The following is a 72089-nucleotide window of genomic DNA, read 5'->3' on the forward strand; positions in this document are numbered from 1 at the left end:
AATATATATTTATATTAACCATTAATAAAGCACAACTATACAACTTTTATACTGGGAAAGTATATATTTATGAGAAACTGGTACCAAAGACAACTACTTGCTCTTTAAAAGAAAATGTCAAAGAAAACAATCCAGTACTTTGTTACATTACTGAAACCTTTATTGATGATCTTACATGTACGGAACAAGGCCTTTATAGTCAACAAGGCGAGGCATTATTACAGAAGTCCTGGAAAGAAAGAAAGCAGGAAAAGAAATGTACATTTTTATTGATCCCTGGGCTGAAATTATTCTCTGCATTTGACCCATCCTTAGTTATTAAGGAGCAGTGGGCTGCAGGGAAGCGCCCGGGGAGCAACTGGGGGTTCAGTGCCTTGCTCAAGGACACTTTGACGTTCAACTATGGGGAGAGGGAGGATCGACCCCCCCCCCCCCCACGAGCTACAGCAAACCCCTTGGTGAGTAGTCAGATGCTAATTTAAAAAATGTCAAACCAGATATTCAGCTCTAATTTGGTTGAACAATGATTTATTTTTTTCTACTGAGAATTTGAGCAAACTTTTATACGAGTGACTTTAATATCCTGAATGTATATGTGGCCTAAAATATCCACGTCTCGATATCTTTGCACTATGTCGCATAGTAAGTTCAACAGTTGAGGCTGTAACAACCGTAACTTCAGTCTCTATCCAGACCTGCAGGAGAAGAAAAACACGACAGATTTACAGATTTATTACGTCAATGGCTCAAAAACAAGATGCATGACAACAGCTGAAAACAAACCATCTCCAGCAGATATTTGATTTAATAGGTTACCCTGTGTACGATACATTTCTAGCATCTGCAGTGTGAATGATGAAACACTTCAGGAACCTGGGGTGTGCGCCTCGTATGAATGTACAATATAGTTTATGTTGGACAAGACAAATACAGATGTGGGAAGACGCAGATGAATTTGATGATCAGCGGATATAATTGAATCAAGTTGACGTCATTCCCTTCATTCACATTGTTCTGAATAATCTGAGTGGAAACCAGCTCCCACTGACACAATATAATAAACTCTACAGTATTTCTCATTCACCTGAACAGATTGCTTTAGCTCTGAGGTCCGTATCATAAAGTTAAACTCCGCCTGTACCTGGTTTAACTGAGCAGAACATGGATGATCCAGGATAACTGGTGTTTACTAATACAGCGAGGGGTGAGTTTGCCATTACGTGTTGCAGGAGTGAGTCCCGAGACCCAGAAACAAGTTTGTGTTTTTTGCACTTCCGGTTCCCTCCTCTCCAAACCAACCGGGAACCCCCCCGACGTTCGCTTTGGCTTCACAGCAGAATCAAACGGGCCACAGCATTCGGGACACACACGAGTTTTCATTTAGTATTTAGCAGTGCTGCTAACAAGTAAACAAACATGATATATAACAATCCTTTGGATCATTGTTACACATAATAATCATAATCAATCATCATTGTCATAACGATATATATAAGACGAACCAGAACATATTTGGCATTATTTTCACTATTTTTGTATAAAAACAATTAATCAATTATCCAAATAGTTTTCAGATAATTGTTCGTATAAACTAATTGATTCATCGATTAATCATAACATTATTGATTTGAGGCCTTTTCTAAATATGGTTGATATTTTATAGACCAAACGAATAATCAATCAAGAAAATAATTAGCAGATTAATCAACAATGAAAAAGGTCTACGCTGCTTGATAGTGAGTCACGCCCAAAGTTAGATGGAAAAACCACTTCTCTGGCTTTGTGAAGCAGCCCAGCTGCTGCTGTCGAACGCTGTGCGACCAAACATCATCGTCAACTTCAAAAACAACTTCCAGCAGATATTTCTACATCACAAACAGCAACACGGAGAGGAAGTCATCGTCCGACTCCTAAAGCACAACATCAAAACGCTCTTCTTTTAAACTCACTGCAAAAAGATCACATTGTTGTAATGTAAAGATTCAACATTGGGAGGAAGGAGGGGGGGGGGGGGGGTAGAAAAGATGGTAATCAATCCTGTGTATTGAGGTCAAACATGCAGAGTGAGTCAAACCAGAATACCACTTTACAGTCGGATGCAATCCAAAACAACAGAACATTCACCTCTGTGTGAGTTTGAAGTGACATTTTACTCCCCGATACATCTGGTTACTTCTCATGATCGTTGTGCTGCTGCATCGGACTGCATGACACTGGAAGGGGGGTTTATTCATGATGTGCACCCGAAATGTCTCCACAGCTCCAAAGTGCATCAAACACATTCCCTGAACTTTTAATGTCGAAGATAACGATAAACGTGTATTTTTTTTAGATCTCCTGGAAGAAAATGTACCGGACATATTTATCGGACATATTTATCGTTATAAACTCCAACAGAAAACGATAAAAAAACACTCAGATATGTATTCACTGCTCACGCTCAGTAACAGCATCTCATGTGAGGTCGTGATTGCGACACCTGCGACACCTGCACTAATCCTCACACAATTATCACAAAAAATTAGCATGGATGCATTTCTGAAATATTGCAACAGATCCACAGTTCACTTCCAGCCAGCGTGGCGAGGCAAGAGCGGGATCGCTCACAGGAGGGCAGCCTCACCCAGAGAGAGGACAGCAAGAGGGACTTTGAGAAAGAGAGAGAGAGAGAGAGAGAGAGAGAGAGAGAGAGAGAGAGAGAGGATCTATTCCCTGAAACATAAACCGCCAACGAGCTCCGACTGTTGGCCTCGCTCTGCTTTGCTTGGGGCCGTGACAAATGAAATAGACAAAGAGTGCCAGACCTCTTGAGAGGGATTCAACAGCTCAGTGTCTCAGACACACGCTGCACGCAGAGAGGTCGGCTGTGAGGATGATAGCGGGACAGATTGCATAGAATTAACAGTTTAGTTTCTTCTTTTTTTCTTTCGCTCCGCGGTGCAGCTCTCTACTCGTGTACGACCTCTCTGCTACTTCACAACCAGGAGGACAATCCAGTTGTGAAAACGTACACGTGTTACAAATCAAAGCAGAGGCGGCGGCGGGGATGACGACAGCGGGGTGCGCATGTGAGCGTTCCAGCTGTTTGCAGGGCGTCGCCCTCATCCACTGAGGGGATGCAGATCCACCTTGACCTTCTCTCCGCTGCTCAGCATCCCCACAGTGGGGTAGAGGCCCCCGGGAGGGACCCTCATCTCCCTCCGGCCCATCAGCTTCCCGTTCCTCGTGAAGAACACCTGAAGGACCACAAGGCGGCGACAGCGAGTTAACACACACACACACACACACACACACGCGCATACCTTTCAATGATGGTAATCCACTGACGGGGCATTGAAACAATTACTCAGAAAATGAATGTCTTTCATAATGACTGATGGTAGTACAAACTTCATTTGAGAGCTCACGGTGTGCCAGTTGTAAACAGGAATTATGTGCAGTTAGGAAATATCGTTAAACAAATAGGTGACAGTGTAATGTCTGTGTTCTTAGAGGGGAAAAAAAGTCAATGTTTATAGTACATGTCTCGACTAAATCAGCAGTGATCAAACATTAGCCAGCTGTTCCCAAAAGAACATCAACACGCTTTTCAATGCTAATACCAAGGGCCTCTTTCCAAGTCTGAGAGCAAATACCGAAACACTAAAACAACAAGTAAAGTACTGTGCAGTGTGCGTGTGCGCGTGTGTGTATGTGTGTGTGTGTTCAATTAATCCGGCTGAGTCACTGATCAAACATTTACTGTGCCACTCACTGGAAGAAGTGGTTTGGATCTTTTGAAGTGCGGTTGTCTGTGGTCAGTGCCATCCCCTGTGGGCAAGGCACTGACCACAGACGTCAGCACAGCAGCAGCTCCTCTCCCACTGCATCCATCGTTAGTTAGTGTAACTGGTTTTAAAGGGCAACTTCTGATTCTTCAAAGTCACACAATAACACAAACTAAAGCAGCGGCACGCCAGCAGCTCTACGAGATGAAAGTACTGTTTTTGACAACGGAGTATTTTCGAAAGGTTTCCCCGTTGCTGATGAAAATATTCTTAAGAGTCACTTGAATCGATATTAATTGTTATCAAGCGTCTCAAATATATTTTGCTGCAGGACCTCGCTTTGAGTGCCTTTTCTCCAAGCTGGAGGTAATAGCCTGAGTGCGTATGAGTAAAATCAGAACATCCCCTTCAACTGATAATCAATTACAGATGAAGGGTGCGAGTGGAAATGCAACATGCACGCTTCATTAGGTCGAAACCAAACACCCAACACCCATCGAGGGAGAAGTGTTCTGCTGAATAAATATTGAAAAATCCCTGGATAATAATCCCCGCTTGGGGTTTCAGTCCAACGTGATGTGAGCTCACACCCGCTCAGCGACCTTGACCTCCACAACGTGAGGGCCAGTTAGTCCTTTGGCTCAATGTCAAGACAACATGGTATTCAGTTTAACATGACAACTGATGTCATTAAAACAACGAACAGGTGAACATGAAGCAGTCAGATGAGTGTAAGGTGTGTGTAAGTGTGTGTTAATGTGTGTGTGTGTGTGTACACACATATATATATATACAGTATCTATACTTGGTATCGGCAAGCAGGCCTACCCAAATGTTATTATTGGGAGCTATAATCTGCATTTCTACCCTGCTATGTAATCCATGAATGTAGAGTGATATAGGCTGGGAAATATGAATGTTTTCTTGCCATAAAATCCCATGAACAGACAAAAACCAACAGTTAATGTGTCCACTCACAAGTAATCTGTGTATCTAAAGTCTGATATGTCTTATTCCTCTGCACCACAGATCCCTTTGTAGTCCAGTCACCATAGAAACACATCAATGAGCCACATTAGTGAGATAAACTATCACCTGCTAGTTAGATAATCTGTTAGCAAGTTTACTGTCAACTCACAATTTGATTTTACTGAGTTAGTGGTTTTGAGTTTTTATAAGACATCACAACGTTAGAGTAGGAATGGATTATTGATATATTTTTGCAACAAATTCAAGTAGTTTTGGGTTTTCTCCAGTGGGAGTTTTGGAACATTTGAGTTTTAGGTGTGTTTAGTGTGGATATTCATAATGGATAGAAAGTCATGATTTGGAAGGAAGTCGGCTTGCACCAGTCTTCATTTCAAGCATCTACATTCAATATGTTTTATAACTATAATGCAACAAATGACAACGTAATGGTTGCTCGTAATGATGAACCTACAGAGAATCACCTCCTTAATCTGCAGCTCTCATTGGCTTGTGGGTAATCTGACCGGCCACATGGTTTGTTTGATCTCATGATATCGAGAGCGTCCAGCTGACATGTGAGCTAAGCTTCACGGAGCTGTTTCGTTTTGCTCTCACTGTTCTCGGCCTTAAATCCATCTGTTCACTACCTACCTCAGCACCGAACTTCTGACGCACACAGTTAGAGAATAGCCTGTGAACAGAATGGAGCAGCCGAAGAGCTCAGTTAGCAGAGCTAACGTGAGAGTAAATACTGTCACACTCATCAGGTAAACATAAACACGACTGCGAAAGAAAGCTAATGTTGTTCTGTCTCTGCTGGATGAGTGAATACGTTTGTGTTCACTAGAATACATCTAAAAGGTGACGACGTCTCAGCAATGAAAGCTTGTTATTGTTATGCTGCCCTCTAGTGGCTTCGAGGAACAATTCATGCCAGTTTGATATTATTACCTGTTCACATCATAAAATGCTAATGAATCTCTAACATGCTCACGTGTATGTGTGTGTGTGTGTGTGTGTGTGTGTGTGTGTGTGTGTGGAAGTGGTAACCCAGCTGTGTTGTGTTTTCCTCACCGTGACGTTCCTGCCCTCCTGTCCCTGCTCTATCTCTTCACCATCTTCCTCTTCGTCGTCGTTGAGGTACAGGACGTTCTGGACGCCAGGATGTCCGGGCCGGACCTCGAGGGAATCCCAGTCGTCCATGTCACCTGAGGACGAAACAGAGAACCGCGTGAATAAAGGCTTTTATGTGCAGAACATCTGCAGAACAAGTTGAGAATGGTCACCATGTTCGAGGGTTTAGATCATATTAGCTGTTGTCTTGAACATACATTACGGTACTTGTGAACTGTATCACAGGTTTGGTTATTTGATCGGACCCACCGAACCCACCTGAAGCAGCAACGCTTCAGTGTCTGTTGGGTTTTGGGTGCGGGGGATCCTCGTTTGCATCCAGTTTCTTTCCAAATGTGCAACACGATGAACTCTGTTAGGACTGAATGTTGCCTTACGCTAAACCAGGATGAGCTGGTTTTAGAGAGAAACCTCCCACGGACAGCAGCCTCTTGAATGAGTGACAGTGAAATGCAGAAGCCTTCGCCTTCGCCTTCGCCCTCACCTTCTCCTTCCAGGATGTAGTCTCGTGGGAACATGATGCCGCAGCCCATGATGTCCCCTTTGAAGCAGCGGGGACCAAATGCGTCTCCGACGCCGCTGCCATGAAAGATCTTGCCATCATCTGTCATTGTCAGAGAAGGAAACTTTGAATTCTGCGAACATTAGATCATTTATTACTTAACATACCTACTAATAAGTACACTTACTCAGTTGGAGAAATAATGTACTTTCTGTGACGGCACAAATTAGGATTGTTGCACACAAAACATTTAAAAATCTAAAATAACTCGTGGAAACATGGCTCCAGCTTCACAAATGAGGGTTTAGTACTTTTCCTTTTAATTATTTTAATAACTATTTATTAATTTGGTAATGTTTCAACGGTTGGTTTGATAAAACAAACATTATGAAGGTGTCACGTTTAATGCTTTAAGTACATATGCCTGATGATACAGTATTTATGTATTTTTACTTCAGTAAAAGATTTAAATTTGTATTTGTTAACCTGTGAGCAGGTATTCTGAAAATATCACAGAGCTAGAAGGACGACTAATAAGACCTTTGATTTAATACTTTTTACACTAGTAGTATGTATGACAAAGTATCATGGAAAACTAGAACGGACAATATGGCCAACAAATGTTTATGATTATATACATTATTTAAAGAAACCCAGCTGCCTGTAACAATAGTTTATATTTATTCAAGTGATTTAATTAGTATGACCTGGACCAGACAAGTGGCAGATGGGTGGATTGTGAAACAAAAAATTATTAATTATTTCAAGTTATGCTAAAATCTACACGGGATAAAGAAAAAAATACTTGAGACTATAGAGGAAAAAATGTCAGAATGTTGATACCTTTAAGGACACATGAGGACATCTTTGTCTCTCTGTTGTGCATCTCATTACTGAACTGGACTGCACTTTGTGGACGTCACTGTGTCTTTTAATGTGTTTATTACCACAGCGTGCAACATGTGTGTCCTAAATACAATGTGTTGCTAATATACAGGACATACTGACATTCCTGTCGGATGAGAATGCGAAAAAAAGAAGAAGGTGAAAGCAGCAATCGTAAAAACACTTCTCTTACAACCAAAAATTCATCAACGACATCCAAAGGAAATAATCAAAACAACACATACACCAGTTGCGCTAGACAACAAAGGGAAAAAAGGGAAAAAGAAAAACATTGTCGAGGTAGCCTGCAGACAAGCTTTCCTCAAGCGGAGCGACGTGGCTGCTGCTGGTAAATATTTATGGAGTTGTCATGGGACCCGTCCAAGGCTCAGGATACTGTTTAAACAATCTCGATCTGAGCACCAGGAGGGAGACGGAGACACTGTACCATTACGGCTCCATGCGGGCCCTTGTCACAACACCACACACTCGGCAAACAGTGGAGCCACGCCGGCACAGGCGCAGCGCCGCTAAATATAGCAGAGGAGGGTTGGAGAGCGACATGGGTTGGCCCTGGAGGTGAGCCGGCGAGTGGACGTCCAGGTTTGGGTCAAAGGACGGAGACGGTTCACTGGCAGAGCATCGAGAGATGTGGCTGGAGGGATGTTCAAGATTGATCTTCAAAACTATCACACAACTAGTTTGCAGTTTTTTAAAGAATATATTTATGGAACAATGTGAACAATTTAAAACACTTTAGGACTAAATCAATGGTATAGGACAGTTATTAATCCTTGAACACACTATTAGTGAAGGCTGTAATATCTGGCCACAGGGACTACAGTTGGAATTTAGCCGTAGCTAACATTGACACATTTACCCCTGGGTTGATTAATGTGTACGGTCTCTGTTCAAATGAATAAATGAAATGAAATAATGAAGAGTTACCGACAATGAATAGAAAAATGCAACATTCTCCATTTCCAACTTCAAAAAAGTGATGATTTGCTGTATTAATCTTTTCATATTTCACTTTACAGTCTTCATACAGTAAATGTTGATTATTTTGAGTTTAGACTGTTGGTTAGACAATCAACAGCAACTTGTACACATCACTAACAGCTCTGGGAACCAATAAAGGGCATATCTCACTCCAGCAATCTAATATTGCCCTTCCACGTTGGTAGACTCACAAGACAAAGACTTAAGCAGTAAAGACTTGGTCACTTGTATGGGTCGACTCCGTAGTGTTGTCCATTAAACACTCCTATTCTCAAGATGGGTAAACTGAACTTTTAAGGTTGAATGAATTATTTGGAATAAATCATTGATATAAACGTCATACAATAACCTGTAAGATATAGTCAAATGAGTTGTGGCTGGCACATTTGTAAGACTAGCGTTGTTACTGGCATCCACTTATATGGTCTGTTGCTTTTCTCAAATGGGCTTTGGTACTTAAAAGGTTGGAAATCGGTAAAGCTTGCTCAACTTGGAGCTCAACTTGGAGCTCAACTTGGAGCTCAGTTGTCGCGGAAAATGTGAAGATTTGTGTTGGAGACCAGAGAGTTTAAAAATTAGCATTAAGGTGTTGACCACAGTTTGGCTCTGAGGCTGGTGAGAGTGCAAAGAGCAGAATACTGGGGCGGTGTTAATGCAAACGTCAAGATTATAAACTGAAGAAATAGTTTGCAAAGCTAGCAATGTTAGCTACTGTGACCATCACCAGGTGCTGGATGTGACGGGGATCCAAGCAGCGACCAGGAGGTAAACACTGGAGTTTCAGAGTTTGGAAAGGGCAGGAGGCTCTGACTGAGGACTGAGACCAGCTGGGGAAAAGAAAAAAGGCTTTCTCGTAACACGAGAGTTTGTCTAGAAAAGACTGAGCTTCCCTGCCCAGGAAACAACGACTTCACAGACTCCTAAAACGTGACAATATAAAACTAAATATGTATATTCTTCATGTGAGTTGTGTATAAGGATTGACAGTACATTTTATTTGCAGCTGTCCTGTGAGTTTATAAAAAAAGTGTTGAGCTGATCATATAAAATGTACATTCGACTTCCTGGGGCCATTTTCGAATGAGACCCAATCATACATAGCACGAGTATTTATGAACTATGAATTAAAATCTCTGGTTAGACTTTCACCCAGAATTAGCTGGGCGGTGAGGCTGGTGAGGTTACCGTCTTCAGTTCCCGCTCCGGGCTTTAAGGCGGTGCCACAGACTGGAGCTTGAGGATTTATAGGTTTGAAACAGTCTGACGGAAAATACAAGTTATTTGACATCAACTGGTGGGCTTTTGGAAAATTGCAAGGGACATGTTTTACTATTTCTTTCCCCTTTATAACTGTCATTACTCTGGCATTTTATAGACACAATTAGTAATTGAGAACATAATTGACAGTTGTAGCCGCATAGTTCGACCAGGTTTAGCACCAAACATGGGGATATAGATATACCACATGTTCAAACATATTGGCAGGGAGAGTGAAGGATTGCCTTTAAAGATGAAAATATTAGTCGACTGCTTGTCTTTTTTCAAACAATGCCAAAAAAGTCTCTAGTTCTATAGCTTCTTAATTGTCAATAGTTGCTGCTCTTCTTTGTTTTATATGATAGTTGATGGAATAACTTTGTAACGTACTGTAATGTAATTATGCTCGTAATTGACACACTGTTAAGGTTTAAGTACCTGCTCTTTTGAGATGTGTGTTTTTACCAGATACTGTTAGTGCCTGTAAGTGTCATAGAGTCTTTGTCATCCAAATCCATTTTTGTCCCATTAGGTAAGGAGGTAATATAATCCCCCTATTCAACATGTTGGAATTGAATAATTGTTTTTGCAGAATTTGAGCTGGAATCAGATTAGACCCCGTCAAGGAAGTTAGACTGAACCCTATTATGTTAGGTTGGCTTGGTGGTGAGGGATGGAGGGTGGCGGTGGTGGGAAGGCACAACCTTCAGCTGCGGGTGTTGAGTCATAGCACGTGTGACTCACTGATGGGATTTGGAGGCTGTGACAAGGTTAATGAGGCTTGCTGAGGAGCACTCGCTGGTTGGATGGCTGGTTGCTCCCGATAGGGCCCACAGGGGCCTCCAGCGCCCCACGGACCATTAACTTGTGGAGACAAGCCGAGCCAACACACGGGATGGAGGTCTACACTGGGCCGGCTCCCAACACAAACACTCGTGGTAACACCAGCGCCGGCCAAAGAACTCTCAAACTATACAAGCTATACAAAGGAGCAGCGATATGGTTGGCAGCCATTTGTGTCTATAACTGGAAAATATCTGGAGTAAAATCACAACCTTTAAAGTCGATAACACACATCACATGTGATCCAGGTCAACACTGGTCGCGTGCCCATTACAAACGGACCATATATCAAGATTACAGAAATAGAAGTCAGTAGTCAAGCTGTATATGCAAAGCATACATTAGAAAGGGAGGAATGTTTCAGTGAATCATTTTGTCATTTATGTATTTGCCTCCAGCCTGCATTATATAAGACTATCTACAGCCATTGTTTTCTTCAAAGCTTGCAGTAAAAACATTTCAAACACTCAAAGTGCACTGAGGACCAGTGTGAGGTCTTTAAAAATAACAATAAGACTATACAAAGTTATGGCCTGCCAAGAATTTACTGGCAGAAATGTGCCCCTTTAGATACAGAGGTCAAATACTAAGACGAGCCACAAAAGTTAATAAACATAGGAACCATGCTTACAGAAGCACCTCTTCACACCATGCTTGGTCCGCACTGAGCAGTAAAAACCAAGGTAACAAAGTCATTCCTTCTTTAAGCAATTTCTGCTGCGGTCATACAACCTAGTGCATACAATACTGTGAATACATTAAGTTTCTGTCACTGCCAAAGAGCGTCTGTATGCAATTCTTGAGGTTCCAGAGCTGTTTGGTGAAAATCTTGAGAAGCCAGGGAGACATGAAGAAGAGGCCCCGGCTGTTGATTTTAAGTAGCAGGACCAGAGCCTGCACCTTAACCCAAGCATGGGCAAGGCAAACCTCATACACACAGCGTGGAAAACCACATACATCATTTTAGTCTCTAACAAATAAGATTAATGGGAGCTGTGCTGGGGCGTGCACATTTCTGTGGTGTCCAACGCACAGCAGCCAAACCAGGCCGACCGCAGCGCTCGCCCTCTGGGACTGGCACGGTGAGCCTCTGTGAGTGACCGGCCTCGTCCGTCACTCAGCAATGAGGTCTCATCCACAGACCAGGCAGGACCCGCAGCATCAACTGTTATTACTATTAATGTATCCTAGGTATGAATGGAATCTGCTAAGGGATATGTGGATTTAGTGTTATAGTATTTAGACTATGAACAGCAACTCGAACTATGAATGGAATGTGCAGAGTGAAGAAGAAATGTGCTTTGATAACTGATTTGAAGGTCAGCAAGAAGGAAGTATAAAAATCATACTTATTGCCTGATGGAAGAACATACAACAGAGAGTGAGATTTTTGGTGTGTAAGAGCTTAATAAATCCCCAGTGAGAAAAAGTAACAAGGGGTCTGCTTCAGACCAAAACAATGCAGATAGAAAGCCAGTTAACTGGTCTGACAAGGACGAACACAATCTCGACTGACAGTGCATTGTCAGATAAAGAGCCGGCTACCGACTGAAGCCTGTACGGTGTCATGACAACGCCCTACCCAGCTTGCCGCTATTCTCATATCATGGCAGCAGCATTTGATAGTTAATGTCTTGGCACTGATAAAGACGGGCGCTGATGCTTGGAATGGGAGCTGTGGGTGTTTTGTGCAGATGCCTCGACAGATATTGTTCACAGGCCTGTCATCACAAACAACCAAGACTTTACGTATGTGTGGAAGCATTGAAAGATAAAGATAACTACACTTTTTGTCACCATTTTTTTGGAGGGGGGTTTGTTGCTTGGAGATATATCTACATGACGAAACTTCCACAGTAAGAGACCGAGATAAGATCCTTCTTCTTCTGCTGATGCTGTCACCGTCTGTTTTATCAGCTTTCGGAGCTTTTTATCTGCCTGCAATCCTCCTTGATCTCTCTTTGTGCTAGGCACCATAACATCCAGGTGAGGCGGTGCCCTGTGATGTTTGCATCTAAAAGCAACAGATAGGTGGTTTAAAAGAAGTGGATCAGATTTATTGATGTCATCCGAACAAAACAACAGGGAGAATTCCACACTCATGAAAATGAATAACAAATAACCTTCTTTCTGAGAAATGTCAGAGAGAAGAAGAGAAGGAGAGAAGATGGACTTGAAACCTCACCAGCATGGTAAGCCACCGACCCTCGGCTCCATCCCGGGTGTCGATTCCTGGGGTAGTCCTGCAGTGACACAAAAAGGTACATGGGTCAGAAATACATGTTTTCACAGTTATGAATATGATTCAACTGTGCAGTGTGTTATATATTCTGACCAAACACAACCAGATAACTTCACAGACCACCAAGTTGATCTATATTAATATAGCTCTATGTCACAAGTTTGCCTCACAGGTCTTTACAATCTGTTCAAAAGTCACCCCTCTATCAGACCCTCATTATGCGGTTGCAGTTGACATCCATATATGTTTAAAATGTCAATAGTTTTTGTATTAAACATTGGCGCTGATTTTTCATAATTAGGACACTAATTTTTGAGTTACGGACAAAAAAGTGTGAGGTCACAGTGACCTTTGACAACCAATATATAATCGGTTCATCCCTGGGTGGACGCTTGAGTTAAAGTTGAAGAAATACCTTCGAGGAGTTCCTGAGAATATTACGTTTACGAGAACTAGATGCATGTTCGGACAGACGGAGGGACACGCAACCGGAACAACAACGCCTCTGGTCGAGGCCAGCGAGGAGGCGTAACACAACTGTAACAGGGAGAGTAGGAACTTATCAAGACAACACACAGCTCTTTAAATGATTCTATTTATAAGAAGGGTTCCATATGAAGACCAGTAGTTTACATTTACTCTAGTACTGTACCTAAGTACAATTTCAAAAGGTACTTGTACGGGCGGATCTGATCACTAATCACTCAGCAGCACGTCAAATGTAGATAACCTCCTTTAAAATAAAAAATGTGCTGAGGATCGAGACTCACACTCCCGATTTTGGATGTCAGGCTACTCTCAATGAACTCTAAATTGAAAAGTAGCAGGTTTAAAATGTGTTAGTAATATTAATACATTGTATTTGAATAGGGCTTTAAAAGGTACTCAAGGCACTTTACATTGTCAAGATATGCAATACAAGCAACAACAATCATAATGAACTAGAATAAGTGAATTTTAAGTGATATTTTGAAAGGGGTGAGTGATGGAGAATGTGTGAGGTGATGGGGAAGAGAGAGTTCCAGGGGGAGGTGGCAGAAATGGAGAAGGCCCGGTCCCCCCAGGTGTTGTGACGAGTGCCATTATAATTCATGTTAACATGTTCATAAAAGAGAGGATTCCTTTCACACTATACTTTAGATGTTGGTCAGTAGCCAGCTTACCAATCAAATGTATCGCAAATTTGAACAAATTATTGAGAATATCTGCGAAGCAAAAAGCTATTTCTATTTATTACCGTTATGCTGTTATTAGGAATTGGTAATCAAGATTAACCGTAGGCGGCACCAACTCTGGACAAACATTTTACCATTGCAGAAGAAGACGGTGCAACAAGATGACATAGTTCGAAGAGCATGAACACACTGTGAAAAACAATGTAGAAAACTGGATGACAATTCTGTTTGTTTGATGTATTAATGTTAGGAAGGTTACATCAGATCTGTGTGCAGCGATGTGGGGACTGTTTTGATCTGCTGCTATTTTTTCATTTCAAGCTTCGATGGATGTTGAAATCACATGTACGTCATCATTAACTCGCTACATCTGTTTCCATTGCAACATTTCCATTACAAATACATTGCATTTTGCTTTTATCAATAGACAAACCGTTCACCTCAGCCAGGCATAGAAACTTGACCATATTTGAATCTTTTTGGATGTTTCCTTATACGCAAATTGCAGAAAAACAGGTTGTTGAAGACACAGCTAGTGTTTAACAATGTTTTTGTCAATCTCTCTCCATCTGTCTGTCTGTCTGCATGTACAATATGTATGCATTTCTCTAGGATTCACCGTGCCAAAAAAAATAACGAGTGGGCCAATCTTCGGATAAGATCATAGGATGACTCAGAGGTAAATTACCTGAGACTTCTATCTGTTGTCTTGGCTGCACCTACATAACTGTAGAAACACATTACTAAGAAAGAAAGTAAGGAGGAGGATTAGAAGGGCAATGACCGTACACTTTTCTTTCACCTCTCAGTGGGCTACATCTTGTTCACATCTTCTTGTTCACATTCTTTCTGAGGTGAACTACCCCGACTGCATTTATTTTTAGGTAGTAATAACAGACAAAAAAGGCAACGTTTCATATTCATCTTGTCTCAAGAATCCAAAATATGACTAGGATGATGTCCAAAAAAAAGGTCAGTCTGGGAAAAATTCTATAATCCAAATAAAAGAACATCCACTGATGACTGGAGAGGCAATACATTACAGAAAAAACGAAATAGGCCCGCTGAAATTGTTACGATTCGCATCTGTGCGCAGCAATTAGAAATAGGAACACTGCGGACAGACAGCTTGTTCGAGCCAGGCAGACAAGAGAGCAGCATTTGAGGACAGGACATCAGGGAAACATCAACGATCCTGTCTGACAACCCCATTGGGTCTTGAGGAACAGGAAATGGGGGGGAGAGAAAGAGAGAGAGAGCGAGAGTGGACAGAGTGAGACATCAGCAGAGAAAGACAGAGAGACATGGAGGAATGCAGCTACTCCTCCAAGCCTGAAACCTCTTGATCCGCCAAGTCTGCTCCTCTTCCCTCTCGTTTTAACCACAAGCTTGAGGATTCCTCTGGCTGACTGACATGTAAGCTGAATCTCCATGAGAAAGAGGAACGTCTGGCTCTTTGGCTCTCTGATTGATGAGCCACAGACTGATCAGGGCCCTGTTTCAGTGAAAACTCTGAGTTAGTTAAGCCTGAGATGAGGGAAACTCTGGGTTTTCAGTTCCAGAAAGAGAGCTAACTTAAACTCTGGGTCAGTTCTGTGAACCTTTTCTTCAACAAATCCAGAGGTTCTCTCTGTGTTCTACCTTTACAGAATTATTTATAGATTATTTTGAACTCCTCTGGAGACTTGTCAGCCTATCATTTAACTTTGAAAGCGGAGGCATGCACCGTGTTTGACTGACTGTGTCGAGCACATCAGCGTTCAGGCTGGGAGCGATGGGGAGACCGGTCCCCCTGAAAACGTGGAGACAGATGATGACAAGAGCAGCCTCAACTTAGATTAGTACTATAACGTTGATTGCAAGTCTTGCATTTATAAAAGTAGGTCAACAAATAATAAATTAGGCATCATAACCATGTTCAAGCGAGTCTGATATCCGTTTTTTGTCAGTGCGGCCATGAGAACGGCTTTTAAAGGGAATATGGCCGAAGAGGTTTTTAATGTTGTCATTGTCAATCGTCGTTTTGTGCTTTAAAAAAAAAAGAATTAAGTATCAGTTCAGGCACCGTTTAGGCATCGGTAGCGTTTTAAAAGTACTGGTTTAGCACCGGTATCGAAAAAACCCTAACGATACCCATCCCTACACTATTGTATCACCGTGTTCATTCAGTCCGTATGAAAGCATTCATTAGTGGAGGTTTACTGTATATCAGACTAAATCCTGGTTGGATATTAGTTTTTATACACAAGAAAATGTGTTATCGTATCGGACCTCTATTGATGATGGCTTTTTTCCTTCTCCAGGCAGAACCTGAAGTTTTTATTAAACTGCTTTCGGAAGCAGGGCCCAAATGAGTAATTCTGAGGATCATTGAAAAACTGAAGCATCCTTTAAATCTTCATTATTCCTTAGAATTTTACAGCATTTCTTATTTATGAAGAGCGATTTGACAACAACTTTGGCTCCGACTGAAATCCCTCAACAACTGTTGGATGGATGGTAATTAAATTAGTCTAGACATTCATGGCCAGCAGAAGATGAAACAACTGATGTTTGGTGATCCTCCAACTTATCCTCTTAAACATATGACAGTGAATTGTCAAATAAGCACCAATTTCACATGCAAATCTTAATTTAGTTATTTAGTCCTCATTGAATGAACAAGTTATTTTATAATGTTAAATGTCAAAACAAACAATAACAAAAATACAAATTAGCATCTTAGATACTGAAAGTAATTATGTAATAATGTCTTCTAAACGTAGAGTTTTAAACAAACCCGTGAACGTCCGAGTGCATTGTTGGCTAAATTACTTAATAAATCACCAATATGCTCGTTGGAATCTTACCTCTAAAATCAATTGTTTGTTCCCATTAATTACCACAATGTTTAAGTCATAGATCTGGCATCATTGTAAACTGCAACATGTGCAATGCTGGACAGCTTGACAGATGGAGCAACAATCAACTGGCAACAAACTAAACATTTTTGTCTTACAATTATTTCGGAATGTTACATTGTAATTCGACAGTAAAAGAGAAACACCATCCAAAACATCACAATGGTATCTTTTATTCTTTTCTGTTTTTTTAACCAAATAGTTAGCATTCATTGTGGTATACAGGGGCCAAATATTGTTATACAGAATGTCTAAATACCTGAAAAACAAGTTGATGGTGTAAAAATAAGATTTCTATCTTCAGACTTTTCTCAGAAGGAATAATATTTTTTTTTCAGCCATACATGCTGTGAAGCACAGATCATATTGTTTCGTGGGATTTGGAAGGGCTTTCACTCTGATAAAAGAAACATTCCAACCTATTGTGGTTTGGAAATTACAACAGTTAATGCTGTGATTTCTGTTTTTCAATCAGTGGTGGCGCCACTAAATTACACCTACACTCCTTCTCTATCAACATATGATGGAATGTGTTTTAGAGACGGAGCACCATGCGCACCATCTGGTCCACTATCGTGTCCTGTAAAAACTCTTGAAACATGGTCGCTACCCCCCGTTGGCCTGCAGAAGCCTTCATTGACATGCAAGCTGCTTCGAACAACAAACACTGGCATCAAGTCGTTATGGCGGAGCAAAGCCCTGCAGTATCAGATCCACAGCTGCTACACCGGTGTCAACAGAGGAGCCTGTATTTCCACACGGTGGCAGAGTAAACAAGTCTGGAAGAGTGAGAGCGGAAAGGTGCGGGCCGAGTGGGGAACCATGTGGAAGCAGATACCTATTATCTACAGCAGCTATCACACTGGCCTATCACAGAGCAACCTACAAATATGAAGTGCCACAGTGTGTGTGTTGAAGGTAGAGTTGGTAAGGAGGGAAAGTAGTGTGTTTTTCTTTGTACGTGCCCACACAACCTCAGCTATAGGGGTAACTGTGTAGGGAACTAATGCAGGTCTGTTTGTATAACTTCATGTCATCAGGCGAAATCCTTCAGCTCCTCACAGGATTACAGAAAGAGTCTGAGTGAAGACAACAACAGACTATGTGTATGTGTTTCGGCATGTTCAGCACTTTTTATGGATGCAAGTGTATAAGGAAGTGTTTTCTTGAAACAAACACATCAAACTGATAAAGTGTGCTGTGGTATTGAATGTCTGCAAGAAAAGATACAACGCAGAAATCGTTCATCAGATGACACAAAACCTGCAACATATATGGAGAAAGATTTGAAACAACTGCAGGAAGTGAACCAAAACACGCTGCAACTACAAATAATTTCCCTCATCAATTAATATACCAATCACTCTCTCTAAGAATAGATTCAACGATTTGTATATGAAATGTCAGAAAATAATAAAGGTTGCATGTTTTTCTCTATTGTCTTGAAAGATCTTGCTTTATCCGTTGACTAATTCTTGCCATTCTAAATAAAAGTTACACCGTGAACATTATTATTGTGCTGGTTGTTGCTGTGTGTTTTGCAGCTTCAAGGTCAGACATTGACACAGTGACCAGTCTTTGGTTTTATCCTAAATTTACCCTTGAAGAATATACAAGTTCACAGGAGCAGTAGTGACACACTCTTAATAGGACTGCTGTATCACAGAAGGAAGAGAAGAGCTGTTCCCAAGACCGGGTCATACCAGCGATTTCAGTCTCCTGATCAGTTATATGTCTTGTTTGTGTGTAAGTGTGTGTGCTCGGCTTTATGAATGTATTTTTTGTTCAGAGTGAATGCATAAAGTCATCAGAGACAGAGGGTCAATGGTGATCTGAGAAAATCATCAGTTCCTTTCAGACACCGATTGCTGCTGAACTACATGTTCGTCTCTTCATCACGACTTCCCGTACTCAACCCTCCTCCCATACCTGCTTCTTTGCCCCCCCCCCACAGGACATAAGGGTTTCCAGCTTTTTTCCTGTGTTCTACATGTTCTGAATCGCTTCCCTTGTTTTGTTGTGTTTACGACTCTCTACCTTACTCGGCCCCACACTCCTAGGTACCCTCTACACTCATTCCAGCCATAACTAAGCCTAGATCTCTCTTTGTCCCACAGCCTAGCAACCGTTTGTGTACCGGATGAAAAACAACTGTGCTACCAAGCATATGCATGCTATACATTCACGGATAACCTTATCTTCAGAGGAATGAAGATGTCAGGTCTAGGACTTGCAGTGGGGTAAAAAACAGATCTTAGATTACTAACACACTAAACAACACATTTACCTCACATACAAAACATTCAAAGTTATCACATAGCACATATTCCTCTGTTGGACAAGAAATTGTCAACACTGGCTTGGGAATTAGATTTTTAACGTCTCAAATCTCAAAATTCTCTTTATTTTCTCTATTGAATCTTTGTAGGGCAGAGAAATGGGACGGTGCAAGTTAAACCAACACTAAGTTCCAAATCACACATTCTTTCTTTTTACTTTTATTACCTATTGCAGCTGCCCAGACAAAGTACGTACCGTTGAATGCAATATTCATTTAATTGGGACTTACTACTTTGTTAAAACATTGCATCTTGACTTAGTTAGTTAGGCCTTTGTATTCCTCTCGGAACATAGGCCATTGATGAATTGTTTCCACCCTCGTCTGTCCTGAGCCATCCTCTCCAGCTGTTTCCACGTCAGCCCCTTCTTCTTGAATTCCGGCTCTGTGCTCCTTCTCCAGGTGTTTTTGGGTCGTCCTCTACCCCGTTTGCCTTGTGGGTTCCATGTCAGTGCCTGTTTTGTTATTGCTGTTGTGTTTCTTCGTAGTGTGTGTCCGATCCAGCTCCATTTTCTCCTTAACAGCTGTATATCTACTGTTTCTTGTTTTGTGCATTCCCTTAGGTTGATGTTGCTAATTGTGTTTGGCCAGAAGACTCCCAGGATGCGTCTTAGACAGTGGTTTATGAAGGTTTGTAGTTTGTTTGTGATGTTAGTGGTAGTTCTCCAGGTTTCGGAGCCATAGAGTAGCACGGTTTTGACGTTGGAGTTGAAGATTTGAAGCTTCGTCTTGAGGGAGATGTTTTTACTTTTCCAAATATTAAATGCTGTTCTTGCATCTTGACTTGTTCATATATATCTGCTGCAGAGAGGATTGTGGGTGATAATACTGAAAAATGCCAACAAATGCAGTCGGACATCCAGGTATTTTTGGCATGTCTCTGAGATACTTTGGTTTAGGACAAGCCACATTTTTTGTCTGAAGGTCCGCAGGCATGCTAGTAGCTTTGTGAGGCTGTAGTTAGGCACAGTGTTCATTTGAGACTTGATTTGCCAATCCACAAAGTAGATGTTGAGAAATTTCCCGGGATAATTGAAAACTTAGTACTGTTTCTTTTGCTGTATGTAAAATATGGTACGACCAAAGCAAGCTTCGTCATCTGGGGACCATGAACATGCCTCATTTCACATCCATCCATCCGTCCAATATGTGTTATGACAGTGAAGTGGTGAACCAAATTAGCAACATTGTCCTTGCAGGAGCCATGTTGCAAATGAGGGTAAAACCTGTTACCTTTCTTTTAAGGTGAGCAGCTACTGTGGATGTTAAGGCAGGAACATAGATTGCGTTTGCAAAGTGGGAGAAAGAGATGTAACGCAAGGAAAACTGACAAGTTGAGCCTCAAGTCAACAACCAAAACAAACAGAAAGAGTGATACAGACAGGCAGATTCTAGCACACTCTGAAGCAATAATGAGTGGATTTGTGTTTGTATTGTGTCCGTCTTATCATGTGATTCTACGTGAAAAGACCAGCATGCAAACCTGCGTAACCCTTGAGTAAACAGTCATTAGCCAAGCCCTTCACTTTGCTGCTTTATCACCTCTCTTGGACTTAAACTTAATGTCTTTATAATAAAACCCAGATGCCGAGAGAAAAGAAGCTGAGCGAAAGGAGAGAGGAACTCTGAGGAGGTAATGGAGCTGGAGTTATCACCACTCAACTTCTTTCTTACCCATGGGAGCATTGTGTGTGTGCATGTGTGTTTAACTGAGAGCATGTGTATAAATGTACTCTTTTTCTTTTAGGTCCATCAGATGATGTTCTGGAATTTGGTCCTCTTAATTCACAGAAAATAATAAGCGAGTACAACAGATACAGATTAAGAGTACAATGTGATTAAATAGCTAGAAAGTCAAACTGAATTATACATTAATTTACAAAACATGCTATTACCAAGAGCGAGACATTCAAGGTTTCCGGAAGAAACAGCCCTTGCTTCCCAATACCAATGTCGGTGCTGATATTACCTGTTGCTGATAGTTTTTGTTCATTTTCAGTTACCACAACCAGACTTCCTGTGCTATTTGCATTTTTATTTGTATTGATTAATAATTCTGGTGGTCACACAAATGTTAATAATGGAAATATTTTTTTAATGTATGCACACAAAGTGGATTAAGGTTATAGCGCATTACTTATTTTATGTAAGTTTGTTGTTACTTTATTAACAGTATAATTAATAGGCTAATACCAGAAGAAAACAAAACAATTTAATTTTAAATCATACATTCAGCACCCACATGTAGACCGAATGGAGTGACTCCTTTGTTCCATAATCACATTTTTCTGCTACTGCAATGCATCTACTATGATATTGGCAGTCGAATCGGGCTCTCTGGATCAAATTGTTGAATAGTTGACTATTTGGGATAACCCCTACATGGCATATTAAATCCAAAATATGGTTTCTCTTTGTCAGTTTAAATTGCTTGCCAGAAGGACCTGAAGCTCTCAGTCTCTGCCATTGTTCTGCCTACTGTGTTCTTGGCGGAAAAACAACATTCATTCTTTGCCACATGGATAACTGCAATTAGATGCAAAAAAAAGGGCAAATTGCACTCAGCTGCAAAACGTTATGGTTGTGTTTGCGCTGTAATATCATTAGCGCAAGTTTGAGAAAAGGGCAGTTAGCAGGTGCAGGTGATGTGTAATTCATGGTGCTATCGACGGCTGCAATCTATTCTTTGTGAATTTGCCCGAGAGTGTGAAGGAACATGAATAAATAACATGAACTAAATGTAACGTATGGTGGGAATCAGTGCTAATAAGCTAGGCTAACTAGCATCAACTGTGTTATCCCTACTTGCAAGCTTCTTTTCGTGCAAATGCAACCACAACATGACGGTTCTCCCAGATGTTTAATGTTATAATCGCTAAAGGTCCATAATAAATGTTACGTAAGTTCGTTGAAAATGTTTACTTTTTGTATCAACATTCACAGGACGTACAAAAGGATATGATGCTGTCAGTAGTGCACCACAGGTATTGATTGTGTGGCTTCCAGCAACAAGGAAATGCCCACCCAGAAGCCTGAAGCTACAAAGCTTTTTTCCACAAATATGTCCAAAACAGTTTGATCCTCTCTTTTTTTTCTTATGTAAACATATGCCCAGTAGCTCAATCATTTGGGTCTATTTTTCATCAGGCAAAAAGTTTGACTTTAAGGGTGAATGGTGGGAAATATTTGCCAGGTGGTTTGGCAAACAATTCTATGAAGATGGTAATGCTACTGGCATTACTGATTTATTGTTGTGTGTTTATTAATTGTTTCAATGTTGAGTGGTAGACATCAATGACTTTGAAGAGCCAACAACACTAATAAGACCAAACACAAAAAGGATGCTCAGATTTAACCATTTTCCAAAATGACATGGCTTGGATGGAAACCTGTAGGTAGAGTGCACACATGTGTGTAGGTGTAAGTATATTTCTCGGCCTCCCTTTTTTGTATGCATTTATCACTTGCTTCGTCTTAAAGCCATTCAGAGTGCATCCCTCTCTTCTAGTTTTATATAAATTGCCTCTGAGACCTTGAGAGATGTGATACAAATTTCATCTGTTATTTTTGTTATTGAAAGGAGCAGAGCTTTGACCCTGGGAGAGACATTGCTGGCAGCTCTCCACAGGCCTTGGCTTTGGCAGTCACTAATATTTCACATTCATAACACTTTCGAGGCTAAACTTTTAGGGAGTAAAAAACTCACAAATCATGACCCCATACTTTCAAAGAAATGGTTACCGAGTAGGAAGAACTGTATTAGGTAAAAATGTTATGTTTTTTGAGAGAATCTACAAGTTTAATCCTACCCTTTATGACCTTAATAAAGAGGATTCAAAGCAGCCCTGCAAGCAAACAAGCTATTACTGCTTGTAGTTTACATCCTTGCAGCTGTGTATTGAACTGCCTTGATACATCTATCCTTGTTATATTCACTCTGCATCTTTGAAAGGAAAACCTCACCTCTAAATTGACCACTTAAACAACTCACCCTCAGATTACTTTGTTTCTTGTAATCTTAAAGAAAACATTTTAGATTTTTGCATGCCTCCAGAGCAAAAGAAGAATAAAAAAAAAAAAAAAAAAAAAAAGTCATGATGATGAATTTAAGTAAATTGGGCTGCTTTTAAAAACTGCATAACTATATCAAAATAACCGTTGAAAAAACTCTCACAAACCTTGTGCAGCATAATCAAAGTATCATTTATCCATGTGTGTGCTCACTGCTATTTTAAACACTTGCATAAACAGTACTCGCATGGACAGGAGCGCACCTGCGCAAGTGTAAGACTGCTTATTTGGAAGTGTGTTACATAGTACGGTTTGAGCAAAGATACATTGAGACTTTGATTATACTATATGCGTTTTAAGAGTTTGTAAACACAGCCCCCTATTTACTTTAGTCCATCAAGACATTAATGTGCAGCAGTCTCATTCAGTTCCCAAACATCTACAGGTTTGTCTGTTCAAGTCTTCAAAGCAGTTCTACATGGTAATCGTCACTTGCAGAGTTGCAGTGCTAATGCTGAAATGGGAACCGCATGTGCATTCTTTGGAAAAAGAAATAAGGGCTCCAATTGAGAGGTGTCTCTAATTGTATTTTCCTCTTGGAGGTGTTTAATCTACCCAACAGTAAGCCATTATATCGAAAGAGAATGCTGGATAATGGGAAAGAAAATAAAGATTTTGACACTACAACTATGTTTACTACTAGAAGACTCTAAAAATGGTTTTACTGGCTAAGCCAGTCATCAAATTCACTCCATACACTGAGATTTACATGTATGTGTGTGTGTGTGTGTGTGTGGGGGGGGGGGGGGGGGGGGGGGTTAAAAGACAAGAGCACTGCTTCCCCTCCATTGGGACAAGTTTAAAACATTCTCAAGATGGTGCCTGAAGAACATTTTGCACATGCTCATTACCGGCCCTATTCCCAATTCAGGTTTTTGTCAAAGTTTTCCATCATTAGCATGCTGTGAGCTCAACGACTTGTTGAAGTATGGGGACCAGAGGGAAAGAATAGAAGAGTCAGCAAATGGGCAGCCTTGAGTTCACTGCCTAGTGTATAATAGTGTGGTAAAAGGCCAAAAGCAAAAAAACTTGCTTCTCTGTTGAGGGTTTGTGTGTGTGTGTGTGTGTGTGTGGGGGTGTGTGTGTGTAGTTGTTAAAAAATAAAAAAAATCTTAGAAAGCTAACCCTTCTTGCCAGGCCTAGGGCAATATAGCACTTCTCCCCAGCATCAACAATCTCCACTTCATAGTAGTGGCATCGGGTGGTGAGTGGCTGGCGGGCCTGAGCCAAACCCACGTCCATGATGCTCTTTCCTTTGCCAACATACTCCAGGAGCTAGAGAGGAGGGGTACAAACAGAGGGGGAGAGAAAAAAGGACCGGGGTTAATATGTTAAGAAATAAAACATACAAAAAAGAGTCTAATTAAATGCAAATACACAATACACAAAGATACAGACTCCCGCTCCCACCGGATTTATTGACCAATGAACTCCAACGTTAAGGCTCATTCACCCCTTGACAGATAATGGTCAAGCTTTCATAGTTTGCACGCCTTTAACAAATTTATTGTCACCTAAAACCACCTCGTCACACTTACTTTATTACAACATCGGGATTAAAAATGCTGCGTATGACAATTTTAATAACTTTTCAAAACAAATCCAAGAAGCACACCCAGCTCAAGCTCTCCCTCCATTAGCCACCTATTGGCATGGCTGTGGGGAAGCGATGTGTATCAGTGTACCAGTGGTCCATACTGAAATATCTCCAAACTATGGGATGTATTGTTATTAAATTATGTACAGACATTCATGGTCCGTTGATCATGACGCTTACTGGATCCTCCTACCTAATGTTACCATGGTGTTCGTCCAATCAATCACTATTTTATCATATCTTTGGCAAATTGGCACTATTGAAAGACGGTGAATTAACTACTAACAATTTGCAATTTGCAGTGTTCGCATAGATGTACAGTTTATCAACTATCACAGGATTACTGGAGAAACCTTTAAAAAGTGATCATTCCAAGACTCCAAGTTTTGGAGTAATAAAGAATAATTTTTTTCTATGACTACAAGCGGAATTTCCAGGGGTGCACATAACTGGTACGCAGGTACGCATGCGCGAAAATAATCAACAATGCGTAATGCCACTTGTGTTACTTCGCGCCTTTGCGTACTTGATCGATCTGATATTGATCGTCTCTAACCAGCAGCATGTCACTCTGTCTCTTCGTGTCGCGTTAACACTTCTCGGCTCTCCGTGGTGGATGAAGGAAATGAAAACTGTTTTTACGGAGCAAAGCGACGGATAAAAGCCACGCCCCCTTTCAGGCACGGATGAAGTAAAGCGTTCTCAGTTCTGTTTTTAAATAAAGTGTTGGAAAATATATATTTTTTAATCCGATTCATCAATTAATAGAACAAAATAATCGACAGATTAATGGATTATTCAAATAATCCTTAGTTGCAGTTCTCTTTCCTGACCTTTATTGACTTTATTTGGCTAGTCAGGCGACCAGGCCCAAAGGGCAGTAGTTATGTAAGTGGGAAAGTTGAGAACAAAAGATTGACGACATAGCAAATCAAGCTCGGGCAGGATCCTCAGCCCAATGTTCTGCCAGATGCAAGAGACTTAACCACGCAACTTTGAAACTGTGTCCTCAGTGAGTGGGCAGCATGACAGATTGACACTTCCAAACCCAGTCAAACCTTTTTTCCTGAACCGCCCACAGTAACTCCTCTACAAGTATCAACAGCCACTTGAGATTGCATGTACAGTATACGACGATAATGCAATTAATTTCAGGTCCATTTTAATCTTAAGCATCTAAACCGGTGAAGATGTGTGGGGAGCTAGGCAACCACAAAGCCTTTAGGCTGAGCAGTGTTTTCGTGCCATGCGAGTGCATGAATGTGACTGTATGAGCATGTGCGTAACGAAGAATATGTGCCCAGTGTAAAAGGCTAGCATGACAGACAAGCTGGGGTTGTGTATTAATCCTTTGTGTTTAAGTGTATTTGTGTGTGTGTGTGTGTCTGTGTGTGTGTGTGTGGGGGGGGGGGGGCTTTACATACCAGCTACTTGAAGGACACACCTGGTGGAAATAGCTATTCAGCGTCAATAAATCAAGTGTCTCAATTAAGTTATTAACATTTCCATTGTTATTTTCGCTGTTGCTTAGCGATACATCAAACTGATAATAACTCAGAAATTAAGCTGAGGATGTCAAAAGGTTTAATTTCAGTCTCTGAGCTCAATAAAAGTTCAAACTGGTTGCTGAGAACCGACAACAGTACTTGTATAGCCATGTTCATATATGTGACTATATAAATATATATGTATATATATATATATACACACACATACATATATACATATATAAGCAGTGTGGATAATGGATGGATGGATGGATATATACATACAGTATATATATACACATACATATTTGTATATATATACACATACATATATACAGATTATATTTCTTATTAATGTACACTCAGCATTCCACCGTGATAGAAAAAAACAGAAATGTAGAAATGTTTACAAATTTAACAGGCTACAGTGTAAACAGGCTACAGTGTAATCACTCCGGTGAATTCATCATCGTCAATGTGCATTGTAAAATGTTTAGTTTTTTTGCCCTGATTGTTATTATAAGTCTCTGAAAAGATTATAGAATAGAATCTAGAAATTATTTCAATTTGTTTTTCTTTACCTTTTGCTTGATCATGTTCGTTTGGTATAATTGTTACCAGATTGATGCAACTTTAAAAACAATGGCTAAAGAATATATGGGTGAACATTCCTGTTTTTAATTTTTATTGCCATATATATAGCAGGAAAAAAATAGCATTTGCCTTTTGTTTTTAAGACGGATGTATACGTTTCGAAAACATGCCAATTATGTGGGGCTAACATGAGCAGAGTACGTTTGCACATCATTAACTAGCAATAGTACTTCTATACTACACTAACTACTCCAGGTGAACTGAAGGTACGCTGAATGTATACACATGCTGCTTTTGATTTAAATAATTGAACAGGTGGTTCCCTTTTAACTATTAGTTCTTTAACCTGTTTTTGCTGCTGGATCAGTTGGACATCTGGATGTATCCATCAGACGCTTAATGTGATGATTACCGTTTGTCTTTTTCTCTCTAAAAATTCGTATTTTCTTATTTCCAAAATTAGATCATATTTATTCAGGAAGTGCAGTTAATGACAGTGTCTCCATGGTAGCTCTGACAGCTTGACGCAGTGGCAGTGTTAGCCTCCACCTTATTTATTACAGACTGCCCTTTCATGTGTCCCTTTGAGTCTGCTGCACTACCAGGCCTGGACATCAATAGTTCTTTTGGGAGACAAAGAACAGAGTTTCAGTCCGATGAGCATTCAATCACACCTTTTTTTGTTGCTTTTTTTGCTGCCAAGTAATGGAAGGAGAGACGAGAGGGCAGAAACAATAGAGGCATAGCCTTGAGCAAAGTATGTCTCATTGAGATAGCTGACAATCTTCCTCTATCTCTCTCTCACTCCTATCAGTGTTTTGAATGGTAACGGTGGTGTGCAAAGCCGTGTTTTGTTGAGCTGCTGCCTGGGAAACAGATGTAACACCCAGAAAGTAGTCCTGCCAATTTCCTGTCACATCTAATGGGGGAACTTAAAGAAAGGTGTAACTGAAATTAGGAGACCTCCTCTTTATTATGCAGAAAAACACTTCAACCAAACTGTGAACTGATTAGACATCACGCAACGGCTGTCGAGTCCATACAACTTAGCTACTAACTTTTGGGTTTTTTAGACTTTCTCTCTATTTATTCTTTTCACAACATTTAGTTTTTTCTTGGATTTGCTTATTTGTGTAATTAAACTTATTTTCACTTGTTGTCTTTGTATATAAGGGCATATTTTTTATCTCCTGGTCCTGCACATTTTTTCTTCCCTTTTTTCCAAACACATCCTTAAATCTATGTGCTTAAAAAACTGTTTGTTCATTTAAAGTTCTGATATTTTGAAACTGTATAATTGTTCACGTGTTCAAACTCAACTCAAATGCCTCGAATGCATTTCATTGTATTATGTGAACCAATTTGGGTGTCATTTGAAAATTGTACATCCAAAGCAAATCACTCACTATTAACAAAGCAAGGACTGACCTAGTTGAACTGAGCTTCAAAGAGGCATTTAGCACCAAAACATATGCAGTCCCAACACAACCTGTAATTACATTTACTGACACACTAAGTGAGGTTGAGGAGGGTGAACAAGTATTTACCATGAGAAGACAGGATGGTATTTGCCTTGTTGCATGCAACATGCCTTACGGCAACTTCCCCAGCAACACTGTGTTTAAAGTGACGACTTATATTTTGTGACAGTGATAAGCTATATGACACACTGGCAATAACATATGAATACTACGCAACAGCCACAAGTTGTTTCACAAAACAATAAACATGAGTTGTTACTGTGCAGGTTAATGTCAATCAATTGTACCCTCTGAGATTTCCAAAATCTGTAAAAACCAAAGACCCACTTCACTGACACCTCCTCACTCAATGGCCATGTGGCGCTTTTCCTCACCTTTTAATACACTTCATTTATTATCACCATTACACCATTATGTTGGGATGGTGTTGCACAAATTAAACTGCGGCTCAAACACCAGCAGGTACTGCCTGCCAACAGTGCTGATTTATTTAGACAGTCATACAAAGCTACAGGTTTAAAGAAAGGTCGTCGCCTTCGAAAGACATTTTAATCTTGGAGATAAGAGCTAAATATCACCAGTGAGGGGATGCCATGAAGAGATGGCAAGAACTATAGATAAAGAATAATAATGTTTTTATACAATTTGTATAAAGTACAGTATTCGAGGAGATGAGGAATGTGTTTTCTAACAATCAAAGTAGATTCTACATCCAGATATAAAACCTTGCAAATAAAACTATTACCTGAGCCAAAGTTTCAATATGCCAATAGCTTCCGAGAGGTCCAGAGGTACTAGCGTGAAGGCAAGGGTCAAATCTGCACTAACAATCTGTGAGTATTTACCTGGTTTACTATGGCAGTAGCTCATGATGTACACAGTTACTGGCCTCCAGGAACATGTTAAGTGACCAAGTGAAGAAGATGTCAGTACGTGTAAACACGCTTACTGACTCAAGAAAAAAAGGGTAATGCAGATTTGTGAACAAGATATTAAATGTGCCCCAAAGCGTATTCTTTACATTTAGTCTTACTCTGCAACACAGATTGTGTGGATCCTTGAGCTCTAACAAACTTGTTGAATGCATTTCTTTTCACATAAAACATTTGTAATTCCAGGGGATTTGAATTCAGCATTGTTTACATCAATGTTCCCTTGCTAGCAGTTGTCTTCTTCCTTTTTGCCACCATCTGCAGATCATTGCAATAGTGTGACACCATTGGTAGGACAGTGTATGCTTGATCAGCAGGCACACACATGCATGTGGCCCTTTATGCGTAAAGTTAAACAAACCCATTCATAGAAAATCTGTCGAGGTAAATGACTTCATAGGAAGCTGTTCAGTCAAGAGAATCAAAAACATTCAAAAAGTTCCGTCTGAGAAAAAAGAAGACTGCTGCTCAATAAAATGAGTATAGTATATTCTCATGTTTAATAAATAACATGCACGATACCAGGTGCAGAATGAGCCAGACACGCATTATATGTTCCATGTTTACATAGCTGCAAGGGTCCCCATGATCCATTTATTCATCTGCCTATAAGATTTGAGGCACAATGTCCATGCACAACCCAAAACACAGAAAAAAGCTAGACATGTATAAGAGTGTTGAACACTTGAACACATTCAGAATAAGGAGCACGCTAACTCAAAACAGAAAGGCCGCAGATCGCCACCATATTACACTGCTGAAAGTAAATGTAAAAGCAGATGTCAAACTAGAACGGGCACTCGGTAGAGCGCATACCTTCGCATATCACAAGATTGGGCATTGAATTATGAACATTTTGGCATTAGTTGCATGGATAAAAAGAAGATGTAGACCTTCTCATGGGCTTGACCTTGACCTTTGACCCGATCGATCCCAAAATCTAATCAAATGGTCCCAGGATAATAACCAATCATCCCACCAAATTTCATGCGATTCGGTTTAATACTTTTTGACTTATGCGAATAACACGCACGCACGCATACAAATACACGGCGATCAAAACATTACCTTCCGCATTTTCAATGCGAAGGTAATAACAAAGCAGCATACTGAGTATTTCAGACTAAACATTACTGTGTTATCTGTATGAACCTGATGACAAGAAGCAGTCCAACAAGATGCGAGTGCAAAGGAACGTCAGGCCATCAAAAGCAACCGCGGTCATGCCGCATGCCTCGACGTCAAAATCCATTCTCGCTGATCAACAGCCCATCAGGACTGCAACAATAAGGTAACTTTTGGGAAGTGGCTCGCTACTGCTTGATAATAAATAAATAAAAATTAAAAAAAGGGAAAACTTGTTCCCAAAGAAATATTTATAAATGGTACTGAGTTTTGGTCATGGTTTATTTCAACAAATCACACTTTCTATATTTTGATCTCCCTCTTGCCTCAGCTCTACATTTACAACTATTAATTAGGCTTTACTTCGGACACCTATTGTGACGCAGATCCAATCTGCCACATCAACCAGCCAGCCGCCACTTAGTCAGTCCATTGGCTTTCCTTGGATTAAGTTATTCGTAGTTTCCTCTTTTTTCACGCTGCCCAGTTCAGATAACTGGAGGCAACCATGATGGGGCCACAGCTCGGCCTGGGAGGCTGCAACCATAACACCTTAATGGGAAAGTTGTCATCCAAGAGCAGTGTCATGTTGGGATTCTTGACTATTGTTTCCAGAGGAAGGAAGAAAAGAAGCAGGCACCCTTAGAGGGGTGTTGGTACAACAGAAAGGTACAATTGATTGGTGTGGTTCAAAAAGTTGATGCTCTGGTGAAGATACTGCAATGTGGAGCCAATTTGAAAAATTAACCATTGCACCTTTACAGCCTCAGAAATGTGTTTAAAATACATACATCTTGAAGAATTGGGGGAGTGGCGGAAGAGAGAGTGAGCATGACATATGGGCTGTGAGGGAGCACCGGCACACTTGGCAAAACTGATAACTGCAGACTCAGGTGCTGTCCACTTACTTGTCGGTCCACTCATCCGCAGCTGAAAGGATTAAGTTGGTGGGCACAGCAACTGCTGTGACAACAGGAGGCAGAGGATTGGATGCTCATGTTCGCACTGAGCTGCACGTAGGCAGTGAAAAGGAAGCCAAATGTCTCCTCTCAACAACAAAAAACTGTGGAGCAGGAGCATGGCGGTTTAAGAATTGAGGGGGATAGACTGTATAAAAATATAGTCTCAGTGACGTCATGCAGAGGTTTCTAAAGATCCATTATGAAGCTTAAAGTGGGTGGCTCTGGCCATCTCCATCTTGGAAGTGACGACACAAACCTGTTCTGAGACTAAAACTAAGCCCTCAATCTGACCGTGACTAAAATTAAGCCCTCAATCGACATTGAATTTCAATAAAAAATGTTGACTGTTAAGGCTCAGTCAGATTAGGTCAATCATTAATTTGGAAAGGAAGAGGTAAAGTTAACTTGCATGAGACCATTAGTGGTTCAATCATTGTAATGTCTATAAAGCATAAATAAAAACAAGGACCAAAGCAGGACTGTGTTTGTGGGGATTTTTTTCAGATTAGTACATTTGAAAAATCGGATAATATAATGGAAGAACACAAAGTATATGTGTCTTCATAATGTTAAAAGCAGTGGTTCTCTTGTATTCAAAAATAAAAATAAAATGTATTTATTTACTTAATAAGCAGAATTAACAATGAGAGTCAAACCTTCGTTTCAAGTGAAGTTGCAATTTAGGAAAGTTAAGAAATTGAAGATATCTGCTGTTTTGGCAGACATCACAAGTTCATGTTACATTCTGCATTATGCAGAGCTGCTTTCATCACTTATCAAGCTGCAAGTGAAATTCTTTATAGGTAACACAGAGCCAACAAAGGCACAGCTCTCAAATTAAAATTCCCTCCATTTACTTCAGTTTTCCACTCAGAACCATGAGGCCAGAGTATTCATTACCCTGAACAAATGGCCTTCAGATGAGTGATTAAAAAGTTGAAAAGCGTAACAAAATAAAAGGACGATCAAAAGTCCAGAGTAAAAACACCAACCTCCCTGAAAAGGAAACTTTTCCTTTCATACTAACTTTATACGAGCGCTTTCAAGGGCAACCAAGAGAATGATGCAAATGCACTATTTGGTGAAAAGAATGGAAAGAGAGAGTTATAAAACAGATAAACACTTGAGTAGATTGAATAGAAGCTGGGGGGATGAATGCGGCCAGAAATCTTAAAATCAGATACCCACCAATCTAAGAATGTAATCTAAGCAGTTCACAAAGGAAAAGACTTCGCTGCAGACGAGTCACCACCATCACCGCTGTGCACTATGTACACTGCGGCTATACACTTCTTAGAACTGCCTCGTCAAAAGCATACCCGTCAGAAAAGTCAATTATCTTGCAGTAATCTTTTCTGTCCTTGTTAAAAATCAGTAATGGGGTTCTCGCTATGATCTGGCAGCAGTTATTATCCTCACTTTTCAAATAGCAACGTGTGAAAACTACGTCGCTGTTTTGACCAAATGTTCGTACGGTGATGCGAGTTGAAACAAACTGCCGAGCAGCCAGAGACATGCGATTCATCTCTGGCAACCGAATGGTAAATCCGTAAATCATCAGAATCCACCAAGACTGGGAATATCTGTTGAATAGCCACACATTTAAGAAAGGAGGAAAATATTTCCATGCTCCTTCAAATGTAGCTCACAGCTTTAAGAGTTGTTTGGATGAAGTGAACAGTCAGAGAGAAGGGCAGAGGAGACAAGGAGAGAAGAGGGGAGAGTAGTGGAAACAAAAGGGAAGAGAATAGAGGAAGGCCGGGAGGGGACAGGAGAACAATGAAAGAAGTGAAGGGAGGCGAGGAGGAACAAGGAAAGAATAGGATGAACAAGGAAAGAAGAGAGGAGGATAGAGGAGGAGAAACCAGAAGGAGAGTGTTGTGTTCCAAGATCCAAAGTAGAAACGTGGAGAAGTTGAGACAGTGTGTTGGTTCAAACCACAAAATGAAATTAATTAGAAGTCAAAACCAAAAAAGAGATTAATTGAGACCACCTTGTGTCTGACATGTTCTGCCCTTAAAGCATAATCTTACCTCATATTAATCCTGCTACTCAAAGACGTTCTAGCCTTCAAAACAAACCTTTTCTTTTCCTTTACTTCTCCTCCTCCCATCTTTTAATTTCCTCTGCCACAATTTACTTTTCTTTCTCTTTTTCTTTCTCTCTCTCTACTCAAACTTTCTCTGTCATTCCAGGAAGCAACTAATGTCGCTGTTGTCCCACACCGTTCCCCTTCTTCTGTGTCTACACTAAATCCTTGTACTTGTCAAAACTTGACAGCCTTATCAGTTTGAGTATTATCACCCGCTTGAACCCTCACAATAATGACCACATATATGGTAGCATGAGAAAAGAGAGAAAATAAATCACTGCTGAGCGAACCATGCAGCCGAGCACCCCAGCTGTGAAAACCTCCAATAACACGAGAAAGAGTAAAAGATTCCTTAGAGTCCCGTTACTCCACTTATTGAATTTTTACAACCTGGTGGACTGCCAGGCACTTGGCTCCACCAACACATTTCATGCCATTGCCACTCCTCGGGTTAACAAGCTAATAGTAAAGCACTCATAAACTCACACATATCAATGTTGTGTATTCCTGCTGTGGCTGTTCATGTGTGGAGCCACATTCAACGCACATTCATGTTAAAAAGATAATATTTAACGGGTGCAGTTCAGGGTGAAGTTAAAACAATAACTGCTGATTTATTAAATTGGAGGTCTAAATAAAACATGATGGCAAATTCAGCAGAAAGACCTCAGTAATGTATAAAAAAAGTATTTGTCAGATAATAAACATTATCAGTGTGTGAAAATGAATAATGACGTTATGAAAGAAGTATGGAAGGTCAGTAACACATTCTTAGCCTGTATGCATAAACACACAGTTCAAGCGATAGGCTAACACCGTATTGGAAATGTTACGGCCAGGAACAATATCCTTGAGCAAAATTCGTTATTATGATCAAAATATTAACTAGAATATGACTAAAACAAAAGCTGAGTTCCACTGACCAAATCTTGACTTAAACAAAAAGAGTCAAATATGACTTCAAACCAATTTGGATTTACTAGACAAGACCTTCAGATGACACAAACGTTCAAGGCCAAACCTGTCTTTCTAATTTCACAAATTGTTTTTGTAATATAGACGCTGACCTTGAACATTTGCCACTGCTTACATTTCTCAACAAAATGTCGAGTTAGCCTTGGCCACCGCAATCCTCCAGGTTTGTCACTGTACAATGTATATGTTGTTCCTGCCAGCGACACCTCAGGTGTAGGAATTATACTTGTTTAAAGGTTTATAGTTCAGCCATCGAGAGCACCACTGTACATTATCTTGCCCTGCCCCGATTTAATTATATACCCTAACATATGTTCTTTCATTCACTTGAGAGAGAGAGCAGCAATAGCAGCTAACAGCCTTTCTTGCATTAAGTGCAGTTGTCAACAAAAAGGGATTTGCTAAAGAACAGGCAGTTGAAGGATCTTGTAAGAGCACAAAACAAACACGGCGAACTGGTTACAACCACGCAAGAGAGCCACACTGTAATCTGTCCCATTCATACTATAAATACACATTATACATATATGGGATGTGTTCGGTTTCATGTGCATTGTCTCTTTGTACACAACAGGAGGAATGCAAATAACCACTCATATAGTGTGCTCCACTATTATTTCCAAAAATAGTGTTTAAATAATAAATCATGAATTGAACACTGAGAATATTACATAGATTACATACAATATGTGGCCTTGATCATAAAGTGATAGCCTGAAAAATTAGTCAAATGTTGACTTTTCTGTTTCATATGAATGAATGGTTTGTAGATTGTTTGGATACTAGGTCAGAATTGAGTTCACTTTAACAGGGTTCTTACACATTTTGACCAATGGATTTCCATGACTTTTCCATGACTTTAGACCAAACTTCCATGACCAAACTGAAATCTCGGTATAAACATGAAAACTGTAGAACATTTTGCGTATTGAGAGCTATCGCTGGTCTTATATTTTGAGCGTCTTTCTTTAAAAAAATATTAATTATTTCAAACTCAGCGTGAATGAACATGTGATTTTAACACATTTCCATGACTTTTCCAAAACGTTTATGATTTAAGTTTTTTCCATGACTTTTCCAGGCCTGGAAATGACCATTTTAAAATTCCATGACTTTTCCAGGTTTTCCATGACCGTACGAACCCTGCTTTAAGCTCCGGTAATGCAATATATTTAAAAAGTGTTAGTTGCAATCCTTCCTGGAACTGTATCTAGACAACAGCCAGCTCACATTGGCATTGAAACCTTGTATGGTAATGTATCTGCTTAGTGGTGTGAGGAATACTCGGAACAATTGCAATATTTGCATTTAGCTAGGCTAAGACATCGCACACAACCTGTATCTCTGTTCCAGAAATGGTGTCGTATTCCTTTAACCATGAGAAAAACATCGGGGACCTTTTTTACTTCTTACCGTGCCGCTAACCCTGACATCGAAAAGCCGCCCCCAGTCATCTTCATGGCTGTCCACCATCATCATACTTTCATCTTCCTCCAGGAACCACTCGGCCTGTAGGTCAACCTTCACCTCTTCCCCCATGGAATGCATCCCTACTGCTGGGAACAGCCCCTCTGCAGAAATGGGAACCTCCAGTGATCCCACCTGCATGAGAGAAGGAAGTAAGGAAACAATGGGTGAAGAAACACCAGACAACATTATACGTACAGGCTGGTGCAGGCTTGAAATAAAGTATGACAATACAATTATGATTAAAAACACATACCTCTTTGCCATTTTTGGTGAAAAAGACTATCTTAAAACCTGCTTTAATATTTTCAGAGTGTATTCCACAGCCAATGCGGTCACCACGAGTACACTTTGGCCCAAATTGCTGTCCAACGGGGTTGCCATTGTATAACCTAGGAAGAGTGACGAGATAGAAATCTTCATAACATAAAAGGTAGCTATTTAATGCAAACAAATTACCATACGATCATTATCACTTTGCGAAGTCCAATGGTTTGCATTGGAAGTGATCTGCAAGCAGCCAGCAATAACTCATTTGGAAGTTAACAACAGAAGTGACGCATTAATCAAAATAAAATGCAAAACAAACTCATTGGTTACAGCTCCTCGATTATAAGTGTTTGCTGCTTTCTTTGGGTTTTTGAGTATTGGTTATATTAAACAATCACCTTTAGCTCGAGAAATTGTAGTATGGATTTTTTAAATGTAATATTTTCGACTACAATTTATTTTTTGCTACTATATTCAGTCTATTTCGACCCGCCACAGTTTCATAATGAGCGACAAAAAAAAGTCCACCTCTCAAGCGGTGGGCTTGCTGACCCTCACCACCAGAGTACAAACGGTGCGCAGCGACCGGCTAAAGTTCCGTTCGTAAAAGTGGCTCATATCAGCTCTACAGGCCAACTAGCAACTATTGTTATCAAATATATTTGGTGAAGTTAAAAGTGTATTATTTAACTAAATTATTTAACATTGTACTCGAGTACAGTATTTGAGTATCCTAAATGTAACAAGAGCAAATAAATGTTGTTATTCATAGACCTAGTTCATTCATTTTCCTCTCATAGGGCACACATTTGATGCATTTAACTTTCAAATGTCAAGAATGATCTTCCGGGGAAGCATAGCCCACGAAGACCCCTAGACAGTCTGAGGCTAACCCATAATCGTCTCACAAAATTATTTGTATAGACTAAATGATTATTCAAAATGAACCTATAAAGAAAGTACTTGAAAGTCAATAATTATGCATATTAATTTGCCAAAAATTATATTTCTGTGACCAACAAGTTTTATGCTGGTGAAAAATGCAACGAGACAGTAGTTATGTGTGGATGGAGCCCCGACTGACCGCAATGCAATTTTCTCAAACCATGCAAGAAACCAATGCTGCACCGTAGCGAATAGATAAGACTGTGGTTTCACTCACTTGCCGTTGTCAGCATGGTAAGCTACAGAGTATGGCAGCCAGCCAGGCTGGTGGTCAAGCCTGTAGAATTTAGGCACCAGGCCCACAGCAATGGTACCCCTCACCCCTGTGTCCACTATTGTCACCTCCACACACAGAAAGAAAGAAAGAGAGGGAGAGATTAACCCCAAAATGGGGGAGTTTAGTTGGGTGGTGTTAGAAAGGACGTGGGCAAAACTCTCATGTATTGTGCAGTTTGCTGCATGTTTGACAGCAAGGTGGATAAAAGATAACAATCAACTTTCTTTGTTTGATGAAAGATGACAATTAACTTTCTTTTTTTAGATAAAAGATGGATCAAAATGTTTGTAGTGGGGCAAGTAAACATGGATGTCTAATTACATTCAACCATTATTCATATTCTAAGAGTGCAAATTGGCCACATGTTATGATGAATAACAGGTAGAGACAAGACTTTAGAAAAGCCCCTTTGTGCACTCCCAGATGAGAACATCGGAGCGCTCAGAAACGTGCAGGAGGCATATTATTCTCGGATCACTGACACACACTTTTTAATGGACCTAATGAACTGACAAAGGAAGCCACACGAAGTTGGACACAAGCTAAGCAGTTTTAACAGCTTTTGACCTATTGATCAAAGGAAAAGACGCTAATGTGCGCTGGCGTGCATATGTGTCGATTTGCATAAATAGGTTACATACGTGACCTTTTACAAATCAATTACAAGATCGCTAAAACCGCATATCTGCCATCATAAATTATTGTGGTCTTGGTTCGGTTGTTTGATTCAGTTCATGTGAACCAAACCCAACGGGTTAGCTGTAAAAGCAGCCTGAGAGACACAGACACTGTATTTAAAGTGATTGATATGCAACTTTCAAATTGTTTGAACAACCAATCTGCTTTTGTATCTGGTGTTGTTTGTGCCAACAAAGCAGTCGTATTGAGTTCGCTGTTCAATTTGTTATGTTGTATTTAATCCAAGACGACCATGATGTGGAGTAATTCAAGGAAAGTTTGATCATTTGTGTGATAATACCGTTAACTTTGATTGTATACCGGCACATCCCTCGTCTCGAGCCCCGGTGGCAGCAGGAGAAAACTTCGACAATAACCTCCTCTCTTCTGACATAACACCAGCCTGCTAGTCAAGCCCCATCAGAGCTAAATGACACACACTAACAAGCAGAATTAGGTGAGAGGTAATGCAGGCAAACACAGAACAGCTCTGTTAGGTGCGAGTCTGCTTTTCCGACCTTTATCGGGGATGTCTCCAAGTTCCCCCCCCCCCCTCTAAATGTTCTTCCTCTTTATCATTCCTTGCATTTCTTTCTCCCCTTCCCCACTTATCTGCCTTGATCCTTCGATACCTCCCTCTTCAGCCCAGATCCCTAAATCGCTGCTCCTGCATGACAACACATGTGAAACCAAGCTTCTTGGGTTTCTCCGACTAAACATTCCAGGTCTGATTCCTTTTCAGTCCAGCATTTAAGGATTAACTGCACACTGAAACATGTTTTTTTGCTCTCAACTAAAGGACATGATTGTCCTTTGATGATACACATCAATGCTGGTGTTAATATGCTGGTGTTACCAAATTCTTATTGGTTGAAAATGTTTTTCCGTAACTGCTGTGTAGCATTAAAATCACAGCACAGCCCAATCCGATTCTCTCCTTTCTGCGGATGTGAAATCAAGCCATCAGGAAATTACAAAATCTGGTGAATCAGGGTTAATAATTACCTGGCGATAACAATATTCTTTCCTACATTGTAACAAGAGTGGGTAGATGAAGCATTAAGTAGTTACATTTTTCTCTAACAGCTGGCTAGTTAGCTATTATTGGCCTTGGCAGGTCCTCTCTGCAACATGTAAAATGTCTGTATGAAATGGATAAAAGTCACAAAAACATGCGAGATGAGGAAAGAGCAGGAATGTGCTCACTGGCGAGCCATTAAGTTAAGTTGATATGATTTTTGTCTTCAAATCCATGTATTGATGCTGCAGAAGTTCAGCTCGAACAGATAATAAAACTGGAGAAAGTGCAGCAGTGGTGACAGAGGGGAAATGGATACCTTATGAGAGCAAAACAAGAAGAAACACAAGGATGGCAGTGACGCATACTTCGAATGAAGCACGATCTTTATCAGCATAAACGTTTCAAATTTGTATAGATATCTGGGAAACTGACAGCATGTGCGTCACACGGTGAAGAATAATACTCTGGGTAGTGACCAAAATATATCAGGCTCCAAATGTGATTCTCATACAAACAGAAATGCTGTTATCATTAATATGTTCTTGTTGGAGAAGGAGAGGGGGTGATCTGGAGGTCAGATGAGAATTTGACATCACATTTAATGAAAATGGTCACATCTGGCACAAATCTGGGACACCTCACAGCCACGATAAATAATGTCAAAGCACATTGTCAACCTGTTTATAATCTTACTGAAGCAGATCTGAAATGTTTCAACATGTGTCTGAAGTGGTGCTTCTCGATTCAAAAAAGTATCTGAAAAGAATAGTGGAAGAAGTAAATCATTTACGCTGATGCTGCATGGTCCTGTCTGGCTCTATTTGTAGCTCATCAAAATTCCATGGTTTGCAGAACGTTTCCTTCTGACGTCTAATAACCCAGACAAGGAAGTATGTCTGCCTCACCTGTCGTCTCATAAACACACGTAACAAGGCCTGCTCTGATGTGCACCATCGACAAACAAGCTGTCTCATAAATAACACACTGCAGCCCTCTACACCCTATTTATTACTAACTCTTACAACTTTCCTGTGCTAAATAACCCTCGTACTCTTGTGTATATATGAGAACCATTAGAACGGTCTAATACAGATTTGCTTAATAAATGTCTGATAGTTTCTCCTGCAGCCAGTCTGCTTGCCCATCTGATGAAAAACACTGTATGTTAGACTAATCTTTGTGCTCAAGGATACCACCAAACCCACACCCTCTGCCTCATTCCAATGCAGCTCGGACATTCTTGAGGTAGTGGTTTTGCACGGGTGAACTGGGACTGTAGGGGGGCACTCAGGATTTAATATGAAGTTGAGAAAATTGTCAGCAATGGGATAAAATTGCTGGCTGGATGGTAAAGCAATCTTGGGCACACACAGGGATGATGGTATGTGGTAAGCCGATCACATTTTGAATAATCCCCCACCCCAACATTTCCAAAAGAATGACTGTCTACTTATTTTCTAATGGCGACCACATAGTCAAAAAAGTGCATAAACAAAAAGTAACAGTTAAGATAGCGGTTGGATTCTAGATGCAAAAAAAAGTATTTGGGACGGTCTGGTATTGCAACTTAGTAAAATAAAATGATGTTAGACGCTAAATTACAGCATCACTATCAATGAGCCTTACCTCAAAGTAGCAATTTCCCTTTGATAAAGGATGGCCTGCCACATAGCAACCCACCTCTTCGGAGTTCCCTTGGTAACTAAAGAGAAGAAATGACAGGTTGACAATAGGTGACTTTGAATAGGTCTAAATTCTGTCTGCAGAATCAGAAACCCATCTTGAAGAACAACCTCCGGTTTTCATTGAAATATTGTGGAGGCACTATCTGTATAAACAAATGCACCAGACATAGGAGACTAAATATGTTCCCATCATTAACAGTTATGGGTTAATTATACGATTTAAAACTGCTCTTTAGCATCATGATTAGAGGAAGATATATAAAATGGCATGCACATGATTATTGGCTGTGACTGTTTTATAAAATATGATAGCCACCAGCTGTATATAAAAGGAAAAGGGATGTTTTGTTAAGGAAGTGAAACTGGAGATGTGCAAGGACAAATAAAGATTTTCCTGAGAAACACTAAAGCGTCTGAAGCTTTGGATCAGAAATGCAATGTGTTGAGTGTTTAACTAAAATTCACACTAAGATAGTGTGCAGGTAGTTTATAGGTAGGTACAGTATGGATCTCAAACAAGAAACTAAACCCACCTCCAGTTAGGATAATGTAGATGTATGAGAAAATTACTGTACCTATCGTTTTATGCTGACCTAGAAACCAGTCTCCATTGACAGTGCAAGCAGTAGACCTGTTTAGGTTTATTAATGTGGAAAACTAAATAAATGCTAACACAAATTATGGCCCTCAAGCTATCTGTCTTCCATCCACCACCAGTGTTAGTCAGTGATATTGACACTCTATTCCTTCCACAAACACACACACATTAAAAGTTGTGAGATGAGTACTACAAACTAGTAAAATTCTCTCAGAGGTCAAATACCTCTTCTGGCTAGGAATACCGGCCTGATCTGTTGTCGCAAAGCAGATACAAACCTTGTTAAGTCAATCACATACAGATTTTTACTTTGGGAAAAAGAGGACATTTGTTCATCTCTATAATACACTTCTATTATATGATGTGGTCAGCATGTTGATGCATAGCAAAATGCTAACATTTAAGAATGTTTTGAGCATTTTAAATGAATAGAAACACATGGCCCATACAAATTATTCAAAAAAAAGACATTTCTAGACAGGAAAAATCATTTTAAATGTGTTATAAACCCAATATTTGTCACACAAGTTTTGCCAATTAAAAATAAAAAGGCCGCCAATGAGTCCCCAGAGGAACGAACACAATATAACGCAGAAGCATCGTACAGCTGTGCATTGTAAGGCTGACCTGAGTGTGTCTCCATCCTTCTGCAACCTCATGTATCGTTCCTGTGCAGGGCGCCCATCCCCAATATCTCTGATTCGACGTCTCAGGTTCAGGAGGCATCTGTGGTGCAGCACGTTAATGTCATCCATCTGACTGTAGAAATAATGGGGCAATAGGGGGAAAATGGCACTTTACCACAAGTTCAGCAACAATGTTTGCCGTCATAGCGGTCAGTTGCCTGAGAGAAGAAAAACACGAGGAGGAAATTGAATCACAGGGCCAATACGATGTACAAACTACCCAGCTCCTCTCAAGCATGTGCTCCTGATTTTTCTTTACAATAGGTCCTTGGAGGGTTCTCATATGTTAATAGACCAATACATTCTTCATGAATAAATATCAAGATGTGGTCACAATGCACACACAACATGTGAAAGCATAATATTTGCTGTTTATCGCAAACAGTTGTGCCTATGCCACTTCAAATTTGAAGGTACAGGCTTAATGGTACAAGCTTCATAAAGCCAAGACACTCGGACTATTGCAAATGTGTCAGCATATTGAAATAAACAAAAAGGACAGAGAAGCATTCAACAAAAGGAAAACAATTTCATGGCGTTAAGCATTTGAATAGTGCCGATACACAGGGAGCCTTGAAACTAATTTCATAAGATACCACTCAGAAGTCAGCTCCAGAATTTGTGGGTCTGAAACAAATATAGTTTCAGGGTCCATTTACATGTAAGATGGCTACGTCTATGTGTCTGCTGAAAGTTATAAAATGATTATATTTGTTTACCGACTTTCTAAATGGGCTTTTGTAATAAAACATTTCTGATAAACTGCAACGAACAGTTATTTTCTCAATGAAGGGATTACTTATTTGGTCCCAAAAAAATCAGGTTTCCTGAGGCATAAGGTGACATGCGACATTCCAAAATCAAATGATATACAGTTTATACCACTAAGAAAATAAGAAAATCCTCACAATCAAGAAACTGAAACTAAAGAATGTTTGACGTTACTTCTGTCAATCAATGTAGTCTTTTGAAGATATATAAATTTAAAATTATTACATAGGTGCTCCTTCAAATTTGAATGAATCTGGTAAATAACTGCTAAACAAATATTACTATTAATACATCTATACACCTAATATAGTTATAACATAACACTTATATTGACCAAACGATATAGACTACTGACAAGCTGTACATTGATAATGTATTTAAGTATTTGTACAGCCTCATTTTTACTCTATCATATATGTTTATACAGTGCATTATAAGCTGTCATATCTCTTTTTCTTTTTTACACCACCATTATTGTAATGTTTTAATTAATTAATGTAATTATTGTGCTATATTTCTTTAAGAAAAGGTATTAAACTGTTCAATCTTTGTACCTTGTATAATATTTGTATTTATTCATTTATTATTTATGTATATGCTGTTCCCCTGAAATTATCTTTGTAAGTATTTGTTTTGTGTTTGACAAGACGAAACAGATGACCAACCTCAAAACACACACACACACACACACACACACACTCAATGCATTGATTGTAACGACCCCTCTATGTATTGATTGTAAGGACCCCTCTATGCATCGATTGTAACGGTCGTATTCGAATGCTTCTGATTTGGAATGTTGTTCAGTGACGTTCGCTGATGGAATGAAAGTCAACACGCTTTCTCTTAAAACCCGATTCAGATATTTTTCTAAATTATCTAAAAGAATCACCCAATTAAAAATAAATAAAAGCGTGCCGCAGAGAGGAAGGTGGGCGTGCCAATGTTTACATCTAAGACCTCTGTGCTAACGATGAAGCTAATTGAAAAATTAAGCTAGCATGAACGATCGGGGAGCTAACTGCCGTCATTTCTACTAAAAACGGCTCATGGCGTAATGTTAATCATACCGCAACTTTGAAAGGCATTTATACACGTATCAGTTGGTGGGGAGACGTTCATTTAATCTAGAAGCTCCACATAGGTTAGCAATAGTAGCGGCTGACGTGATATCTTCTTTGAAGCTGAGGTTCGATGCTGAGCAAAGAGGATGACTGTTCCTAAAATGGAGCGCAGCACAATGTCATTGTCGTTAAGTCCATTGCTTACCTTTTATTTTGGCGGCTAATACAACAGGAACTCACTTTTTGCCCATCAGCTATCCATAGCGCCTCATAAAAACTTTGGAAACTAGAGCTCGGCGCATCCAAGTGACGCCACACTCTCGATAATGACAGAGCCAATCGGATCGAGTCCTGAGGAATGGTGACAAGTTTTCAGCCAATCCTGTCTCTCAGATTCTGCGCGTTGTGTGCGTGTATATGTCTCCTATTTAGACTTCACGTCCAATATGATGTTTTAACCACATTTTAAGGAATTACAAAATTAAGTGGCCAAATTACGATGAATTTGTTAAAACCTCACTTTCTGTTTGTAATGTGTTTCAGGCAGTGGTGGATTAATTGGTCAGATCTTTACCTTAAGAAAAAGTAGCAACCACAAGGTAAAACAAATACTGTGCTACAAGAAGTGTCGCATTACATTTTTACTTAAGTAAAAGTCGTCAATATAAGTTTTAACATTAATATATTCTTAAGTTTCAAAAAGTAAAAGTACTCATAATGCAGAATGAATCATATATTTGACCACTGAATTCTAATTATTGATGTATTAATGTGTAGATCACTTTAATGTTGTAGATGTTAAAAGTGGGGCTCATTTTAATTAGTTTATATTCTGCTGGGTAGTTAACCTTCAATAATATATTATAATTATATCGTTGATTTATATATTGTATTAATATTATGAATCTACAAAAAAATAAAGCTGTCAAACATAATAGATTAAATAGCACAAGATTTTCCTCCAAATATGTAGTTGGGAACTAATGTAGACAAGCAGAACATGGAAATACTCCAAAAGAGAAGTTACATTCTTGAGCATGTTAGTGTAGTTACGTTCCCCACTGGTTTCATGATCCTAAACTGAAATGTCAACAGCTTAACAGAAGCTCAGGGAGATACTTCCCATCAGGGCACAGCAGTGTCCCATCACAAGGTTTTGTGTAGATTAGGGTTGCTATGTTGAAGTGGCAGAAAGGAGACTCTCTTAGCCAGCTGGGATAGACTTCCGCGGGAGAGGCAGAGAGGAGGAAGAAGCTGAGAGGCTGGAGTAGGAAAAATTAAAAGTCCAAGGGCAGTGTGGAAAAGAGAGCCCCCGTTGGTCTGGCGTGTGTCTTGGAACATTCTCCTGATATGTGTAAACAGACTAGCTCGCAAGCTAATGGGAACCCAAGACGGCAGGTGATTTCAGTCCTCCTTGCCAAGATTAATCAGAACAGACAGGCAGATGTTGGCCTCATAGCTCAGTATTCCAGTGGGAACTACAGGCCAGTCTGTGTGTGTGCTGTCATGTCTGTTCTACTACTGATGGAGCAAATGACCCAGTGTCGGGCGAACTGCACAGAGTGTAAATATCCTGCTTATATGAAAAGTATCACTATACCACAAGTCAGCAATGTAATGTTGATACCCAAATTCAGTGTGAGCTTTGTGAAATACTCATTTAGTTCGTTTTTTTATATCATGTGGCATCTGTCCACAAAGCGCCCAATGCACCAAAGCAATTTGGGGAGACAATGAGACTCAGGAATTCCTCAAAACTTTTGAATGATCTTCTGTGCACATCCTTGACTTTGCTTCCAAATTCATGTGTGCGCTGCCATAGTGTGCTGTGTAGATAACATAGCATCATTACTCAGTGGTAAAAGAACAGCAACACACAAACTTAATAAAAATGACAGAAAGTTATAAAAACAAACCAAAATATGTGCTCAAATATAACTACTGATAGCTTACATTTTATTGTAGAAGAAATCCTCTATAATCCAAATTTACCAGATTTTCTCATCAAAAGCTTCTATAAAGGTACACACTTCATCAGGACTCTGAATTGGGTGTTGGAGAATACTTAACAGTCTACTAAAGTATTCTAACTTCTATATATATATAATTAAGTATAAAAACATCCTTCATATATAAAACAAATAACCTGTATTTATTAAGCAGACTGCCTTATCAGTGATCTTTTGAAGATGGCTTCAGTGTAGAAAGTCCTAACTGACTGAGTGGAGCGATGGATTGCATTATTAGCAATTTGGTTTGGGCTGGTCGATATGCATTCCTGCAAAAATGAGCCTGCCTCCTCCTAATTATCCAGATGATTCTTCTTCCAATTCAAACAACTGGTGAGTGAAATCCTTCATTGCCTTCAAACTTCAACATGTTAAATAATCTCTGAGGAACGTTCATATCTTATGGCTGCAGAAATATAAGTTTACTGGTTTAGCCTCATTTAAGAGGCAATGCATTGCATATCTGACTCAGCAGTGGTTTCATTATGCTAGGGCGCAGCGTCGGTTAGTGAATGCTATAAAGTAAAAAGATGACTGACTTAATTTATTTTCTCCTTTGATATCTTTGGCATACACCTCAAGAATTGAACATTATTTAAACTTTGATATTTGTGTTTCTGTTATTTGACAAACAAGACTCAGCTGCATCATTTGCCCAGGGTTTATTCTACAAGGAGAAATTACACGGCTGTGGATCTACTGTAGCGAATGGCATTGCAGTGCTGAGGCGGATGGACGTACATATACATTTGTAGTTGTTACCATGGCAAATATAATCCTAGAAAGGTCTCTGACACTGAAAGAAAGTGTAAAAAGCAGAATATGACTACTACTGTTTAATCATTTGTAATGTTAAGCATGAGTGAAAGAAGAAGGACTGGATGAATGTGTTAGTGTATAACAGGAATGGGTGGGGAGATTTTGATCATTTCTGAAAGGAACATAATCCACCCCCCACTTGCTCTCTCCCTCCCAGCCACCTCCTTCTCTCTCTCTCTCTCACTCTCTCTCTCCCCATCTCTTTCTCTCTCTCTCTCTCTCGCTCTCTCTCTCTGAGTCCCAGCCCCTGAAGGTGTCATAACTATGCTCTCTCTGTCTCTCTCTCTCTTTCTCTCTCTCTCTCGCCCTCCCTCTCTCTCTCTCTCTCTCTCTCTCTCCCTGACTCTCTCCCTCACTCTCTATCACCGCCTTTCAGATCTTTAAAAGCTGGTGCTCTGCTGTGTCTCTCTCGGTCTCCATTTGTCTCCTCTGGCACTGCAGGGGACTCAACCGGCAAAGCACCAAGGAAAGCCACTGTATAGAAACGGGAAGAAGACTGAGGAAAGGGGAGAAAAAAGGAAAAGAGAGTGAGGGAGAAATATACATCCAGAAATAGCATCAGCCCCATTTAACTGAGAGAGTGACAGAGTGGAGAACCTGAGACCTGAACAGAAAATGCCAATCCTTTCTAACTTAACAACCGTTGTTTTGTTGCTGATTGCTCACTCCGGATCATGGACTGGGGCAAACCGCTTGGGCCCCTTCAAGGTCTGTCCCTCCTGCAGGGATCCACTGGGGGCAGGTCGGCCTCCCAGGAACCATAATGTTGCCGGCAGCACGTCAGTCTTGGCCCAGGGAGAGCCCTGTGGTGTGTACACCCTGAGCTGTGCCAAGGGGCTCCGCTGTGTTCCCCCACCAAGGGAACACAGCCCCCTCCAGGCTCTGTTGCAGGGAAGGGGCATTTGCGCCAAGCACAGCAGGACTAGTCCCACTGAGAGGCCCCACCCCACAGGTAAGATACTGTATATGCGCACACACACGTGCATGAAATCATGTATGCACACTTACACACATGCACCTATACACATACCTGCATGGACACTGCAGTCATGGATTGACAAGTGCAGTGGCACAGCTGCCAAATGTAATTGCATTTATAGTGTCTCTTGCTGTGAATTCCATGTGATGCTGTGTCATTCACCAACAAAAAGAGAGACCAATTAGTGTGTGACATTTAAGCCTGGATGCATTTGTGCACCACAGATGTATATGCCAACCTCAAGCATCCAATACTGCTCAGCAGTACCTCTGGAGTCACTGAGATAAAAATTTAATTTGTCATTACAGTCGTATTGTAAACGCACTGTGGTTTATTGATAAGAAATAATGGCAAATCACATAAAACAGTGTATAAGTGCAGATGCATATGACTTCGTTATAATGATTAGCACACTGATATCTATTTCATCCAACTGAATGACAGGGTGCATGCCAATGATCTGTTCTACAAGTTAGATAATTAGAATAAATGTGAAACTGTCACAGTGTCACCTCCATCCTGATCGAGCTGCTTTTTATTGCAGTGATCTCCATCTACTGTTCAAACTGAGATACTGCGATGAACTATCTGAAAAGGAAACGTACGGATGGAAATTTGGTCTCTCATTGAATGTCCACCTCAGATATAGATCTGAGCGAAGCTCAGTAATGTCTTGTGTAAAGATAGATACCAAAGTCTAAATATTATACACGCAGATGATGTTTTAAAATGTGACATTGGATGCAGTTTGGTGTTAACGGCTGATTTAATGTCACATTTTCATGCCAATGTGTCGTCTCCTCTCAGGTCCCCATCCCTCACACAGTGGTGACATTGAAAAAGTAAGTTCATACTCTTAATTTACAGTCTTTAATAAGTGATGGTGATGGAGCGTCACCAAAATCATCAAAAGATGACGACTGAGATGTATAAAGCATTTTATATAATAAGATAATTATCGAGCTACATTACACGATAGAGAGTTATAACCATAGCTTCTCTGCTGTTTGGGGTGTTGCAGTGGCATGTACACACTCTGCCCTGAAGCCATGCATTATGGTGCATGATGTGTGTGCTGCTATGCGGCAGAACTAATTGAGCATGATGTGAATCAGGAAAGTTTCAAGTCGGCCGGTGCCGCCACAGATTTCTCACTTTGCGAGCTGGGTGATCTGCAGCATTTGAACTAATATGTATGTCATCATGGGAACATCAATGGTCATATATATTGCTTAAGATGACACAAATTGAAACAAAAACTGCACAGTCACTTTCACAAACCATTCAATGACCTGAAAAGCCAAAGCACTATGTAACAATATGGTTATGTAATGTTATACAATATGTGACATCTGATATAAATATACACATTCATTGCTTCTGGCTCTAATGCTGCATCACCATGTGACGCTTTATGGTTCACATTCACATGTGCTGTAGTCAAAGAGGATTTCTGCCAACACGATCACCTGAGGGCAGATAGCAGCTCACCACTGCCACTCTTTAGATGAAGACAGGTTCTCTATCTTTGCCACTGGTGATGTTTAAAGTCACACTGTGCGTCGGTGTTTTCAGGCACCCTGCCGCAAGCTGCTCAATAGTGTCCTGAGGGGTCTCGAGCTGACAATCTTCCAGTCTGACCGTGACATCTATATACCCAACTGTGACACTCGTGGCTTCTACAGGAAAAAGCAGGTACAGTCACCTGAAACATTATGAAACATGTGAACTTTATTGGCTCTTATGTGATGTGAAAATGTGTCTTTGCTGCACTCCACTGCAGCTTTCTGCTCGGTGCATCCAGAGATTTGTCTGTGACCATAGGGGCTGAGATAACTGACACTTCTCTCTCCCTGAAGCTCTCAGCTGTGAGCTCAGAGAATCAGTACTGCGCTATGATGACATGTCCTTTTCTCTCTCTTCCTCTCTCACCACCTATCCGACTCTTCCATTCAATCTCCGCCCTCCTTTCCTTTCAAAAATCTCCCTCTCTGTCTTTTAATCTCACACAGTGCCGCTCCTCCAAGGGCATGCAACGTGGCCACTGCTGGTGCGTGGATGAACTCGGCACGCCAGTGCCCTCACGTGCCAGCGAAGATGGCACTTTACCATGCGATGGGCAGTGAGGGATGAGTATGTTCTGTTGCTCTGAGCCTGGAGGAGGAGGAGGAGGAGGAGGAGGAGGAAGAGGAGGAGGAAGAGGGGGTGGTGGAGGAGGAGCAGGAGCACAGGGAGAGGGGGTGGCTTTAGCATATGCTAGACACTGCCTGCACAGGAGGTAGCAGGGATAAACCACTTCCTATGGAAAATACACACCAGTTAACATTCATGTCCTCTCTAGAAGCAAGACACACACATGCACACGCACACACACACACACACACACACACACACACACACACACACACACACGCACACACTCTCTCTCTCACAGTCCAGCAGCAGCGACAATAACATCTGCCTGAATGTTCAACAGTTGCAGCAGTGTCCTCTGTGTCTCCTGGTGACATGCTGCATGCCCACATTAATGCTCTGTGAACTGCCTCAGTGATCCAAGCGGTATTACTCCGAATGATCTCCATATTCCCTGGCTATAATTGTCCTGGCTTTCTGGTAGATTTTTGTTTTACTTTTTACTTTAGGATAGCTGACACTGCCTGTGTTTGTTCTGATCTCAGTGGGCTGAAATACTGTTACACAGGTGATGTGACACAAACGTTTGAAACATGTGTCTCCCTCACCGTCCTCTCTCCCTCTCTCCAAAGATACACTGATATCAACATACCTAATTGACAGAAAATTTCTTTTCTATTAATTTATTTTTTAGTATGTGTTTCCATCAAGTACTGCTTGAATCTTACAGTATCTTATATATATGTCAAGTCAGAAAAAAATAGTCATACAAATATTGTCCTGGATGCTTCTGTTCGTTTTATTTGTCAAAATAACGTTCTGACTGCTTCTTAGTTGATTGTTTGTACATATGTTTGAATTTTGTGGTCGACTGTGTGTTCTGAAGTGGCAGACAAAAAGCTTACGGCTGTTACACTTTTCAAAAAGTTGTAAGGCATATTTTTATACACGTCAATATAATATTTTCTATATGAATTGTTGGTTTATTTAATGAACTACAGTACAATGCCATGTATTTTTATATTGTCAGCAGTTTCTTATTTAAAGACAGAGATTATTTTATTTCATGTTAGGGGAAGTGTTGTGCTTAAAAGGCACCTTAATGGCAAAACTCATCACATTCATCAGAGCTCTATTCAACTGCTGCACATCTTATGGTTATATCTCATGTTTTTAATTTCCTTTTTATTTATGCTTTGTTTATTTGAGAATTGAGAATGTCCATGTTACTATTATGTTTTATTTTTGGCACATTATACAACAAATTCAGTCAAGGAAAAAAATTATCCAATTTGTTATTGTCATGTCTTTCCCTAGTCCTTGCAAAAGTCATGAAATTGTGTGCTATTAAAGTGTGATTAGAATTTATCTATTTCTGAACAATCTTGTTGTGCCGATGTGTGTGTGCCGTGATGATAGGTCCATGCACAAAAGACCTGTAAGATTTGCAAAGATGAAAATGAAACATAATGATAATAAAAATGGAGAAGAATTAAACATATATTAATATAACAATGGCTGTTGGTTGTCTTCTTTTCATTAGATGCAGACATGGGATATTTGTGATGGATTTTAATGATATTGTTCTGGATGATGATGATGATGATGATAAGAAGAGAAAGATGATAATCATGATTATGACCACGAAGAGGTGTTTTAATTACCATGATTTAATCAGGGAAGCCTCATTGAGTGTTTCAAGATACACACACACACACAAACAACATAAGATAAATATATAACACCAAATATGCCACAACCCCAGTTGTAGAAAGTACATTAACAGTATTAGCCAACAGTGTACAAATTTGAGGTTCCTGTAGATTAACATTAATTTACTATTCTTCGACTACACTACATTTCGCAAGGAAATGTATTAATCATTACTCTACTACTTATATTGAACAGCAACAGTTTCTACTTACTTTAAAGGTTTGACATTTTACATCTAAATCACATCTTCAACTTATAAAACATGATAACCATTTGTCGATTAAGCTGAACAACAGTTCATTAAATAGTTAGATTCTATATTAAAATGCTACTTGTGTATTAATGTAAAATTATAATAATAACAACAGATTGAAGACTTAAAACTATAAAAGGAGCCACTTTGCATGACTAGTAGGCTATTATTTTGATACTTAAATAGCAATTTGGCAATAACACTTCTGTACTTTTACGTAACTAAGGGTTTATATCCAATAATTGTAGTTCTAATCGAGTATTTTACATTGTTGTGTTGCTACTTTTCCCAGAGCAAAGGATCAAAATAATTATTCCAGCAATGCAGACATTGAACAGAAATATAAGCATGAATAACATTCTTATCATACAAAAGATACAGAAGATAGCCATGCTCGAGGCTCTGTGTGGCTTTGTAGCCTATACTGTACTCAAACAGCAGCTTTGAGATAATGCGAACACCACTAATGACATATGCTAACACACACAATGCTAATAAGATAATTCTAACAAAGGAATGTTTAAGTGTGTGTGTGTGTTAGCATGGTAACATTAGCTAATTAGCAATAAAGACAAAGTACAGCTGAGGTTGAAGGGAATGTCATTCGTACTGTATTTGGTCATAAAGTAATGGACTATTCTTTTGATTCGATAATGGCGTTAAGATAAAAATCAAGGATCAACAAAGTGATTGCAATTCAAATCATGTGGGGATCAAGAATTTCTGAACCAAATGCCATGGCATGCAAAGAGTTGTCAATTCATTTAATTCAAAACCACACATTTTAACTTTACAATGGCCCTAAAGGAAGATTTGAGGGATCCCCTTTAAATTCAAAGCAATCCCATCTCAAAGTTGTTGAGATAAACATTTATTTAAATTCACAGAGAGACCACATTTCACCGTTTTAATTATAGACCATCTTAAATTGCTTGGTCTGCCCCCAGTGGATATGTGCAGGAGGAAGAGATCTCAAGGGGGCATTTCTTTAGTCGAGAATCCGCAGTGAGAAATCAGGAACAAGGCCTCAGAGATCGTAAACATTTATAAGAAGTGTGCTCGATCATTCTGCTTGGCAGGCAACAACATTGACGGAGGTAATGAAGTGATACTACAGCCGTTGTTGAACCCGTTAAGACTTCTGCACAGTCACTGCTAAATCATTGAGTGCTGCTGGGTGCTCCTCTGAATCATCACCGGCACATGAACAGGTAGCTGTGCTTTACCGATTCAGTTTGAGGGTTTATGCTCTTCTCCACTGAGAATCCCCTCTGCAGTGAAACAGAACAGTCATGCTGCTTTTCTGCCATTACAATGCACATAAAGAAAGATGTGTAGCTGCTTTGCAACACATGGACCAGATACATGCCTGTTTCCAAGGTAACAGCATAAAATATCCCATTTGTCAATGCGTAACATGAAAGTCCTTGCAGAAAATGAAAGAGGATGATCCTTTGTAGAATCACACCACCACATGTCCTACTTCTCTATCTAGGGTGGTTTGCTATTCTTGGAGATTATTTTGTGTGCATTGAACATGAGATGCAGTCAGTGATATGTCAAGCAAAATGCATCCACTTATTATTCTACATAGCATTTAACTAATATGATGGAAGTACCTTGTGACATCGCTGTTAGACATGGTTACAGGTGCATTATAGCACACGTTTGATCCATACTATAATACAGACTCTAAATTCTGCTTTTCAACCTGGTGTCAAATGGATCTTTAATTTCTTATCTCAAAATGGTACACATAACATTCATTCATTATCCATCAATATGCACACATTTTTGTCCAGGCATATTGTGAAATAATGAAGCAGAAGAAAGTTAGAAGAGAATAAGTGAAAATATTTTGAGTTGGAAAGATGTGGGTCCACATGAAGGACTCAAACTCTGGATATCTCAAACTCTGCTGCACTCATTTTTTACTTGTTTTAATCCATCTCACAGGTCCAAAAACTTTATGGAAATGTAATATAACATTGCTGAAATGTCTTTCTAATGACACAACTTAATACTGGTTTATATAATGCGTCGAAGTACCTCAAAGCATGATGCTATGACTTTTTTGGGATCTTACTGCCCCCTAGAGGTTAAAAATTGCCTTTGGCATCTGGAACGAAAGCTGCTGTTACTGTGAAACACACAGTTGTGATAATCTTTCATGGTTTGAACCAACAAATCTTTTGCACTTTATCTATTATTGTCACCTAATCGTTGTCTATCAGTCGTAAAGGAAGTATACTGTAGCTCATATAGTCACTGTCAATCAAAACTTTTTCCATACTCTGTTTAAAATCACAAACGTCCTTTAGGGTTAGGGTACCATGCACCAATTAAGTTAACTGAATAGCCCACTCACTTTCTTTCATCTACGCCCAACAGGTAATGTTTACCTAGACATTACCTGTAACATTTCCTCGATAGTCTTACTGTAATCGACTGTGAGACTATCTGCTGCACTGCTGAGACTTACTGTAATGAATTATCAGAATGATTAAAAAAAATTTAAAGGGCAGCAATCCATGAGGTGTAACTATGTGTTCATAATATTATTCTGCTTATTGTCCCAAAGATCTTTGAGTAGGTTTAACATCATCACTGTGAGCTTGGTGCTGACAGGTTAAAACTATCTGCAGCTCTGATACATTTCTGATGACATACGAGTCACTTCACAAGCTAAGAATGTTGGGAAAGGAGGAAAGTTCCAGTGTGAATTGAACCCATAACATTCTGGCTATTAAGCTCATTATACCAGCTGAGCTGACCGATAACTGTGAGTAAAACTGTGTAACCTTTTGCACTGCAGCATGCTTCTCTCTCTCTCTCTGTCTGCCAGACTTCATAAGTATGCCACTGCGGCATTTGCTGGATGGCACACCTGGAGCCTACCTGGGCTGGTGATTAATTGGCCCATAAATGAGTCTTTTCTACAGTAGTCACTTCATTACATACTTTAAGGTGATTGACACCATAGCCCTATTGAGTTCATAGAAATACAAATTGTGTACGTTTGTTTTGGGCCGGAAAAATGTGTTCTCATCTCGGGCAGAAAGTAGCCTCAACTTTTATGAGATCTGAAGATGTAACTTGAGGCTGAATAAGTAATCAGAATCCAAATCAGCTATATAAATATATATATAGCTGATATATATATATATCTATATATATATATAGATATATATTAGTTAATTGTAATTGAATTAATGAATTAAAGCTCTGACGTGATGATGCAAAGACAAAGTCAAGGCTCCAATAGGATCATGGTTAGTGAAAGCTTGACACGGCCTTGGACTTGGAAGCAGCCGCCCACTGTCGCTGGAGCAGCTGGTCACCCTCTGGTCAGGTGTCAGCTGTTCACACGAGCGCAGGTCAGAGCGAAGGCTCACACAGCTCAGAGGGACTGACACAGACTCCTGGCCGATGGCTCCAAGTTGGACTTCCATGAATTTGAAAAACTACCACAGAAGAAACATTTTGTTTTTACTCTGTGAAGATATGACTCAATCCAGGTAGGCAACTGAAATATAATTTCTTCATTACGTGCTTTTATCGATTTCTCATTTTGTTTTTTTTATCACATACTTTGTTTGATTATTTGATCTTGTAGATAATTACAGTCTATTATTGCAGAAAAAGATTAGAATATCACAACAATATGTCAAACAAATAAAAAAGAAATTATTTAAATAGCTTTTCATCCTCCAGAGAGCAGTCAATAGTTTAACCAGGAACCTGTTAGACAGTGCAAGTGTTTTGGCGTTTCACACTCACCTTTACGAGAGGACGCAGAGTTGACAGAAACAGACAGGAGGATCCTTTGCCTGCTTAAGCTCCTCTAATTCCATTTGCTTACTGGGAGATCTGCCTGAACAGCTGATAAGGTCCTTACAGTATTAAACACTGTAGACAGCCGTTACCCTAAGAGCAGTGTGTACATATGATCAATTATTCATCTCCTTCAGTTCAAATCTAAATTATAATTGTATGCAAAGCTGTTACCAGTGGTGGAAAGTAACTAAATGCTTTCCTTTTCTGGTCCCAGAACAAGAAATTGGTAACGAGAAAGAGCAATGTTCTTTCACATAAAATTACTTAAATTGAATAACGGTAATATTTTTTAAGGATTACATCCCCAGGATATTCATAAGACTTGAAGATAATAACACTCAAGTTAGCAGCCTGGAAAATAAACAGAAAAGAGCTGACTCCATGTTGGCATGGAAGTTTGAAAAACACTCTCTTCTTTTTGCAGGTGTACAACAGGAAGCAGTTCAGGAACTTCCTCTTTCCCTGAATACCACATGCAGAGGAGGTGCTGGTTTTCCTCCTGCAATGAACAAAGACCAACCTGCTCAAAGCAATAGAAGTGATAATCCTCCAAGATGGCTGTCCCTTCATTGTATAATACTGAGGAGCCAGGCGCTGGCATGGTTGAGGTGAACATATGTACCCTTGAGATTAATATCAAGTATGAAGTCATCTCCTCTGTTGTCTGCTCTGTTTGCCTTTCATTTGGCCTCATCTTCACCTTTTTCGGTATGTATTCATGAACCCAGAACTAATATGAGATGTGAATGTGCAGAAATTATAGCAGAAAGGATTGGCTACTTAAAATTCAACAAGCGGGGTTTTAAGGGTGGATAAGCACAAAGCTGGAGGAGACAGATGGATAGTCCTCTGCGTGAATTTGACAGGCAGCACTGATATAGTGCCACCTGTTGTATTGTTCGGCATCAGTGGTTTCAGTGTTAGTTCTGATGTTGCATTTTTTTTCTCCAGATGAGGGCAGTTTGTAACGCTGAATGTAAGCACACATGCTGTGAGGGAGTTTTAACCAACACCACCAAAAATATGAGGCACAAGAGTTCAATATAGCTTTCTCTGTTTTCACAGAAAAAATATGTGGACAAACTGATTAGGAGAAGTGTGTCCTATGGACCTAAAACATGTGATGCTTATGCAAACAGACATGCTGCCAAAGTCGGTGTTCCCAGGTACTATCACAGTGTTGCCTGTAAGGATGTTTTATGACTGTAAATAATTAATAATTTGGAGAAAAACATCAGTTTCAGTAGTGCAGGGGAAGGCAATAGCCCGTTATCAGAGCTCTGAAAAACTGATGTTCCTCCCATAAAACCCTAGCCGGACATTAATACTGGAAGAATTTCCCTTTTAAGCTCTATTTCTGCAATATGTGACCCATAAACATTGGCATGGTTTTCAAAGAAGCTCAATGAGATTTCAGTTAGAAGCTCAAGCGAAGAAACCAGTGAAAGTACTGTTCCTCAATGTTTAAGCATTTCCACGACAAATACTAAAAGTTTTAAGCCAATGTATTATTCAAACTAGAAGTAGGCTCTACTTTCCTCCCTTCTGTCAGTGTGTAAATGATCTAGACTCATTTATTTCTTTGAATTTTCTGTATAAATATAGATGATGTAGTCTCAAGGCTGACTGACATTCACACAATAATGATTATGGATGTCACCAAACCATCGCTATTTCAATAATTTATAAATCAATAAAAATACAGTAAGCTACAGAAATATTGCATTCCAATAATCCAGTGGCTTTATTTTGAGGGCTATTGATTCAACGAAGTGAAGACAATATTTTTTTGTTAAAAAAGTAACAATTAAAGGTGCAGTGTGAAGGATTTTGTAACAGTTTAGCTCCACGCCTTCCTTTTTGTAATAGTTGTTTTCATCCTGTCACACCATCTCGTCAATCCAACTCCCCTCACCTGCCTCTGATCACTCCCTCGTTAGTCCCTCATTCCCTTCACCTGGTCCTCACGCCCTTCTCACCTGCAGCCCATCCCCTCATTAGTCCCTCACTATTTAGCTCCCTCACTTCCACTTGTCCTCTGCTAGATTGTCTTGTGTTTTCGTGCCAAGTTCTCCAGCGTTATTAGAGTATATTCCTGACCTGCCTGCCCTGACCTCTGATTCTCTGCCCTGCCCCTTTTTGGACTTGTTAGCTTCTTATACTGATCTCCCGGTTTTGACCCAGCCTGTTTCCAACCAAAGACAGTATTCTTTGTTACTCCTGTCTGAGTCGTGCTTTTGGGTCCACTCTAATAGCGTTGTGACATTACAACCTGGCCAAATCATGGACCCAGCACACCCGCCTGCAGCAAGCCGGTTTGAGAGGATCGAGGAGGTCCTCCAGCAAGAGCGGACGCAGATGGTCAGCTTCGCCGAGGAGACACGGCAGACTATGGCGGCGATGATTAACCAGATACAACAACTATCTACAGCCCTGACCCAGCGCGGAGCCTCGCCGTCATCTCCTGCTTCTCCGCCTTCTGCCTCTCTGCCTCCTGTCTCACCGCCACCTGCGCCAAGACCCGAGCCTCGAGTGGGAACCCCGGAGCGCTATGCTAGAGAACCTGAGGGCTGCAACCCATTCGTCACAAACTGCTCCATCCTGTTCTCCCTACAGCCCCACACCTTTGCCGCGGAGGAGGCTAAGGTAGCCTTCACCATAAACCACTTGACTGGTAGAGCGAGACTGTGGGGTACCGCGGAATGGGAGAGACATACGCCAGCCTGCACTTCGTTCCTGCTGTTTTCGGCGGAGCTTCGCAAGGTATTCGGGGAGGTCTCCAGGGGTCCAGATCCAAGCGGGGGACTGGCGGAACTGTGCCAGGGGGACCGAACTGTGGCAGATTATGCCCTGGAGTTCCGTACGAGAGCACGGCTTAGCAGCTGGAATGAGGCCGCTCAGTGTGAGGTGTTCTTGACTGGACTAGTGGATTATGTCAAGGATGAACTGATCTCTTTTGAATTGTCTGCCAACTTGGATAGCTTAATAGAACTGACTTCCCGAGTGGACAGACGCATCCAGGGAAGGCGACAGGAGCGACACAGGGGTACAGATCATCGTGTTTTCGCTCGACGACGAGCTGCTCCAGCAGCTATCAGCATCACCCCCAGGCCTCAACCAGGGGAGGTCGAACCCATGAAGGTCGGGCGCACCAGTCTTACCCGTGAGGAGCGGGAGCGTCGTCGTCGGGGAGGTCTTTGCCTGTACTGTGGCCAGGTGGGCCACTTCGTATCCCGGTGTCCAGTAAAGGGGAGTGGCTCACCCATAGCAGGAGAGGTACTGCATGGTGAGCGGAACCACAAACTCTCGCTACATTCATTGACTCTGGTGCTGACGACAGCTTAATTGACGAGGACCTAGTTCATCAGCTGGGGATCAAGCAGTTACCACTTCCATGCCCTGTTCCGGTCAACGCCCTGGATGGCCACCTACTGGGGACAGTGACTCACCAGACCACGCCACTCCGTATGCTCCTGTCCGGTAAGCACCATGAGACCATTCGGTTTCTTATCCTGCGGTCACCCAAGCATCCACTAATCCTGGGGCATCCCTGGCTCCGCCGCCACAACCCCCACATTGACTGGGCCACAGGAGCCATCCTGGGTTGGAGTGCATCTTGTGACCTGATCTGCCTGAAACAGGCTGCTGCACCTCAGCAGTCAGTTTGCCCCAGCTCTGCTTTGGACCTGTCAGGAGTACCTACGGAATACCATGACTATCGGGATGTATTCAGTAAGGTCAATGCCTCATGTCTGCCGCCACATCGACCATACGACTGCGCCATTAACCTGCAACCAGGCACCACCCCACCCAGGGGCCGCCTGTATTCCTTATCTGCCCCTGAGAGAGGCCATGGAGGCATACATCAGTTCCTCTCTAGCTGCTGGGCTCATCCGTCCCTCTTCTTCACCTGCAGGGGCGGGGTTCTTCTTCGTAGGGAAGAAAGACAAGTCACTTCGGCCTTGCATTGACTACAGGGGACTCAATAACATTACCATAAAGAACCGCTTCCCACTCATCTTTTCTGCTTTCGAGTTGCTGCGGGGGGCTACCATCTTCACAAAGCTAGACCTGCGTAACGCCCATCACTTAGTCCGGATCTGAGAGGTGGATGAGTGGAAGACAGCTTTCAACACCCCTACTGGACATTATGAATACCTGGTTATGCCCTTCGGTCTGACTCATGCCCCAGCCGTTTTCCAGGCCCTGGTGAATGATGTGCTCAGAGACATGTTAAACAAGCAGGTGTTCGACAGATTTGGCGGCATCTAGCCATGAGGTGGCCAAAGCGAGAATGGGAATGGCCTTAGCCCGTGTTCGGTCTGCCCGTGGCAGCCTGCTCCTCGGAGAGCCTCCTCTCTCAAGCTGTCAGAACACCAAGGAGCTTAAACGGTCACTAACTGCACTTCCTGCTGATACCGTCACATTTTTAGCAAAACCAAAAGTAACGAGCATAGTGCTCATGCCAGTCAATGAACTTACTTTGCTAATGTTAGGTCCACAGGTTTTTACATACAAACATGATGTTTACTCCTTCCAACTTAAACTGCGTAAAAAAATTAAGATGAACTGAAAAACAATTGCATGAGTTCAGTTTATTGAAATGAGCCGGTTAGTTGTCTGAGCTGGCTATGGCAACACTATGATTGCCAGTCTGTTGGGTGTCTGAGGTTTAAGTCGGTTTGGCTCTGTTTGGAAGATGATGGAGTACTTGATTTAAAAACAACCTTGTTTTTATTCCACTTTTCAGGATATCGCTGCTTCAAGATGGTCATGTTCTTCTCTGGCTTCATGTTTGGCGCGACCACCATTCCCTTATTGTACCACAAGGAGCCCGGGTTGGACATCCAGCTGGGGTCAGAGACCAAGGCAGGGATTGGCCTGGGCGTGGGTGTGCTCTGCGGGCTGATGACCATGCTGGTGTCCACAATGGGAGTAGTAGTATAGGGACATGTATGCGCGTGCACGCGCGTATACGTACGTGCACGCGCACAGCTTCACATGCACTCTCATGCACGCATAATTATGTCAATATTATGCATAAATAAAAAAATTAATTAACATTAAAAATATTATTTTAAATATTATCAAAAATTAAAATTTATAAAATAAAAGAATTCCCTGTAAACAGGAGCTCATGTTTGTACCATATAGACCTTTATAAAACCCTACACTGTGTCTTTATTAATACAAAGTGTTTATCGATGAGTAATGGACTGTAAAAGGGGGTGTTGGGTAGGATGTCACGCAAACACATGCACTAACTTTGGATGGCGTGTCATACGTGCATGCGCGGCACTGGGAGCGATACTGAAATGTGTATTGGGGTAGACGGCACAGGGAGCGATACTGAAATGTGTATTGGGGTAGGCGGCACTGGGATCGATACTGAAATGTGTAAATACATTGACACGTGTGTGGGGTAGGAGGGGAGGGGAGGGGAGGAGAGGTGGTGGGGAGGGGAGAGTGGGGAGGGGGGCGGCAGCGATGTATGTTAATGTGTGTATGGGTGTGTGTGTTGGGAGGGCTCATGCACGTGCTGCAGTTTGCAGGGGGGTGCTGTTTAGGGATGCCTTTATTTACACCGCTGAAATATCTAATAATAGTGTGCCTGCTCCTAGTTAAGTGATAAAAACATTGTATACCCGTATCTATTATTTTACACAATTGAGGGGAAAAAAAGGCCATAAACCTTGGTGTAGGAGGGGAGGGGTTATTAAATAAGTATACATAATAAAAGTGTTAAAAGGGGGGTATGCTATTTGAATGGGCTGTTGTTTTAGACTTTTATAAGTACTGTTCCTATCTTTTATTATAGATATATGACTGTTTTAAGAGATCCTGTGCCTTTATTATCGATATATGATTTGAGAGAATTAGTAGCAGTGTGGCCTAAAGTATGTTAATGTGTGTGTGTGTATGGGTGTGTGTGTGTGTTGGGAGGGCTCATGCACGTGCTGCAGTTTGCAGGGGGGGGTGCTGTTTAGGGATGCCTTTATTTACACCGCTGAAATATCTAATAATAGTGTGCCTGCTCCTAGTTAAGTGATAAAAACATTGTATACCCGTATCTATTATTTTACACAATTCAGGGGAAAAAAAGGCCATAAACCTTGGTGTAGGAGGGGAGGGGTTATTAAATAAGTATACATAATAAAAGTGTTAAAAGGGGGTATGCTATTTGAATGGGCTGTTGTTTTAAACTTTTATAAGTACTGTTCCTATCTTTTATTATCGATATATGACTGTTTTAAGAGATCCTGTGCCTTTATTATCGATATATGACTGATTTGAGAGAATTAGTAGCAATGTGGCCTAAAGTATGTTAATGTGTCGCTGAAATATCTAATAATAGTGTGCCTGCTCCTAGTTAAGTGATAAAAACATTGTATACCCGTATCTATTATTTTACACAATTGAGGGGAAAAAAAGGCCATAAACCTTGGTGTAGGAGGGGAGGGGTTATTAAATAAGTATACATAATAAAAGTGTTAAAAGGGGGTATGCTATTTGAATGGGCTGTTGTTTTAGACTTTTATAAGTACTGTTCCTATCTTTTATTATCGATATATGACTGTTTTAAGAGATCCTGTGCCTTTATTATCGATATATGATTTGAGAGAATTAGTAGCAGTGTGGCCTAAAGTATGTTAATGTGTGTGTGTGGGTGTGTGGGTGTTGGGAGGGCTCATGCACGTGCTGCAGTTTGCAGGGGGGTGCTGTTTAGGGATGCCTTTATTTACACCGCTGAAATATCTAATAATAGTGTGTCTGCTCCTAGTTAAGTGATAAAAACCTTGTATACCCGTATCTATTATTTTACACAATTGAGGGGGAAAAAAAGGCCATAAACCTTGATGTAGGAGGGGTTATTAAATAAGTATACATAATAAAAGTGTTAAAAGGGGGTATGCTATTTGAATGGGCTGTTGTTTTAGACTTTTATAAGTACTGTTCCTATCTTTTATTATCGATATATGACTGTTTTAAGAGATCCTGTGCCTTTATTATCGATATATGACTGATTTGAGAGAATTAGTAGCAGTGTGGCCTAAAGTATGTTAATGTGTGTGTGTGTGTGTGTGTATGGGTGTGTGTGTTGGGAGGGCTCATGCACGTGCTGCAGTTTGCAGGGGGGTGCTGTTTAGGGATGCCTTTATTTACACCGCTGAAATATCTAATAATAGGGGGCCTGCTCCTAGTTAAGTGATAAAAACATTGTATACCCGTATCTATTATTTTACACAATTGAGGGGAAAAAAGGCCATAAACCTTGGTGTAGGAGGGGAGGGGTTATTAAATAAGTATACATAATAAAAGTGTTAAAAGGGGTATGCTATTTGAATGGGCTGTTGTTTTAGACTTTTATAAGTCCTGTTCCTATCCTTTATTATCGATATATGACTGTTTTAAGAGATCCTGTGCCTTTATTATCGATATATGACTGATTTGAGAGAATTAGTAGCAGTGTGGCCTAAAGTATGTTAATGTGTGTGTGTATGGGTGTGTGTGTGTGTTGGGAGGGCTCATGCACGTGCTGCAGTTTGCAGGGGGGTGCTGTTTAGGGATGCCTTTATTTACACCGCTGAAATATCTAATAATAGTGTGCCTGCTCCTAGTTAAGTGATAAAAACCTTGTATACCCGTATCTATTATTTTACACAATTGAGGGGAAAAAAGGCCATAAACCTTGGTGTAGGAGGGGAGGGGTTATTAAATAAGTATACATAATAAAAGTGTTAAAAGGGGTATGCTATTTGAATGGGCTGTTGTTTTAGACTTTTATAAGTCCTGTTCCTATCCTTTATTATCGATATATGACTGTTTTAAGAGATCCTGTGCCTTTATTATCGATATATGACTGATTTGAGAGAATTAGTAGCAGGGTGGCCTAAAACTGGTGTAGGAGGGGAGGGGTTATTAAATAAGTATATATAATAAAAGTGTTAAAAGGGGTATGCTATTTGAATGGGCTGTTGTTTTAGACTTTTATAAGTCCTGTTCCTGTCCTTTATTAGTGATATATGACTGTTTTAAGAGATCCTGTGCCTTTATTATCGATATATGACTGATTTTGAGAATTAGTAGCAGTGTGGCCTAAACTTGGAGGGAAAGACAGTGTCTCAGCATGTGTCCTGAGGATGGTGGTTTGTATGTTATTGGCCGCTGTATTCCCTTTTCTATTATTTTACACAACTTAGGAAAAAAGGTCATGTACCCTTCATCATGATTTGTCAATCCGTTTGTCTGTCAACATTTTGCGAAAAAAATGACATGATGTTATTATAGTGAAGCCATATTGTGAATAGGTTGTGCCAATAGTGGTGTTCTGTTTTCTATTTCTCAACATGTATATAATGTAGTTTTATTTATTTATGTACAATACATATTTATTGGAAAAAAAATGTAATGGTCATTGTTTATTTGCACACAACCCATGAAGCTTTATCTGTAATATGAAGTAATTTTTCAGTCCCATCTTTATCATTTTGGTGAATGTGGGACGGACCACATCATTTTTACTCAAAAACGATATTAACAAATATAGTTTTCCACATTTATTCACATGTATCTAGCAATGTATACAGATATTTCACTGCTTTTGTGAACCTATGACCTGTGGTCAACCAATTTCAAACACCAAAACAGTTCGTACACATGAGTAAAGGTGTGTTTTCAGAAGAGATATGAAGATTTTTTAAAATCGAACTTCAATTTTCAGCTTTAGGGTCATATTTTCTCTTTCCACTTGTACCGGAGGACAATTGTGACTCAGTATATAGAGAGCTGAGACAATACGACCATTATTTGAGGGGTATAAAACAATAAGAATTATTGGAGCTTGATTTAATTCATTGTGTAATAATATGTTTTGAATGTTGAAAGTGATTCCATTGATCATTAGCCAGTAAACGTCGATTTCTTTAACTTTGCACATTCAATTGAAATGTATAAAAATCAGACGCAATCTCCATGTTTAATAAATTACATGGCGTGTCCAAATGCTACTGGCCCGGCCCCTCTGTCACATTTTAGAACCGATTGCTGCCTGCAAGTCAAAAAGGTTGCACAACCAATGCCCCAATGCATGTAGTCCATGCAATGTTTTAGGGAATTAACTTAATAAAATGAACAGTATGTTGTTTGGTATGTGTTGTTTTAGGCTTTTATAAGTCCTTTATGGGGCTTTTATAAGCCCTTTTCCTGGGCTTTTATTCTTGATATAGGGGTGTTTGTTTTTTGAGGGAGGAGGAGAAGGAGTAGGAGGGGAGGGGATATTAAAGAAGTATATAAAATAAAAGTGTTAAAAGGGGTATGTTATTTGAATGGACTGTTGTTTTAGTCTTTATAAGGCCTTTTCCTGGCCTTTATTATCGATATGACGGTTCTAAGAGATCCTGTGGGAACATCCCATATTCACTGGAGGTCGTTTCAGGGGGCGCAGCATATGCAATAACATATCGTGACCATCCTGCTTATCATCCATGGTATGTTTAGTAATTTTCGAGACAACATCGCCCATGATATTAGATACCGCTGTCCTTAGGGGTGGTTTAGCAATGTTAAACCCTCTTTTTAAAAGAGGTATGGCCATTCTGAAAAGACTTCGAAACATACCAACCAATCCGTTTCCATACGGTGTGCTTGAACCTATAAAACCGGTAGGTGCCCACCTGTCTGATTCATGGAGTATGTCATATAATGGCCATCGTCTCGAACATAGAGGGGTTCGACCAATCATTCAATAGTTTTAGAAATACTGTTTTATGGGTCTAAAATGTAGCTTTACAATCACTTTACCGTATAAAAAAGGTATATACCGGTTTTGGGCGTCTTTTAAAGCTAACTCAATGTCATCAAACACGTTTTTGGAGAGCGACGTGTAGTGGGGTTTGTCAAAAGTTAGAGGGGGGTATACGTCGCACCTCGTCAGCAACATTTATACATCTCAGGAGTGGTACATTGCTATCGCCAACAAGTTGATAGTCTACAATAGCACTATATACATATATGTTATAACAGCCCCCCTGCAGGTCAACCTGCCAGGCCAGCATAGAGGCCTCGTGTCCCGGAGGACCACCAGCATGACACGATGACATGATGTTATTATAGTGAAGCCATATTGTAAATAGGTGGTGCCAATAGTGGGGTGATCTTTTCTATTTCTCAACATGTATATAATGCGGTTTTATTTATTTATGTACAATACATATTTAATGGAAAAAATGTAATGGTCATTTTTTATTTGCACACACACCCATGAAGCTTTATCTGTAATATGAAGTAATTTCTCAGTCCCATCTTTATCAGTTTGGTGAATGAGGGACAGACCACATAATTTTAACTCAAAAACGATAATAACAAATATAGTTTTTCCACATTTATTTACATGTATCTAGCATTGTATTCAGATATTTCACGGCTTTTGTGAACCTATGACCTTTGGTAAACCAATTTCAAACACCAAAACAGTTCGTCCACATGAGTAAAGGTGTGTTTTCAGAAGAGATATGAAGATTTTAGAAATCGAACTTCAATTTTCAGCTTTAGGGTCATATTTTCTCTTTCCACTTGTACCGGAGGACAATTGTGACTCATTATATATAGAGAGCTGAGACAAACCGTCCATTATTTTGAGGGGTATAAAACAATAAGAATTATTGAGCTTGATTTAATGCGTTGTGTAATAATATGTTTTGAATGTTGAAAGTGATGCCATTGATCATTTTCCAGTAAACGTTGATTTCTTTAACTTTGCACCTTCAATTGAAATGTATAAAAATCAGACGCAATCTCCATGTTTAATAAATTACATGGCGTGTCCAAATGCTCCTGGACCGTTCCCTCTGTCACATTTTAGAACCGATAGCGGCCTGCAAGTCAAAAAGGTTGCACAACCAATGCCCCAATGCATGTAGTCCATGCAATGTTTTAGGAATTAACTTAATAAAATGAACAGTATGTTGTTTGGTATGTTGTTTTAGGCTTTTATAAGTCCTTTACGGGGCTTTTATAAGCCCTTTTCGTGGGCTTTTATTCTTGATATAGGGGTGTTTGTTTTTGAGGGAGGAGGAGAAGGAGTAGGAGGGGAGGGGATATTAAAGAAGTATATAAAATAAAAGTGTTAAAAGGTGTTATTTGAACGGACTGTTGTTTTAGTCTTTATAAGGCCTTTTCATGGCCTTTATTATCGATATATGATGGTTCTAAGAGATCCTGTTTTCCCTGTGTGCAGTGTTCGTAAACATCATGTAATGTATTATCAGATACTTTATAAATAAAACATGTGACACCCAGTTATTGCTTATCCTTTTATTCAGAGTATATGCTAAGAGGTGTACAATTAATACAGGTAATGACAAAACAACGAGGTAGAGTGGTTAAAATAAAACAACAACAATGTAGAATAGTTAAAACAAAAACAATTAATACAGGTAATGACAAAACAACGAGGTAGAGTGGTTAAAATAAAAAACAACAATGTAGAGTAGTTCAAACAAAAACAATTAATACAGGTAATGATAAAACAACGAGGTAGAGCGGTCAAAATAAAAAAATCCAAAAAATAAAAATAGAGCAATACATACACTCATGGATATACACACACACACACATACATATATATTATAAAAAGACAGGCACAAGTGGGTATACCCGGGTAAAAAAGCTTAAAAAGTCACCCAAGGCTTAACAGGTCTGCGTGATCTACCCTTTGGAGAAAAAATATTCTCAAGGATGGGTCTGCAACAAACGGTATGGCGATGTGTTCAACAGCTAGCTACCGATAGACTGATGCCTCTCGAGTGGATCTGCGGCTTAAAGTTTTTAAGAAACACGCCATACCCTACCTGACACCGCCCCTACCTATTCATAAGTAGAACGTGCATGTGTTTGGGGGACAGACTACCCCAATACACATTTCAGTATTGCACCCACATTAAAAATATTATTTAAAATATTAAATATTATCAAAAATTAAAATTTATAAAATAAAAGAATTCCCTGTAAACAGGAGCTCATGTTTGTACCATATAGACCGTTATAAAACCCTAACACTGTGCCTTTACAGTCCATTACTCATCGATAAACACTTTGTATTAATAAAACAGGTTAGGGTTATAACGGTCTATATGGTACAAACATGAGCTCCTGTTTACAGGAATTCTTTTATTTTATAAATTTTAATTTTGATAATATTTAATATTTTAAATAAATATTTTTAATGGGTGCAATACTGAAATGTATTGGGGTAGTCTGTCCCCTGCCCCCAACACGTTTCTACTTATGATAGGTAGGGGAGGTGTCAGGTAGGGTATGGGCGTGTTTCTTAAAACTTTAAACTCAGAGGCATCAGTCTATCGGTAGCTAGCTGTTGAACACATCGCCATACCGCTTTGTTGCAGACCCATCCTGAGAATATTTTTCTCCAAAGGGTAGATCACGCAGACCTGTTAAGCCTTGGGTGACTTTTAAGCTTTTTTACCCGGGTATACCCACTTGTGCCTGTCTTTTTATAATATATATGTATGTGTGTGTGTGTGTATATCCATGAGTGTATGTATTGCTCTATTTTTATTTTTTGGATTTTTTTATTTTGACCGCTCTACCTCGTTGTTTTATCATTACCTGTATTAATTGTTTTAGTTTTATTTGAACTACTCTACATTGTTGTTTTTATTTTAACCACTCTACCTCGTTGTTTTGTCATTACCTGTATTAATTGTTTTGTTTTAACTATTCTACATTGTTGTTGTTTTATTTTAACCACTCTACCTCGTTGTTTTGTCATTACCTGTATTAATTGTACACATCTTAGCATATACTCTGAATAAAAGGATAAGCAATAACTGGGTGTCACATGTTTTATTTATAAAGTATCTGATAATACATTACATGATGTTTACGAACACTGCACACAGGAAAACAGGATCTCTTAGAACCATCATATATCGATAATAAAGGCCATGAAAAGGCCTTATAAAGACTAAAACAACAGTCCGCTCAAATAACTTACCTTTTAACACTTTTATTTTATATACTTCTTTAATATCCTCCTACTCCTTCTCCTCCTCCTCAAAACAAACACCCCTATATCAAGAATAAAGCTCACGAAAAGGGCTTATAAAAGCCCGTAAAGGACTTATAAAAGCCTAAAACAACGATACCAAACAACATACTGTTCATTTTATTAAGTTAATTCTAAAACATTGCATGGACTACATGCATTGGGGCATTGGTTGTGCAACCTTTTGACTTGCAGGCCGCTATCGGTTCTAAATGTGACAGAGGCCGGTCCAGGAGCATTTGGACACGCCATGTAATTTATTAAACATGGAGATTGAGTCTGATTTTTATACATTTCAATTGAAGGTGCAAAGTTAAAGAAATCAACGCTACTGAAAATGATCAATGGCATCACTTTCAACATTCAAAACATATTATTACACAACGATAAATCAAGCTCCAATAATTTTATTGTTTTATACCCTCAAAATAATGGACGGTTTGTCTCAGCTCTCTATATATAATGAGTCACAATTGTCCTCCGGTACAAGTGGAAAGAGAAAATATGACCCTAAAGCTGAAAATTGAAGTTCGATTTTTAAAAATCTTCATATCTCTTCTGAAAACACACCTTTACTCATGTGGACGAACTGTTTTGGTGTTTGAAATTGGTTTACCAAAGGTCATAGGTTCACAAAAGCCGTGAAATATCTGAATACAATGCTAGATACATGTAAATAAATGTGGAAAACTATATTTGTTATTATCGTTTTTGAGTTAAAATTATGTGGTCTGTCCCTCATTCACCAAAATGATAAAGATGGGACTGAGAAATTACTTCATATTACAGATAAAGCTTCATGGGGGTGTGTGCAAATAAAAAATGACCATTACATTTTTTCCATTAAATATGTATTGTACATAAATAAATAAAACCGCATTATATACATGTTGAGAAATAGAAAAGATCACCCCACTATTGGCACCACCTATTTACAATATGGCTTCACTATAATAACATCATGTCATCGTGTCATGCTGGTGGTCCTCCGGGACACGAGGCCTCTATGCTGGCCTGGCAGGTTGACCTGCAGGGGGGCTGTTATAACATATATGTATATAGTGCTATTGTAGACTATCAACTTGTTGGCGATAGCAATGTACCACTCCTGAGATGTATAATGTTGCTGACGAGGTGCACGATACCCCTCTAACTTTTGACAAACCCCACTACACGCCGCTCTCCAAAACGTGTTTGATGACATTGAGTTAGCTTTAAAAGACGCCAAAACCGGTATATACCTTTTTTATACGGTAAAGTGATTGTAAAGCTACATTTTAGACCCATAAAACAGTATTTCTAAAACTATTGAATGATTGGTCGAACCCCTCTATGTTCGAGACGATGGCCATTATATGACATACTCCATGAATCAGACAGGTGGGCACCTACCGGTTTTATAGGTTCAAGCACACCGTATGGAAACGGATTGGTTGGTATGTTTCGTAGTCTTTTCAGAATGGCCATACCTCTTTTAAAAAGAGGGTTTAACATTGCTAAACCACCCCTAAGGACAGCGGTATCTAATATCATGGGCGATGTTGTCTCGAAAATTACTAAACATACCATGGATGATAAGCAGGATGGTCACGATATGTTATTGCATATGCTGCGCCCCCTGAAACGACCTCCAGTGAATATGGGATGTTCCCACAGGATCTCTTAGAACCGTCATATATCGATAATAAAGGCCAGGAAAAGGCCTTATAAAGACTAAAACAACAGTCCATTCAAATAACATACCCCTTTTAACACTTTTATTTTATATACTTCTTTAATATCCCCTCCTCCTACTCCTTCTCCTCCCTCAAAAACAAACACCCCTATATCAAGAATAAAAGCCCAGGAAAAGGGCTTATAAAAGCCCCATAAAGGACTTATAAAAGCCTAAAACAACGCATACCAAACAACATACTGTTCATTTTATTAAGTTAATTCCCTAAAACATTGCATGGACTACATGCATTGGGGCATTGGTTGTGCAACCTTTTTGACTTGCAGGCAGCAATCGGTTCTAAAATGTGACAGAGGGGCCGGGCCAGTAGCATTTGGACACGCCATGTAATTTATTAAACATGGAGATTGCGTCTGATTTTTATACATTTCAATTGAATGTGCAAAGTTAAAGAAATCGACGTTTACTGGCTAATGATCAATGGAATCACTTTCAACATTCAAAACATATTATTACACAATGAATTAAATCAAGCTCCAATAATTCTTATTGTTTTATACCCCTCAAATAATGGTCGTATTGTCTCAGCTCTCTATATACTGAGTCACAATTGTCCTCCGCACAAGTGGAAAGAGAAAATATGACCCTAAAGCTGAAAATTGAAGTTCGATTTTAAAAAATCTTCATATCTCTTCTGAAAACACACCTTTACTCATGTGTACGAACTGTTTTGGTGTTTGAAATTGGTTGACCACAGGTCATAGGTTCACAAAAGCAGTGAAATATCTGTATACATTGCTAGATACATGTGAATAAATGTGGAAAACTATATTTGTTAATATCGTTTTTGAGTAAAAATGATGTGGTCCGTCCCACATTCACCAAAATGATAAAGATGGGACTGAAAAATTACTTCATATTACAGATAAAGCTTCATGGGTTGTGTGCAAATAAACAATGACCATTACATTTTTTTTTCCAATAAATATGTATTGTACATAAATAAATAAAACTACATTATATACATGTTGAGAAATAGAAAACAGAACACCACTATTGGCACAACCTATTCACAATATGGCTTCACTATAATAACATCATGTCATTTTTTTCGCAAAATGTTGACAGACAAACGGATTGACAAATCATGATGAAGGGTACATGACCTTTTTTCCTAAGTTGTGTAAAATAATAGAAAAGGGAATACAGCGGCCAATAACATACAAACCACCATCCTCAGGACACATGCTGAGACACTGTCTTTCCCTCCAAGTTTAGGCCACACTGCTACTAATTCTCAAAATCAGTCATATATCGATAATAAAGGCACAGGATCTCTTAAAACAGTCATATATCACTAATAAAGGACAGGAACAGGACTTATAAAAGTCTAAAACAACAGCCCATTCAAATAGCATACCCCTTTTAACACTTTTATTATATATACTTATTTAATAACCCTCCTCCTACACCAGTTTTAGGCCACCCTGCTACTAATTCTCTCAAATCAGTCATATATCGATAATAAAGGCACAGGATCTCTTAAAACAGTCATATATCGATAATAAAGGATAGGAACAGGACTTATAAAAGTCTAAAACAACAGCCCATTCAAATAGCATACCCCTTTTAACACTTTTATTATGTATACTTATTTAATAACCCCCTCCTACACCAAGGTTTATGGCCTTTTTTCCCCTCAATTGTGTAAAATAATAGATACGGGTATACAAGGTTTTTATCACTTAACTAGGAGCAGGCACACTATTATTAGATATTTCAGCGGTGTAAATAAAGGCATCCCTAAACAGCA

The 72089-nt window shown here is 39.9% G+C and overlaps 2 protein-coding genes across 4 annotated transcripts; one reads left to right on the forward strand and one right to left on the reverse strand.

Annotated features, from left to right (window-relative positions):
• Window positions 1-716: 716 nt before the first annotated feature.
• Window positions 717-44082, reverse strand: spryd3 (SPRY domain containing 3). 3 transcript variants are annotated; one of them, XM_056422717.1, is made up of 11 exons: window positions 43998-44082; window positions 41899-42030; window positions 40615-40690; window positions 37230-37354; window positions 36054-36189; window positions 35744-35932; window positions 24211-24360; window positions 12545-12602; window positions 6355-6474; window positions 5811-5944; window positions 717-3236 (listed from the first exon to the last, which is right to left on the reverse strand). In XM_056422717.1, exons 2-11 carry the CDS (start codon window positions 42024-42026, stop codon window positions 3102-3104), a joined length of 1251 nt encoding a protein of 416 aa, XP_056278692.1. In that variant the 5' UTR covers window positions 42027-42030; window positions 43998-44082; the 3' UTR covers window positions 717-3101. The 3 variants fall into 3 exon arrangements, with proteins under 3 accessions (XP_056278692.1, XP_056278694.1, XP_056278693.1); XM_056422719.1 differs by lacking the exons at window positions 40615-40690; window positions 43998-44082 and having other exon boundaries at window positions 37230-37344; window positions 41899-42004; XM_056422718.1 differs by lacking the exons at window positions 40615-40690; window positions 41899-42030; window positions 43998-44082 and adding an exon at window positions 38269-38479 and having other exon boundaries at window positions 37230-37344.
• Window positions 44083-47033: 2951 nt separating this feature from the next.
• On the forward strand, window positions 47034-49727 carry LOC130199665 (insulin-like growth factor-binding protein 5). The gene is made up of 4 exons (XM_056423367.1): window positions 47034-47572; window positions 48407-48441; window positions 49175-49294; window positions 49612-49727. The coding sequence occupies exons 1-4, from the start codon at window positions 47236-47238 to the stop codon at window positions 49723-49725; spliced, it is 606 nt and encodes a 201-aa protein (XP_056279342.1). The 5' UTR covers window positions 47034-47235; the 3' UTR covers window positions 49726-49727.
• The last annotated feature ends 22362 nt before the right edge of the window (window positions 49728-72089 follow it).

This window comes from Pseudoliparis swirei, chromosome 9 (genome assembly GCF_029220125.1).
Source record: "Pseudoliparis swirei isolate HS2019 ecotype Mariana Trench chromosome 9, NWPU_hadal_v1, whole genome shotgun sequence".
Taxonomy (NCBI): Eukaryota; Metazoa; Chordata; class Actinopteri; order Perciformes; family Liparidae; genus Pseudoliparis; species Pseudoliparis swirei.

Coding starts and splice junctions, on each gene's coding strand:
- spryd3 (XM_056422717.1), bottom strand. CDS start 42,026: ATGGATGACATTAACGTGCTGCACCACAGATGCCTCCTGAACCTGAGA. Junction 36,190..37,229: donor TACCATGCTGACAACGGCAA/GTGAGTGAAACC, acceptor CACTCTTCCTAG/GTTATACAATGGCAACCCCG. Junction 35,933..36,053: donor TCACCAAAAATGGCAAAGAG/GTATGTGTTTTT, acceptor TCTCTCATGCAG/GTGGGATCACTGGAGGTTCC.
- LOC130199665 (XM_056423367.1), top strand. CDS start 47,236: ATGCCAATCCTTTCTAACTTAACAACCGTTGTTTTGTTGCTGATTGCT. Junction 48,442..49,174: donor ACAGTGGTGACATTGAAAAA/GTAAGTTCATAC, acceptor CGGTGTTTTCAG/GCACCCTGCCGCAAGCTGCT. Junction 49,295..49,611: donor GCTTCTACAGGAAAAAGCAG/GTACAGTCACCT, acceptor AATCTCACACAG/TGCCGCTCCTCCAAGGGCAT.